Here is a 71,532-nt window from a genome sequence, read left to right on the forward strand (position 1 = left end):
TACTAATTTTCCCTCTTACTCAGTGAGTACAGTCAGCCTTGGTTTTCTAACATGTGCCATCCTGAACAATTAGTCAATTTGTTTGAGAAAAAACATCTCGATTGCTGAACAAACTTTGCTTCTCCCCCTGAGAACTTGTTCATGTTGATAGCTGTTTGGTCATGCCTCCCTCAGGTGACAAACACAAGAGAGATGCACCAGTACAAGTATGATTCGGTTTTTGAACAAATCGCTTCTTGAATGGCCTTCTGGATCAAATTAAGTTTGACAACCAAGATTCCACTGTACTGAAATCTTCAAATGTAATTGTGTATCTGCCTAGTTATCCTTTCAGTTCTACCCACTTTGTCTTCAAGTACTTTGAAGCTCTATTGTTAGTCGCATGCTCATTTAGAATTATAATGTCTTCTTGGTGAATGACTCTTTTGTCATATAAAATATTTTGCCATGTATAATGTGCACCCACATTTTTGGCCCAAATTTTCAGGAAAAAAATTTTTCATTTTAATTTTTTAATTCAATTTTTATTTATTTATATTTAGAAACAAAATGGATTATTGTATCCCAGGGTATTATTTTGCATATGGATATTATTATTGCTTTCTAGAGTTACACTGTTAATGCATAAACATAAATAAAATAATAAAAACATTTATATAGATATGGAATTAGTACTACCCATGTATAATGTGCATCCTTATTTTTCCCTCAAAAACTTGGGCAAAAAACTGCATATTATATGTGGCAAAATACAGTAACATCCCTCTTTATCACTAGTAATGTTCTTTGTTTTGAAATCTGCTGTATCTGCTTTTTTAATTTTTTATTTTTAAATATTTTTATTGATTACACTATTACAGTTTTCCCAATTTTTCCCCCTTATCCCCCCTCCCCCTGTCCCCCCAACCCTCCAGCATCCTTCCCCCTTAGTTCATGTCCATAGTTGCACATATAAGTTGAGTCCTCTACTTCCTATACCATGTTTTATCCCTCCCCATCTATTTTATGCATACTAATTATGCTTCTCCTTCCCTGTACCTCTCCCCACCATGCCTCCCTTCCCTCTCCCCACTGAACTCCCTCTGTGTGATGTCCATTTCTCTGATTCTGTTCCTGTTCTGGTTGTTTTCTTAGTTTTTGTTTTCATTGGTTTTCTTTTCTTTTAGGTTCATTTGTTGCACTTAGGTTCAGTTTGGGTTCAGTTTGTTGTCATTTTATTGTTCATATTTTTTATCTTCTTTTTCTTAGGTAAGTCCCTTTAACATTTCATATAATAAGGGCTTGCTGATGATGAACTCCTTTAACTTGACCTTATCTGGGAAGCACTTGCTCTGACCTTCCATTCTAAATGAAAGCTTTGCTGGATAGAGCAATCTTGGATGGAGGTCCTTGCCTTTCATGACTTGGAATACTTCCTTCCAGCCACTTCTTGCCTGTAAGGTCTCTTGAGAAATCAGCTGACAGTCTGATGGGAACTCCTTTGTAGGTAACTGTCTCGTTATTTCTTGCTGCTTCTAGAATTCTCTGCTTCACTTTTACCTTGGCTAATGTAATTATGATGTGCCTTGGTGTGTTCCTCCTTGGGTCCAACTTCTTTAGGACTCTCTGAACATCCCAGACTTCCTGGAAGTCTATTTCCTTTGCCAGATTGGGGAAGTTCTCCTTTATTATTTGCTCAAATAAGTTTTCCACTTGTTGCTTTTCCTCTTCTCCTTCTGGTACCCCTGTAATTCAGATGTTGGAATGTTTCAATATGTCCCAAAGGTTCCTAAGCCTCTCCTCTTTTTTAAAAAATTCTTATTTCTTCATTCTTTTCTGTTTGGTTGTTTCTTTCTTCCTTCTGGTCCACTCCATTGATGTGAGACCCAGTTTCCTTTCTATCACTATTGGTTCCCTGTGTATTTTTCTTCATTTCACTTATTGTAGCCTTCATTTTTTCATCTAATTTGTGAACAAAATCAACCAATTCTGTGAGTTTCCTGATCACCAGTGTTTTGAACTGTGCATCTGATAGGCTGGCTATCTCTCGGTCGCTTAAAAGGATGGGTTCTGGGGCTTTCATTTGTTCTTCTGTTTGAGCCATCTATTTTTTTTTCATCTGGTCTTGCCTGTTATGTAGTGAGGGGCAGAGCCTTGGGTGTTCACCAGGGCGGGGCACCCCAGTTGCTAGGTTGTGACGCTGTAAGCAGGGACAGGGTCTGAGAGGGAATAATGGCACTTGCTCCACTCTCTGCCAATTTCAGTCCCTTCCACCGCTTCCCCGAAGCAAACTGGGCCTTTCTGGTGCTGATTCTCATGTGGGTGGGCTTGTGCAACCCGTGGGACTTTCCAAGGACCTCTCCTGTGAGGCTGGGAGTCTCTCCCTGCGTCTCAACCCCCAGAGGTATTTTCAATCAGTGCCCCAAAGCTCTGTTTCCCAGCGCTGGGATCCTGGGTTGCACACAGTGCCTTGCTTCACAATCACCACCTCGCTGGGTCTGCTGGTTGTCACCCCGCGCCCAGGGTTTGCCAGCTGCTGCTTGCATGCCCAGGGTCTGCCCACTTCGGTCCTATGCACCAGTCCCAATGCTCTTTGTGCCGAGACCCACCTCCGCCTGGCTTCCCAACTCCGCCCCTCCTACCGGTCTCGATGAACCTATCTATTTTAACTCCTTGGTGGACTTCCATACAGTTTAATTTTCTGTCAGTTCTGGTTGTTATTCTGTTCCTGAATTGTTGTTGTCCCTGTCTTGGTTGTGTGAGGAGGCATAGTGTGTCTACCTATGCCTCCATCTTGGCCGGAAGTCCTATTATTTGAATTTTTAAATTATTCCATTTTAACTTACTTATTAGCTTTTTGCCTATATCTCTTTGGATCATCATTATAGGGGTTGCCTAGAAAATCCAGTGTATATAACTAACTTTTCACAGTTCACTCAGAGTTAATATTTTACTACCTCAAGTAATAGGTAGAAGCATTTAACTATATCAGCCTCTTTACCCTTCCTCCTTTATAGTATAGCTATTGTATATATTACATGTACATTTGAAAACCCCAGTGATATAATTTTTGCTTTCACTCAGTCACACATATTTATTTTTAAATATTTTATTTATTTGTTTTTAGAGAGAGGGGAAGGGAAGGAGAAAGAGAGGGAGAGAAACATCAAGTCACTGAGTCACCCTAGCCAGGACTCACTTAGTCACACATATTTAAAGGAACCTTGAGAGAAGAAAAATAGACCTTTATGTTTACCTAGATATTTAACACTTTTATTACTATTCTTTTATTCCTAAAATTCCAAGTTTCCCTCTAGTATTATATCCCTTCAGCCTGAAGAACTTCCTTTAGCAATTCTCTTAGAACAGATGTGTTAATGACATAGTCTCTTAGTTGTCTTTGATTTGAGAATGCCTTTATTACCTTTCATTCTTAAAGAATATTTTTGCTGGATATAGAGTTCTGGATTGACAGATGGTTTCTTTTAGCACTTTAAAGATTTCATTCCACTGTTTTCTGGCCCCCATGTTTTCCAACGCAAATCTTTTGTCATTGAAAGCATTGTTCACCTCTGTTTCCCCTACATTTCATTTCCTTTCATTTCATTTTCCCTTGTTTTCAGCAGTGATATAGCTTTATGTGGCACACCTAATTTTCCAACTTATCTTCATTGCCAAGTTCCTTGACTACTTGTTCACCTCACATATACTCTTAAATATATTTCATTTGGATTTGTGTCCTCGTGGCTTCCTGAAATTACTATTGTAGGGGCATTAGTTTTAAATTGGCTGGATCCTTTTCAGTGCTTATTTTTCCTCTTATTATCAACCAGTATTTATCAATATTTTATTATGTGCCAGGCTTTGTGCTAATAACTTTATATACATCATCCAATCGAATCCTCACAGTAACTCTATTAGATAATATTATTAACCTCTTTTTACAAATGCTTGTAAAGTTCTAGTGATGTGCCCAAGGTGTCATTGGTGAAAGCGGCAAAGTCAAGATTCATGCCCAGGTCTGTGCACCCCCAAACCATGATGCAATCATTGGCCCTTATCCACCATTTTCTGGTTCTTTAAACTCCCCTTCCTGAGAGAGGATAGTACGAAGCTAGGAAAATTCCTGAGCAAGTGGAATGGGAAAACTGAGACAAGAAAATTATACAAGGCCGAACGGTTCGAGCAACTTATAGCCAGCTGGTGAATTACAAGAACTTACTACCCTTAACCAAGAACACTTGAGAGTAAATGGTTTATACCTCTCTTCCCTAACCAAGGAACACATGGCTGAAATCTCCCTGGTTTGGGAGAGAGAAAAAAGAGACCCAGTTAACACCATCTGTGCCACCCAAACCCAAGGACAAACAAGTCACAGAAACAACAAAAACCTTGTTAAAAGCCAGACAGACTCAAGATAAAAGTAAAACAGTATACCAGACCAAAGAAAACTCCCAATCCCTTATCCCACCCATGCACTAATTTTGATGCATCAGCATATTAAAAATGCACCTGGAAAGCTGATATATATTCTGCTGAAATTTTCCCTTCATATTCTCAGTCACAGAGAAAAGACAAAAAGCCCTCAGGACAGACCCTGTGCAGCTCACCCCAGAACTTGCCTGTGCCCCTTCTCAGATATGAACTTTTTATTTCCTCCTAAACTCTAATGGTCCCAAGGAGACTTGAAGCCAGGGGAGTAGTGGGCAGTGGCAGCTCAACCCAGGCTTATCCCCTGATCCTGTCTCCAGGGCCCCCTTTATCTCCGACTTCCTACTGAGTTATAAGCAGTCCCACCTTAGCTCACTTCTGTCTCTGTAACCCTTACTTCCCAGTGAGCTAACAGCAGCCCTGCCTTGGCTCAGTTGTTTCCTATAATGTTTCTAGGGAGCCAAAACAGAGCACCACCTAGCACCCCTCTCCTGTTACTTCTACGTTAAGTCTTTCCTTTGTTTCATTCTCTGCAGCCTTAATAAATGTACTATCAAAATTACCTGGACTTGTGTTGTGAAATCTTTCCTACACAAAGTCAAGAACCCACGTGCTGCAGGCCAGTGCCCGTACAGTAACACTCCCCTGGTTCAAGGACAAAATTTTACCTTAGTTTCCTTTCAAATTCTCTGGCTGCCAGTTCTCTAGTTCCTTTGCATGTTCTGTTCCCCAGGATTCACTACTCAACCCTCATTGTTCAGATCTCTTCTAAACTCTTCTAGAGATGGTTCTATTATATAAAAATGATAACCTTTTATAATGATCACACATATTAATAGACAGAGGTACATAGTACAAAGCACACCATTCTTCTTCATGACAGCATAAACTTTATGGTATGGCTATACTCTTTTGTATTTATCATTATAGCATTTACAGGCATTTAGATTACATCATATCCATGTATGTAAGTCATTTTTGCTCATGTATGAGTACAAATACAGGATAAGTTTCTAGATGTGTAATTTCTGGGTCAAAGTATAGAGATGTCTCTTTAAAAATTAGCTTTTATGTTAATAAAAGTAACACATATTTGGCTCAGTACAAAAAGTGTACAATAAAAAGTCTTCTTTCACCCTGGCTGGTGTAGCTCAGTGGATTGAGCGTAGGCTGGGAACCAAAGTGTCACAGGTTCAATTCCCAGTCAGGGTACATGCCTGGGTTGCAGGCCATGACCCCCAGCAACTGCACATTGATGTTTCTACCTCTCTCTCTATCTCCCTCCCTTCCCTCTCTAAAATTAAATAAATAAAATCTTTTAAAAAAAGTCTTCTTTCCACCTCAGACATCTAGCTCCTCTCTCCTCAGGTAACCACTGTTAATAAATTCTCTAGAAAAACTTTAATGCATAAGCATGTGTATGTGTATATATGTGTATATGTGTGTATGTGTGGTGTTTAGATTATTGTAGAAAGAGAAATTTTGTGCGGTTCATAAGGTAAACTAAAGAGAGGGAAAGATGGAGAGGCAGCAAAACCAAAGTGGGAGCAATCTGAAAGATGAGCAACAAGTGGTAAAGGACTCAAACTAAGCAGAAGCAATGGGAACAGGAAACAAAAGTGTAGATTCAAGAAATATCTAAGAGGTAAAGTCAGTAGGATTTTATAAGTACTTGAAGATGGGATGTGTGGGGGAAAAGAGGACTCCTCATTACTTCCAGATTTCTAACCTCAGTAAATGGGTAGATGGTGGGTGGCACTGTTCACTGAAGTGAAGACTTCAGGAGAAGAGCTGGTGGGGACAGAGTGATAATTTCCGTTTTTGGTATATGGAATTTAAAGTAGTTCTGGCCCTGGCTGGTGTGACTCAATGGATTAAGTGTCAGCTTGTGAACCAAAAGGTTGCTGGTTCGATTCCCAGTCAGGGCACATGCCTGAGTTGTGTGCCAGGTCCCCAGCTGGTGTGTGAGAAGCAACCATTTGATATTTCTTGCCCTCTCTTTCTCCCTCCCTTCCTCTCTCTCTAAAATTTTTTTTAATCTAAAAAAAATAAAGTAGTTCTGAAACATCCAACTGAAGATTCCTATACTCAGTTGGACAGAAATCTGGAAGACAAGCACATCTGAGAGTCACCACATACAATTAATTGATAGTTGGAAACCAAGGAAATGGATGAAATAACCCAGGAAGAGAATGTAGTGTGTGACACAATGAAGGCTGAGGAGAGAATCCTGGGGAACATGACAAAAGTTAATGATAGAGAAAGAAAACCTGCAAAGGAACTAGAAAACTGGCAGCCAGAGAATTTGAAAAGAAACTAAGATAGAATTTTGTACTTGAACCATAAGAGGGGGAGTTTAAAGGAACAGAAAATGGTGAATAAGGGCCAATGATTGCATTATGATTTGGAGTTACAGAGACCTGGGTGTGAATCCTGATTTTGCCACTTTCACCAATGACACCTTGGGCACATCACTAAAACTTTGTAAGCATTTGTAAAAAGAGGTTAATAATATTATCTAATAGAGTTACTGTGAGGATTCAATTGGAAAATGTACATAAAGCTATTAGCACAAAGCCTCACACATAATAAATTATCGATAAATGCTGGATAATAATAAGAGGGAAAATATGCACTGAATAGGATCTAATTTATTTTTATTTTTATTTTTGGTTGGGTACAGTGAACTTTATTGATGGTGCATGACAAGGTAGGGCTCCCTAATTCCCTCCTTTTCTTCAGGAGGTCTGAGTTGAACACTGTGGAGCTCAGGAGATTCTCAGTGTGTTGGGGGATTGATTTGGGGCAAGGATTCCCCAGCAGTTGAGGGCCTTTTTTCCTCTCACTAGGGCTGTTGATCCAGGAGGCTCTTACTCCTTGGAGGCCATGTGGACCATAAGGTCCACCACCCTGTTGCTGTAGCCAAATTCATTATCCTACCAGGAAATGAGTTTGATAAAGTGGTCATTGAGGGTGATGCCAGCTCCAGCATTGAAGGTAGAGGAGTGGTGTCACTGCTAAAGTCTCAGGAGACCACTTGGTTCTCAATATAGCCCCAGATGCTCTTGAGGGGGTCCTCTGATGCCTGCTTCACCATCTTCTTGATGTCATTGTATTTGACAGTTTTCTCCAGGTGGCAGCTCAGATCCACAACTAATACATTGCAGGTGGGGACACCGAAGACCCTGCTAGTGACCTTCCCATTCAGCTCAGGGATGACTGAGTGCACGCCTTGGGGGTGGGTGGGGGGTAGGGTCATGTATGTTACTAGTGCTCGCTCAGGGACAGACTTGGAAGCACCAGTAGAAGCAGAGATGGTGTTCTAGGCAGCCCCTCGGCTATCACGGCACAGCTTCCCAGCAGAGCCATCCACAGTCTCCGGGTTGGCAGTGATGGCTGGACTATTGTTATGAGTCCCTCCTCAATGCCTACACTGTCATGGATGACCTTGGCTGGTGCAGGAGGCATTGCTGACAATCTTGAGAGAGATGTCATGCTTCTCATGGTTCATACCCATCTCAAACATGGGTGCATCTGTAGAAGGGGCCAAGATGATGACCCTCTTAGCTTCACATTTCAAGTGAGCCCCAGCCTCTCCATGGTAGTGAAGACATCAGTGGACTCCACAACATATTTAGCCCCAGAGTCCCCCCATTTGATGTTGGTGGGATCTAGCTCCTGGTAGACAGAGATGGACTTTCCATTGCTGACAATCTCCAAGGCCGAGAATGTCAGCCTTGACTGTGCCTTTCAATTTGCCATGAGTAGAATCATACTGGAACATGTACACCATGTAGTTGAAGTCAACGAAGTGGTCAATGAGGGTGACAATGTCCACTCTGCCAGAATTAAAAACAGCTCTGTTGACCAGGCACCCAATAAAGCCAAATCCATTCACTTTGACCTCCACCATCATATCATGGTTGCAGATGGCACTGTGTAGGAAGATGGCGGCAGTCTGTTGAATAGGAGGAACAGAGAGCCAATCTATCCAATTTAAAACTAATGCCCCTACCACAGTAATTTCAGAGAAGCCATGAGGACATAAATCCAAATGAAATATATTGAAGAGTACACGTGAGGTAACAAAGTAGTCAATGAACTTGGCAATGAAGATAAGTTGGGAAATTGGGTGGGAAACAAGGAATTGAGAATAATGTTTCCCCCACCTTTTTTTTAATTGATGGTGGCAGGGGGTGGGGGGTTGGTGGGGTCATGTATGTTACTAGGCTTTGAAAAACAACCAGCATCAGATAAGTTAAAAATACAAGAGCCATAGGGATAATAGGTGGAATGTAGAAGGGGTCACTCTTTCACGCCTCCACTGACTCTTCACTGTGATCACTCCTGCTCAACATTACCTCTAGTTCAGGCTTTCTGAAACACAACTTTGCAAATGTCACATCCTTTACCTTTTTGTCCTGTTTAAAAGCCTTCAAGGAATCCTTATTGTCCCTGAAATATTATTCAAATGCCTTCCTAACATTCAAGGCCCTTCATAATCTTGCTCCAATCCACTTTTATGATATTTACTCTTTCCATAATCTTTGGACCCTTCCCTGGTTGAATTTCTCTCCTCACTCTTTTAGTGGTCTCCCTAACATAGCTTTTTCCCTTGTCTTTACTTAGCCTCTCACCTCTGTTCTACTTGAGGTCAATTTAAGTCTTCCTCCCTTCAAAAAATACTGTATTTCCTGCAACTGTACTTTTCTATAGCTGCCTTTTCTTCTCTAACTCTCCTGGACCTAAAGTGGAGGTCGCAGGCCAGTCTACAAGGTGATTTTTTAAGATTTGTTTTCAGTTAGCTTCCAAACTTACAAATCAGAAATTTGGACATTAAAAAAAGTCTGAATTTATAGCTTCTCTTGAAAAATTGGAAGATGTATTAACACTCAGTCTGCATTCCCTCCTAGCAAAAATGGGCTGGAGTTGATAATGGCTAGCCCTATAGTTAGGGTATGCACTCAAGTTTTATTCTTACACCTGGCTCACCATACTCATATACACATGTGCCTGGCTCATGTAAGCATTTGAGTTTGTAACCCCAGGTCTAAACTATGGTTGGACACTTGGTGTACACTAGCTGGTGGCTATTCATATTTATATTCATCATGTCTTCCAGAAAGCTCCACATATCATGCCTATTTGAGAATCCCCACAATGCCTAGCACAATGACCTAAACACAGAATACTTGGTGTAAGGTAAATGATAATGATGTTGATAATGAAAACCCAGTCTGCCTTTTCTTAGTTAACCTAACACCCAACAAAACTACAGTTAGCTCATTCCAAAATGAAATACCAAGAAAAAAATATTCTATGTGAGGAAATCAAATAGCCTAAGAAAGCATTGGGAGTAGACAGGCAGCACGAGGAAGGTTGACTTCAGTGATACCAGCCCAGGTCCTGCAGCTAGAGCAAGAAGTTTGAAATTTATCCATTGTAGTTAGTAGGTGTTTGTGACTCCCATACAAAGCTTCTTGCTGGAAGACTCTGTTGGTCCTAATTTCCTCACTCATATTGGACAGCTGAGACCCAAAGGCAGAAAGAAAAAGAGGAAGGATGATGGATAGCGGTGATGGACAGTGGATTGGAGAAGAGACTATCTGCTCATGTGGTAGCTACTTTTTCACACTATTTTCCAATGGTAGAAAGTATAAACTGAGGCTACTCCCAACCTGTGGAACACACAGAGTTGGCTAGAGCCTCAGAGTGAGGGATAGGTTAGGATTTGAATGCAGATCATATGACTCCAGTCACAACAGCTGCTACACGAAGAGATAAGGATTTACCATGAAGCTAGTTAAGCTCAACCTTCAGGGCCCCTTACTTACAGAAGCTTTCTTCAAGACTCTGGGCAGGGCTATAGTGATGTGCTCATGTGGTCACTATAAAACTTGCAAAAGACATTTTAATAACAAATACTTAAGAGTCATGTGTTTTTGTTTTTTCATACAGACTCTCCAATATCTTCCACTTGTTGGGCATTTTGGGGGTCTAAGAGGAAATTGAATTGGGATGTAATTATTAAGTTAAATTTATGAGATTTACAATCAACTTTTTTTTTATTGTGTGAGAGAGAGAAATGCCGCTTTGTTTGTCCACTTATTTGTGCATTAATTGGCTGATTGTTGTACGTGCCCTCATTTGAGATAGAACCTACAACCTTGGGTGTATCAGGATGATGTTCTAACTAATTGAGCTAGCTGCGTAAGGCCTACAGTCATTTTCATTATAGTCATTAGTGTTAGACATGCAGGTATAGAAATGGCTTTCCAGAATACCCCTGTTGGCCCTGGCCGACTAGCTCAGTTGGTTAGAGTGTCATCCCTATATACCAAGGTTGCAGATTTGATCCCCAGTCAGGGCACATACAAGAAACAACCAATAAATGCATGAATAAGTGGAACAACGATGTGATGTATCCCTCTCTCCCTTCCTTTCTCTCTCTTTCTAAAATCAATTGTTTTAAATTTTAAAATAAAGCCCTGGCTGGTGTAGCTCAGTGGATTGAGTGTGAGCCTGTGAACCAAAGGGTCGCTGGTTTGATTCCCAGTTGGGGCTCATGCCTGGGCTGCAGGCCAGGTCCCCAGTGGAGGGTGCATGAAAGGCAACCACACATTGATGTTTCCCTTCCTCTGTTTCTCCTTCCCTTCCTCTTTCTCTAAAAATAAATAAATAAAATTTAAAAAAAATTTAAAATAAAAAAAGAATATCCCTGTTACCTATTGGGTGCACTCATCTGATATTATGACCCAAAGTTGTAGGGCTAGAGGTCATATCTTGATATAAGTGGCATGTAGATCATGGAGAAGAAACCAGGTTTGAAACGTTTGGAGCCAGAAGCTAGTTCTCAGAAAATTCTTCCAATTATCATATATAAAATTTTTAAAAAGATTTATTTATTTTTAGGCAGAGGGGAAGGGAGAAAGAGAGGGACAGAAACATCAATGTGTGGTTGCCTCTGGGATGCCACCTAGTGGGGACCTGGCCCAGAACCTAGGCATGTACCCTGACTGGGAATCGAACTAACGACCCTTTGGTTTGCAGGCTGGCACTCAATCCACTGAGTGGATTGAGCTGGTGTGGTATAGCCACACCAGCCAGGGTGCATATATAAAGTTTTAAGTGGAGGATTCAGTTATTACTAACACCTGGTATGGTAGCAAGACCTCAATGATCTCTGCCTCCTTAGTCCCTCCCACATTATGTCAGGGTTGATCTGTGTGAATAACAGAATAAGTGATGGTGTATGTCACTTTCAAAGCTAGATCATAAAACACATTGCACTTACAGTTTTTGTCTTGGCCTCTCTCTTTTTCTCCTTCTTTCTCTCTCCTTCATTCCCTCTCTTTAGTTCTGGAAGAATTCAGCTAGCTTCTCATATCCTGAGCAGCCCCAGGAACAGGGCCACCTGGAGAGAAACTGACGTCCCTTGTTAATAGCTGCTGGAGTGAGGTTGGAAAACGATCCTCTAGCTCCAGTCAAGCCTTCAGATGACTTGTAGACCTGGCCAACAACTTGATTACAACCTCATAAAAGACCACCAGCTAAACCGCTCCTGAACTCCTGTTCCACAGAAACTGTGAGATATGGTTTGTTGTTTCATGCCACTAAATTTGGGGGTATTACATAGCAACAGATACCATATTTTTTGGACCATAAGATGCAACTAGGTTTTAGAGAAGGAAAAGAGGGAAAAATTTTTTGAAGCAAAAAATGTGGTAAAATATTTAATAACATAAATAACATATTTCATCAATGTAAATGTAAAGCTACATTCGGACTATAAGATGCACCCCCAATTTTCCTCCCAGATTTGGGGGAAAGGTGTGCCTTATAGTCCAAAAAAACACGTAACTAACACATCTAGTAAAAATGGCAGTTTTCTCCTGGCCAAGAATATATTCAATAATTCAATAATGTCCTAGTGCTTGTATTTGTATGCAACTTGATAGATTTCCCTAAATTTGGCAATAATTCTATAATTTTAAGGCATTACTAATAAATTGTGAAATGGAAAGAAACTTTTCTAAAGTATCATTGAGAAAATTGTTTTTATTAAAGATGCCAGAGAAAAGAGTGATTTATTTTATTCTCTTTATAGAAAGTATTACAAAATTGTTGTCATATGAATAAGCAATCATAGCATATGCAGCTAACAATATAGAAAAATATAAATTTATTAGTAAAAACATTATGACTTTTTTGAGTTTGTAATGTATGTGGTACAAAGTTGTGTTTTTTAATGTATAATTTATTGTGATTTTCTTTCCTAGTACTTTTGAATCAATTTTGCCTCAATAATTGTGCATTCTTTTTCTAGTGGGGTCTATAAAACCTTTGCTGTCATACTAGTCTAAAATCTTTTGTCAGTTACTTACTGAAGAGGTCTAGAGACTGTTAAAATTAATTTAGATTCAAAGTGAGGTTTGAGTAAGAGGAATCTGTGCCCTTGATCTGGAAACATACTTGATCCCCTCATAACATCCAAGGCCCACATCCACCCTCTGAGAATTCTATTTGTGTATATTGGGAGAGGGGTGAATCCTCATATGGACTGTACCCTGGCCTTCAGAGGACCACCTGACTAGTTCTCCCTCTTTTAAATAACCCCAGGCTTTTAACTTCTCTTCAATATCCATTCGACTCTATAATTTTTCTTTCCCCCCTTGGGAGAAACTAGTGGAAACTATATTTCATTCATTCTAAGATGTACATCCTTTCCAAATCTACCATCTCTGATCAATGGCCTGTCAGAGTTCAATTGCAGAGTTTTATTTTCTTTCAGAAGTCTGTGAAATAAGATACATTTTACAATGCCTTAGAAATGATGAAATATGATGTAACCATATGTAGCATACTAGTCAGACTGCAGCTTGCAAAGACCTAGGCTGGAAACCCCTTCAACTGTTTGGGAAGCTTTGTGTTAAACTGAAAAAATAAAGGTGGTGTGGCACCGAAAGAAACTGGCCACCAGGATCCTGTCTGTTAAGTCTGGTTGACATGGCAACCACAGAGTGTTGTCATGTAAGGTAGGAACTGAGTCTAGAATTCCAATGCTGTGACTTCTTACTTTGAAAGAAGATCAAAGCCCAGGTGTGAGGAGACTCAGGACCCCATTGTGGGCTGGCTGGACTCCTTCACCAAGCTGGTAAGTGGCAGAAAATGCCCAAGAGCAAATAGAAGGTACCCAGAGTCCCATTTGCTTTACCATCAAATGTCTCCTTTCTTAGTAGCAGAACTGTGTACTTTCGAGTTCAGTAAAATGTTGCCACCGAAGCAAGTCCTGTTGAGCCTCTAACTCTGGGCATTTTAGGCTCCTAACTTATCAGTGTAATCTACTTAAGTATATTTGACTACAAAACAGAAAGAATATATGTTAAGTTAATGAGAAATTATTTCTCGGAAATTAGATTAATAGAGATTTAAACTTTCTATTCCATGTATCTGTATTAATTACAGTTTTTAAAAAACCACTCATATGTATAACTTTCATGGTCATAGGAAAAAAGGTAAAAACATTCAAATGGGAAAATACAGGCTAACGTTAATAATTGAGGAGGCTAAAGCTCATCAATTCAAATCAAATTTCAAAGCTCAAATCAAAATTCTTTCTTTTTATCCCCCAACCCTCACGAACTTTTTGGTGAGCATGGATTGTCTTTCCAATACAAAAATTTGTTTTAAGAATTGCAACTTCCCAAATAAAAACAAATGCACAACTCCATCAACACTGAATGGGAAAAGTAGTTTATTTCTAAACTAGATGTCCACACAGTTGGGACGATTAAACAAATACTTTTGGTAAGAAAAAACTGAGCGCCTACTGTCTGACAGTTCTCTTGGCTTTCTTGCTTACTACCTCATTTGATTAAAAAAAAAAACTTTAAAAAATTAAAGATGGTTTCAACAAAACCGTTACCTTTATAAAACGCATTCTTTGGAAAGGAAGGTTGCCTAGCAACTCCCCTCTCACGTGACACTGTGACCAGGCCGCCATCTTAGCATCTCCTCATAAAGGAACTACGTCTCCCAGAATCCTTGTGATTGCGTCGTGCTGGCACTTTTACCGCCCGGTCTTAGAGCTGAGCTTGTAGCCGGGCGCCATCTTTGACGCTGGCAGTCTCGGATTTCTGCTGGTGTTGCTGCTGTGAGGACGGCGGAGGCTAACGGCTAAGAAAGAAGAAAGACGTGGTGCAAGCGGGAGTCGGGGAGAGTGTCCTCGGTTCGGTAAAGTTTCTGTTCTCTGGTAACTAGACCCGTTTTTTGATTCCCTGGTGGCTTGGGGCCGGGAGGTTGGAGAGTGGGCGAGGGGAGTGGCTGCGGCCTCCCCTCGCCCCTGGGTCGCTGCCTAGCCCGGGAAGTCACAGCGGGTCCTTCGACCCCGCCGTAACGAAAACCCTTCTCTTACCCTTCCCCCATTCTGGCCGCTGCCCTGATCGGGGCGGGCGGGGAACCCCGGACGCCCAGTCTTCCCGTCCACCCCACCTCCACCACAGCCCACCCCGCCCCCACCCCACCGCGCCTGCTCCCTTTCCAGCCAACCTTCATCCCCTCCCCCACATCCGGTGTTGGCGAAACTAGGAACCCAGAGCAGCCCTAGCAAGCCGACTTGCTCCTCGACTCCCGGAGCCAGAACTGACACTAGATCGCTTTCTTCGGGGCCATAGTTTCCCTAGTTTAGCGAACCCCCACTGCTTAAATTAACGTGAGTGCCAGGAGCTGAATTTACATACTCTCATTCCTCTCCAGGGTCCCACTACTTTGGAGGTTTTCTCAAACTCCACATGCAGAAAGCTACCTACCTTATTCCGGTATCCTCACCCCTTCCCTACCTTAATTATACTCCCACCCCCAGCCCTCAGCATCGGAGTCAAGAGCAACAGGGACACTTCTCCTTGTGGGATTGATGAAACCGTAATGAAGAACACCCCCTAAACTCCCGTAATCGGTGCGGATTTCTGTGGGGAAGGCCCATATCATTGACATCTTCCAGGCCTTGGTTCTGGGCCTTGAGAGGCTGTGGAAATAGTGAACTAGCGATGCTTTTTAGGGTAAATGTATGTAGGTATTGGGGGAAGGGGAAGGATCAACTGAGAAGGTATGGAAGTGGTTTAAAGCTCATTTCAATTTTTGCTGTTGATGCACAGTCCAGCTTATGAGTTACTCATTTACAGGCCGTAAAGCTTCTCCAGTCTAAAAATGTCTGAAAACTACACTTGGATTAATTTTCGATACACACAGTAAATTAAAAGCGTTTTGTGACCTGGATTTTAATTTCACTCATAAAGCACTTCTTTAGCCACCCACATTTTTAAAAACTGTTATTTTTAGTTAGAGCTGAGAGGGGTCAATTAGAATTTGTTGTTAATGACCAGTATGTGGAGTCTGATTTAGCAGTCCAGAATTGACTTTTGGGGTTGTATTGACAATTCACAGTCCTAAATAATCAATGTTGAAATGATGCACTATGTTTTTGTTTAAATGAAATGTCCTGAAAATTAATTTCAGAATTAATGGAAATTGATGTTGCTATTGTGAGACATCATAAAAATACATATTTTAAAAGCTGAAGGCATTTCAAGCAGATACAGTTCTTGATGAAGCAGAAAGAACATGAACGAGGGATTTGGAAAACGTGGCATCTAGCTGGTACTGAGCAACTTTATGACTCTGGGAAAATGGGCCTCAGTTCTTTTTTCTGTAACATGAGGAGATTGGACGATTTGAATTCAGAACTCAGAAAGTTGGAAGGGATCTTGAAGCCCTCTGAGAAAGATTTTGGGAATGCTCTCTATTGCTGTCACTTTTCCTCCAAAAATAACCTGGCTTGGAAGTCACTGGTCCAAAGGGAATTTGATTCCCCATAGAAATTGGAGAATAGGTAATGCAAGTAGAGAGGAACAGCTGTATTTCTGCTTGAGTAATAAACCTGCTAACAGATTCTGGTACAAATTTTGGGGACATAAAGAGAATGAGTATATGTACCCTAAGTGTACCAGTTTCCTCACTCTCTCCTGGCAGAAGATGCAGCACTTTTAGTGGTGCTGGGATTCTGGGCTGTGTTCCTATTAATTCTAATACAGATAAAGAAGATATGGTAGAGAGAAAGATGGTGGCAGAAGGAATGGATAGAGAGGCAAAATTGCCTGCTAAAAAGAAAAGAAAGAAGGGTTTGCGACTGAAGGGGAAAAGGCGACGAAAGAAATTGATCCTTGTGAAAAAGTTTAGTAAGGATTTGGGATCTGGGAGGCCTGTTGCAGATGCCCCTGCTTTGTTAGCTTCCAGTGCCCCAGAGCAGGATGAAGAACGTCTTTTTGAGAGCAATATAGAAAAACAGATCTACTTACCTAGTACTAGAGCCAAGACCTCCATTGTGTGGCACTTCTTTCACGTTGACCCCCAGTATACCTGGCGGGCTATTTGTAACCTCTGTGAAAAAAGTGTTAGCAGGGGTAAACCCGGCAGTCACCTCGGGACATCTACTCTTCAACGACATCTGCAGGCAAGGCATTCACCTCACTGGACAAGGGCCAACAAATTTGGAGTCACTAGTGGGGAGGAGGATTTCACTTTAGATGTACCTTTATCTCCCTCTTCTGCTGGAAGCAATGGAAGCTTTGAATACATTCCTACTGATCCATTAGATGATAATAGAGTGGGTAAGAAACGTGATAAATCAGTATCTGATGCCTTGAGGGCGGAAAGGGGGAGATTTCTCATCAAAAGTAACATTGTCAAGCATGCTTTAATTCCTGGAACAAGAGCCAAGACATCTGCAGTTTGGAATTTTTTTTATACTGATCCTCAGCACATCTCAAGAGCGGTGTGTAATATATGTAAAAGAAGTGTGAGCCGGGGCAGGCCAGGTTCTCACCTAGGAACTTCAACACTTCAACGACACCTACAGGCCACACATCCCATCCACTGGGCTGTTGCCAATAAAGACAGTGGTGCAGTTGGAAATGGATTAGATGAGGCTGAGACTGAGAGAAATCCCTTGGGCGATACTTTGCATGGAGAGAAATCTACAGGCAGCCAAGATTTAACAGCTGAAGACCTTAGTGACTCTGATTCAGATGAACCTCCTGTGTTGGAGATGGAAAATAGGAGATCTGAGAGTCCTATTCCTGTTGCAGAGCAAAATGTTCTGATGCATGCCCAGGAAGGAGAAACAACATACTGTGAAAAGTCAGTCTCCAGTCAAATAAGTCAGGCAATTATTCAAATGATTGTGGAGGATATGCATCCTTACAACTACTTCTCAACCCCAGCCTTTCAGAGGTTCATGCAGATTGTGGCTCCTGACTATAGGTTACCATCTGAAACTTACTTCTTCACTAAGGCTGTACCTCAATTATACGATTCGGTCAGAGAAAAAATTTTTTTAACTTTGGAGAATGTTCAAAGCCAAAAAATCCACTTAACTGTGGATATATGGACCCATGACCCATCCACTGACTATTTTATTGTGACTGTACACTGGGTCTCCTTGGACACTGCACCTTCTACCAATAATGGCTGGATCCCCAGTTTTAGAAAATGGGCAGTGCTTTGTGTAACAGGTTTGGCCAAAGACTGTTTGGTAACCAACATTTTACAAGAATTAAATGACCAGATTGGTTTGTGGCTTTCTCCTAATTTTCTCATTCCCAGCTTCATTGTTTCTGACAATTCCTCTAATGTGGTACATGCAATCAAAGAAGGTGGTTTTACCCATGTACCATGCTTCCTGCATTGTTTAAATATAGTAATTCAGGATTTTTTCTGTGAGCACAAGAGCATTGAAAATATGTTAGTGGCAGCTAGGAAAACCTGTCATCATTTTAGTCATTCAGTCAAGGCTCGTCAGATACTGCAAGAGTTCCAAAATGATCGCCAACTTCCATGGAAGAATTTGAAGCAGGATGAAACTGGCCATTGGATTTCTACCTTTTATATGTTAAAATGGCTCTTGGAACATTGCTACTCAGTTCACCATAGTCTTGGTAGAGCCAGTGGTGTTGTACTCACCTCTCTTCAGTGGACCCTAATGACTTATGTTTGTGATATTCTTAAACCATTTGAAGAGGCCATGCAGAAAGTGAGTGTAAAGACCACAGGATTGAATCAGGTGCTACCTCTAATCCATCATCTTCTCCTTTCCTTGCAGAAACTCAGAGAGGATTTTCAAGTCAGAGGTATTACACAGGCCCTCAATCTGGTGGACAGTTTATCTCTGAAACTTGAAACTGACGCCCTACTAAGTGCCATGCTAAAATCTAAGCCTTGTATCTTGGCTGCTTTGTTAGATCCATGCTTTAAAAATAGCTTGGAAGACTTTTTCCCTCAAGGTGCTCATTTAGAAACTTATAAGCAGATCCTTGCAGAAGAAGTTTGTAATTATATGGAATCTTCACCAGAGGTCTGCCATATTCCAACTTCAGAAGCTTCTGGTCCCTCAGCTATAGTAGAAACTGATTCATTTACTTCATCTACAAGAGAAGGCACCTCCAGTTCAGCGTCCATTGATAGCTCAGTTGCAGATAATATTAGTGTTGGAGGCAAAAGTTTCATGTTTCCTTCTGCTGTAGCAGTAGTGGATGAATACTTCAAAGAGAAGTATTTGGAGATCTCAGGAGTTGATGACCCTTTGATTTACTGGCAGAGAAAGGTGAACATATGGCCAGCTTTGACCCAAGTTGCCATTCAGTATCTAAGCTGCCCTATGTGTAGTTGGCAATCTGAATGTATCTTTACTGCAAATAGCCACTTTCATCCAAAACAGATCATGAGTCTGGACTTTGACAATGTAGAACAGCTGATGTTTCTGAAAATGAACTTGAAAAATGTTAAGTATGATTATTCTACGTTGGTTCTGAGCTGGGATCCTGAGAATGAAGTTGTTCAAAGCAATGAAAAAGAAATATTATCTTAATTTCTTTTTCCTTTCTCCATTTAAAATGGGCAACTTCTTGCTCTGTTACTATATTCTAATTGCTATAGTTGTTACATATACTTAACTAATTAATATTCTTTATACATGAATCTGGGGAAACCTGAAAACACAAAAAGGGCTGAAACTTCCTTAGAGGTAATGTCGACAAAGTGAAGATTAGCTTGAATGATTTCACAGTACTAACTCAATGTGGCTGTCACTTGAAATTTTGTTTATACCATGTGAGAAAAAGATATTTTTTAATTAAAAAATATAGTGCAGCATTGAAAGTCCTTGGGCTATTTCTGACTGGTAAACTGAACTAGTAATTAATTGGTTTTAAGTAAAAATTTCTCCCAACATGGAACGTTTGATTGCTTTGAAACCAATGATATTGAGGGGGGAGGAAGCATACTAAGCTGATATTCCTAACCACGCCCCTATTTTTCTATTTCTTTAAAAATCCTATTTGTCCTTACAGCTTGGAAAAAACAAAATTCACAGAATTGTTTTACATTGGGAAATTTCTAATTGCCTCCTCATACTGGTCAGCTCAATAATTTCAATTTATCGAGTTACCATTTATAAAGGATTGGATCTATATAAATAAAAGAGAAACATTAGAAAATAATTAGGGAAATTACTTTTAATCTTTGAATTACCTTTTTATTCTTTATAAAACAGTGTAAAAACATTGTATAGGTACTTTTGCCTAATTATGGGGTAAATGACATAGTAAAAAGTTCACAAAATTGAAAAACATTGAATGGGAATTAAAAGTCCCATCCATGAGCATACTTTGACAAATCTAGTATCCATTTTTCAAAGAATGTTTTTCTGATACTGTGATCTTAAATGCTTTTAAAAATATACTGAATTATCCATAAAACAGTACTCTCAACTGTGAAATTGTTTTGACCTCTATTCTTAACTAAAAATAAGCAATCAATATTTTCATGCATTAGGAATCATTTCCTCACTGGTAAAACGAGAGAACTGATCTCAGTGATTTTTAAGGTCCCTTTCCACTCCAAAAGTTTGTTTCTGTGATTGAGTGGGAGGCCAGAAAATGATGACTTTTAATAAAAGTCTATTAAAAGTTTCAGACTGAATAACTAATGTAAGATCCCAATTTTTCCTTTTTTTCATTTTAGATTTGGGGATATTCCCTGCCCAAAAATTTCCTGGAAAATTGACTAGTATTAAGTGTGAGTAAAAGGTGTCCACTTTTTTTAAGTTTTGATTTTAGTTTTGTCTTGGATAGTATTTGGCAAGATTTAGCCTAGAAGTAATGTAGTATCTATTACATGAGCATCAAAATTGCTTTGTTACTGGGCTGGTTTCAAAATTTAGAATTCATTTCTATGTATCAAATCAGTTTTTTTTTTTTTTTAATGGTAAATGTACCATTGTGGAATGAAATTTCAACTTCAAAAGTTTACCCTTTTACTAACTGGAGTAAATGGATAATTAATTACAATGTCTTTAGTTGTAGCCATCATTAGTAAAGAATTTGAAACTAGGCTGCGTAAGCAAGCCTTTGCAGGGCCAATATTGAATTTCATGCCAGTTGACACTGGTGTTACTGTAACAGAAAAAAAAATCTTCCCTTAATAGAAGCTTTCTGTGTTTTGACAGTGCCAGTTCAGTATGGCTATAATGCTGCTCTGCCTTCTACAGCTTGCTGCACCACTCTGTAGTTACTCTGTAACTATACGTTTCTATCTTTTTTGGTTAAACACTCCCTGAAGATAAAAAAGATGATAATGGTATACATGCATCCATATTTATACACATTGATATATGTCTAAGGATTTCCCTTCATCTTTATTTTGTGGGCTGGGCAAAATTTTGTGTAACATTAATATGCTTTGTAATACTTTGGTAAAAGAGTAAGTTCACCACTTTTATAATGAACCCAAATCTAAAGTCTTTTGTAGTGTATTTTAAAAGGGAAAACTTAACCAAATGTTTTATTTCTACACATTTGTGTGTGTGTGTGTGTATGTATGTGTGTATAAGCCAGTTAGTATATATGTATGTCATGTACATAAAACACTTTATATTTTTACATACAAGTATGCTTTTATTTATACAGATAATAAAGATGGGGGAAGATTTCTGTTTTTTTCTTAATAGGTGAAGAAATCTTGAAGACCAGAACTTGGATCTTATTGAATTTTGGTGTGTGTTTTTTTTTTTTTTTTTTTTAATTTTTTTCTCTCTTTTTTTTCTTTTTAAATTATATTGTTCGGCTATGGAAGATGGATTTTTTTAAAAAATAATCTTTTGACTCTAAAGTTCATACTTAAATGAACTTTTTTGTTTGTTTTTTTTGTTTTTGTTTTTGTTTTTGAGGAGATAACTATCCCTAGCTGTCTCCAGTCTGTGACAAAGGTTATTCAAATGGACTTAATCTCCCAGTAGTTGGGAGATGTTTTAAAAACACATCCTGTGTTTGAATTGTGGCTGAGAGGTTTCCTTGGCAATGTGAGGAGGAAAATTCTTTCTGCCTCATTATTATTAATTCATGGATTGAGTGTTGGTTCGACCTACAGGCGTGATAGATTGGAACTCAGTGAAGACACAGATGTTCCTGTGAGAGCAACCATCTAATGTAAGTGTGGAAATGGGTTTTTTCACATTAAAGGAGTAAACATTTTTGCAATTTATGGCATAATTTTCCCAAATCAATAAGAAATTAGCCATTGTCAAGACATTTTTGTTCCTTGTAATTGTTTATAAGCTTTTGGTTTGGGGTTAGAGGTACTCTCTCCCCCTTTTAATAATGTAGTACATGCACATTATAAAAACAGTGTAGCCAAGGTGAAACCTTGTAATTCCACCTCCTCAGAAATCTCCTCAGAGAAAAGCACCCGTTAATAGTTTATTACAGCATAGTTCCATCTCCACACACACAACTCTGCCTCATCTTTTTGAAATGACTAAGCAGTGTGCCTTTATATGAATGTGCAATAATTTAACATATACCTTATTGATAGACCTTTGGTTTTGCCCTTGTAAACAAAATAGTTGCACATCCTGTAACAGCTCTATACACACATCTCTTTGACTGTTTCTCAGAACCATTTCTCAGATGTGAAATTGTAGAATTGTTACAATTGATTATAAAGAAGTTGTACTAATTTACTAGTAAAAATACCAATCTTTGTTGCTGATCTTTTGTTACATAAAAATGTTTTCCATTTTATGTAGTCAAATCTACCAATTTTATTGTTAAGGTTTTTAACTAGTATTGTAGTAGGAAAGGTTTCTTTCACTCTGAGCTTATAAAAAATTACCATGCATTTTTCCCCAGTGCCTGGATGGATATACACATATATATATTAAGATTTTTTAAAATAGATTTTACTTGTTTTTAGAGAGAAGGGAGGGAGAACAAGAGGAAGAGAAACGTGTGTATGGCTGCCTTTCATGTACCTAGCCTGCAACCCAGGCATGTGCCCTGATTGGGAATTGAACCGGCGACCCTTTTTATTTTGTAGGCCGGCAGTCAATCCACTGAACCACAGCAGCCAAGGCTTAAGAATTTTTTAATATGTATTTTTATGTATTTTTAGAGAGGGAAAGGGAGGGAGAAAGAGAGGGAGAGACACATTGATGTGAGAGAGAAACACAAATCCGTCACCTCCTGTACGTGCCCCAGCTGGGAACCAAACTGCAACCCAGGTGTGTGCACTGACTGAGAATTGAACCAGCAACCTTTCACTTTGTGTGATGATGCCCAACCAACTCAGCCACACTGGTCAGGGCTTGATGGTTGTATTTTTTATATTAAAGATGTAATCTAGGGATTGTAGTTAAATGACATTGTCACTCTTCCTCTCATAAGCATAATAGACATGTCAGATATTGGCTTGCCTTTTTGCTGAGTGCAGTTATGAATTTACAGTTAGTGTAGTGCTTTAAATTAGTGAGCTACAGCCTCTGCCATCCTTGCTTTTATTCCCCTGGAACATTTTTGTATTGAGTAGAATATTTTCAGATGGATGGCCAATTTTTTTTGTTAATTTTAGATGCCACTTTTTCATGTATTACATTTACTCATAGATTCACTTGAATTCTTTTGGTCTTGTACTCATTTATTTGCCAACATTATGTCTAAATGTTGCATTTCACATCTATTGTAAAGTCAGGTAGAGCATGGCTCTCCTACTCTTTTTAAAATTTCTCTATTTTTCTCAGTTATTCTAGATGATTTTGCAGTTTGTCAAGTTCCAATAATAAACTCTGATCAAGAGATTGACTTGAGTTGCTTTCAAGGTACACAGTTTTGAGGGAAAAATAAACTTAACTTTAAGTCATTGTCTCTCCATTATCTAGGTCTGCTGTGCATTAGTACATAGTTTTTGTAGTTTTTTCGTTTTTTTTTTTAATTTAATGTGAGTCTTGTATACTTCTTCGTAGTCTTCATATGTATCTTACAGTTTTATTGTAAATGAGATTGTTATCTGAATGAGTTTGCATGCATAGAATCTGCAGATACTAAGTTTTTTTGCCTCATCCTTTCTAGCCTTTACACCTTTTTTTCCCCTCAGAGAGAGAGAGAGAGTGTATGTGTGTATGCTAGACTCTCTGGAACAGTGTTGAGTGATAGTAGAGACAGTGAGTGTTTTTCTTTGACTTGAGTGAGCTTCTAGTATGCTGATGGTTTCTGATGATAAGTGTGTTTATGCCATTTTAATTTTCAAAGCCATTTTAATATTTTTTAAATACCATTTTAAACTCTTTCCTTTTTTATAATTTGTTCTTTTTTGAAATCTTAAGATAACATGGTTTTGGTTTTTGTTTTTACTCTGCTTTATTAATGTAATGATTTTCCTAATGTTAAGCCATTCTTAGTTCCAGAATAAACCTTTTTTGATCATATCATGTTACTCTTAATATACTGTGACTCAATTTGCTTTAATTAGGATTTATCAGCTGTATCATAAATCAGATATCCAAAGCAGTTGTTTTTTTTGTTTGTTTGTTTTTTAAGATTTTATTTATTTATTTATTTATTTATTTAGAGAGGGAAGGGAGGGGAGAGAGAGAGAGAGAAACATCAATGTGTGGTTGCTGGGGGTTATGGCCTGCAACCCAGGCGTGTACCCTGGCTGGGAATCGAACCTGGGACATTTTGGTTTCCAGCCCGAGCTCAATCCACTGAGCTACGCCAGCTAGGGCCCAAAGCAGTTGTTTTAAAGCTGTTCTAGAAAGCAGTGAAATAGTGCCAGTGACGTGGTTCTGTTTTTTTCTTCTGTTGAGTTTTTTCTAATTTTTTTTTCAGGTTGAAATACTTCCTTAAGTAATTTGTTCAAGAATATATGAAGTACGTAAATCGTATACTATTTGAGACATTTCATGTCTAAAAACTTCTACCAAGTCCTGAAATCTTCTTAAAATGTAGTGTAAAAGGCTGAATCTCTCCTTTAAATTCTGATGCTTAGCAATTTGTCTTTTGGCATTTAAAGATTGAGATACAAAGTCAGACATTAAATCTGATTTTCTTTCCCTTGTCACCAGTCTACTTTTTTTCTAGGAGTCTATATGATTCTGTTGTTACTATTGGAATTCAAAAATTTCATATCTGTCGTATAGAGATTTCTTGAAAGAAAATTTCTGCATGGTATTTGATGAGTTTCCCCTTTTTTAATAGTTTATTATTTTTTTTCCATTACTATTTATCCCCCTTATATTCTCTTCCACCTCCACCCACCACCCCTTCCTCTCACCTCACAATGATGAGTTTTTAAAAAGCTTCAAGTTGATTCAGTTTAGGGAAATTTTCTTGTATTGTTATTTTATTATCTCTACCAATTCCATTTCTTACAGAATTTGATAAGAAATGGAGTCTTCTGGAATTATTTTCATGTTACATACCTTTTGTCTCATATTGATTGACATCTTTTTGCATTCTGGGGGATGTCCTGCAGTTGGTATTTTTCATATACTGTGTTTTTCATCAATGTTTATCCTTCTAGATTTGAAAAGAGATACTCTTTTAGATTTGAAGAGATTTTAAAATCTATTTTTGGAGGAAGAGGCTAAATTTTAGTTTCCTTATATTCAAGCTTTTTCTTGTTTTTCCTCTTTGTCATTTGTAGCCATATGTTCATTTGTATTAAGCTATGTTTTTAAAATTTGCTGAGAGTATGAGGATTTTAAAAGAATTTCTTTTCTTTTTTCCTACATTATTCATCAGTGGGCTGGGAGGGGATCAATTAGTCATCTTGGCTTCTTGCTTTCCAACAGCTACTTTTTGTTAAAAAGTAATTGGGTTTTTCTTGGCATCCTGAATACTTTTTTTTTTTCCTTTTAAAACTTAAGAACTATATCAGTGTGCATCTTGGTTTTGGGTTTTTATTTGAGGTAGTGGTGACTACTGTCAATTTTTAATCTCTAGATTTTGTTTTTGCCATTTTCTTGAGTAGCAATTAATTTTTTCCTTCTACTGAAGTTATAGAAGCTCATTGTTTAAAACGTACACTATATATTGCCATGTGTAACATGCACTTTTTTGCCTAAATTTTTGAGGGAAAAATAAGGGTGTGCATTATACATTGTTGTAATGATTACAGACCATGGGCATAATAATAGGTATGACAATCCTGTGTATAATGTGCAGGAAAACATGAGTGCACATTATATACGGCAAAATACAGTATATAAAGGGTTTGTTGAAACATTAGTAAGGGGGTGCCATATACTAAAAATTCAATCTCTCCATGCCCCCTACCTACCTCTGAGGGAGTTTTGTAGAGCCCAAATCGAAAAATTTACTTTGCTGCCATTTCATAAGAACCATTTTGTTGTTTGATTAGTATCTGGGGGAGTGGTTCTTAAAACCACCATTTCATGTGTCTTTGCAATGTCGATTTCAGGGATGAAATTGACCTCTAAACTTTTTCCTTTCTCAAAAATATTTCTATGGTAAAATTTTTTCATTTTCATCTGATTAATACTTTTCCTTTTTGTGTATGTGTCATTGTAATTATATGAATATCCCTAGAGACTTGATGCCCCTTGAAGCAATTTTGCTTCAAGCAGTTTTTTAAAATTACCTCTTCTCTACCTGAGAATGTAGAATGCATTTTCTGGGATTTGGGCCAGGAAAATCCTGCTGATGCATCAGTGAGGTGCTATTAAAGGTCCAACCCTTGTGTCATTCTGTAGTGGATCATTGTCAGGCCAGTTAGAGCAGACTTAATTTTTTTTTGTTGTGGGTATGTTACATTATAGTAGATAATTTAATGTTGTGAACATAAAACAACATAATAAATAGCCACCTATAATCCTACCATCCTAGGAATGGTAAACACTGATATTTTTCCAGGTTTTTTTCCTGGGGTTTCACATCCTCACCAGCATTCACTAGTGTCGCTGTTTTGGATTTTAGCTTTTCTAGGAGGAATTTTGAATTCCCTAATGACACAGATGTTGATTATCTCTCCATATGTTTATTATGTGTTTTTGCAAAGATTTTCTTCCAGTCTTGCTTTTTCGTTCTCTTAACTGTGCTTTTGCAGAGCATAAGTTTTTTATTTTTATGAAGTGTTTTAGTTTTTGCATTTTATATTAGGTCTATGATCCATTTTAATTTTTGTGACAGGTGTAAGGTCTGTGTCTAGATATATTTTTCCATGTAAATGTCCAGTTGTCCCTGCACCATTTATTGAAAGGACTATTCTTTCTCCATTGAAATTGCCTTTGTAGTAAAAAATTAGCATATAACTACAATCAGCCCTCTGCGTAGATTCCCAACCTTGGAGTTGACCCTTGAACAGTGTGGGCTTGAACTCTGTGTGGCTCAGTTGAAAATACCTACATATAAGTGGACCTGTGCAGTTTAAATCTGTTCAAGGATCAACTGTGTTTTCTGGGAAGAACCTCAAGGACTTCTTTTGCTTATTTGTAATTAGTGTGCAACTCTTTAACCATCTTAAGCTGGTTCTGCAGGTATTCTATAGAGAAACTTTTTCCTAACCTACTTAAAATTACATACTTTTAAAATAAAAATGCTTGTGAAAAATACCGAAACTTTTGTTACTCAAAAAATGTCAGAAATGTAGATTTACCTCTGGGCCAGTATAGCTCAGTTGGTTGGAGCATCATCCTGTAAACCTAATAGTTTCAGTTCAATTCCTGGCCAGGGAACTTGCCTAGGTTGCAGCTTTGGACCCCTGTCAGGGTGTGTTTGGGAGGCAATTCATAGATGTTTCTCTGACATCAGTGTTTCAGTCTCTTTATCTCCCTTGATCTTCGGAATCAATGGATATGTCTTCAGGTGAGCATTAAGAAAAAAATAAAGAAAAAAGAAATGTAGATTTAGCAAGTATCTTATGTAAAGTAATGTAAGTCCCACTAATATAAAATGTAGCTCATTTGTTGAGCTAGCAGTGCTTATGTTGAAACAGCGTATAACAAGCACCATAAAGAGTATGAAAGTGAGAAGAGCATGGCTATCCTTAACAGAAAGTGTACATTATACGTGAGAATGTACAACATCACATAAGAATAAAATATGAGTCCGTGTGTTTACAAGTCTGTATAGAGACAAACATAGTAATACTAATAAAATTTGGTTTTAATAATGTGATTTCATTAGTTTGGTGATTAGAAGGAAGTCAGAAGAATTTACCTGAAATACTTTAATTCACTGTTTCTTCATTTTAGGATTACATTTTAAAGGCGATTTCTGTTATTGAGTTGTCATTTGGAAGATTAAATCCATTTCAAGAGGACTTGAAGCTGGTCCTCACCTTGAGGAAGCAGTGGCTTATTTTCAAGAAGCCACTTCTGATTTCAGGATCTATCCAGCATGCCTAATCAAGGAGAAGACTGCTATTTTTTTTTCTATTCTACATGTACCAAAGTAAGAATTGCAATCTCTAAAATCAGTTTTCTTTGATTTCCCTAATAAAATTGGATAAGATATTTTCAGTATACTAAGTTGTTTTTGTTTTGTTTTTCTGAACAGTTTATTTGTTGTGAATTCATTCTTCATCATATTGTTTCATTTTTATGTTCTTCATGTTCTACAAAAGTGAAAATGTCTCTAATATATAATTAACCTGTTCAGAGTACCTGTGGAATTAGGAGCCTTTTGGCCTTTGATTTGCCTTATATTAAATGAATGGGTGTATTGTATTGTACTTCTAGAAACTGCCATGTGTTGAATTAGACTTCAGATTTCTTCTTGAATACTAAAACAATCTTCCAAATATGCTTTTGTAGCTTTTTCTCTTTTTTGACTAAAACTTCATTTTTTTTGCTTCATTGCAATGTAGTCCATTTAGATTAATCTGTTTTCTGTTGTTCCTTTATGACAAATTCTATAAATATCCATGTTGTTACAAAAACTTTTCTTAAATCAGCTTGGTGCCATGTTTAAAATGAACAGTTTTGAGCAAAGCCCTAATCTTACATACTAGTTTGCACAACAGTAGCATTTTGTCTCAAATACTATCATTGTATAAAGTACATAGTAAAACGTAGAATTACACTTAAATCCTTATGTGTTTACTTCCTTTTCTGATTTTTCATTGAAAGCTAATTACACAAGTTGGGATGTCTTAAATTGTGTTGAGGGTGAACTGTAAAATGTATTTTTAAAGAGTGTCTAGTACTCCCACTTGTCTTGTGTCATCTCTTAGCTTGTGTCATTCATGTTGTCAGATAAGATGAAGAGTAGTGACAGGAAATAGGTTGTAGAAAATTATAACTTTGTTGACCTCTGATTATTATTATTATTATTGTTATCCTGCCTCAGTTGTCTTCTGTCTTGACTTTCTCTCCTTACTCCTTTGTCTGGTTGCCAGGAAACTTACAATGAACATTTTCCTTATACAGTTCTTTTTTGTATTACTCTCTGTTTACAGGGTGACAGCTGTCCGTTCCGTCACTGTGAAGCTGCACTAGGAAATGAAACTGTTTGCACATTATGGCAAGAAGGGCGCTGTTTTCGACAAGTATGCAGGTTCAGGCACATGGAGATTGATGTAAGTTCTGAATTTGTATTATAACAGGTAGTCTGGTGCATTGATGGGCCATTTAAAAATATAAGGGGAAAATGACGTTTTATATAACTTGTGAGTTAAATTACTGGGAATAATCCAATGAAATTTCTGTCTTGATCACAATGCTCGCTTAATATCTACATGTTATGGAGTAGAATTGGTATTGTTTTTCTGGAAAGCAGTTTGGTACTATATCTAATCCAGCCTTTCTCATCCTTCTTGGTCTTGGATGCTCATTCTGGGCAGACTGTCCATGAGTATGCCCTCCTCATCCTACATTAGGATTCCTTCTACACAGAAGTCTTGGCTCACCTTGCTCACCTTGCTCACCCTGCTCAGATTCCAGTGTAAAAACTATGTATATTTTTGGAATACTTTCATTTCTATGTTTATTTTCAAATAATCTCAAACTTACAAGTTGCAAGTACATTATAAAACTTTTTTTTCTGAGATATTTAGGAGTAAATTACTGGCATTCCCTGTCACCTCGAGATATTTTCATGAGTATTTCCTACAAACAAGGACATTCTCCTCTGTAACCATAAAAAACCTTCAGAATTAGAAAATTAACATTGATATATTACCTTCATTTAACTCACAGATCTGACTCGAGTTTTGCCATTGTACCAGTAATGTTCTTTATTGTAGAAGGAGTGTGTCCAGAACAAGTGTTGCCTGCAGTTGTCATGACTCAGCAGTCACCTCCAGTCTGGATCACTCAGGCTTTGCTTGCCTTTCATTGGCATTGACACTTTTGGTAGTTATAGGTTAGTTATTTGGTAGAGTGTTACTCATTTTCGATAAGTCTGATATGGATTTCCTCATAACTAAATTCAGGTGTTGTATTTTTGGCAGGAATATCACACAGGTGATATTCTGTGTGATAATAGTATGCACACAATTGCATATGATTATTAAATAGCATACAATTTTAATTATCCTGTTACTGCTAATGTGAACTTTGATTGCATCGTTAAGGTGTATATACCAGATTGCTTCACTATAAAGGTTTTATTTTTGTAGTATTTTGGAGAGAGGTACTTTAAGACCCTGTAATTATCTCATTTCTCATCAAAATTTCGGTATTTTTCAGTGATTTATATCCCAGTATTATATCCCAGCCTCTTCCTTCCTCTGAGGTTCTGACATCATATATGAAACTTCTTTTCCACAGGGACATTTGTATTTGTGCAAACTCATGGTTTCCCATTTTATCCAGTGTGTTATACTCCATTATTGTCTTATATTTTATCCTCAAATAGACCTAGATTTGGGCAGTAAGAGCCCTTCAAGCTGGTTTTTGTGTCCTTTAGATGTTTCCATCATTCTTTGAATACTTCTTTGCTTTCTGGCTTAATAAGATTTTCTAGGTTCACCCTGTACTTTGCCTTCCCTAGCCTTGGAATCAGCCATATCTACAAGGAACTCTGGTTACTTTTAGTGAAAAAATAGAATATAGAAATAAAATTTGAGCTGCTCCTTGAGTGTTACTGTTTCCAGGCCTACAATGGACAGAAGGAGAGAATTTGTATAGGTGTATACACATATGCATTTACATCATTATTTATTACTGTATACTTATGTATTGAAAATCGTGAGTTCATCTCTGGCTTGTGTGGCTCAGTTGGTTGGGGTGTCATTGTGTAACTGAAGGGTCGCAGGTTCAGTCCCCAGTTGGTGCACATACCTAGGTTGTGGTTTCAATCCCCAGTCCAGGGGCGTACGGGAGGCAACTGATAGATGTTTCTCACGTCAATGTTTCTCTCTCCCCCTTCCCCTTTCTCTAAAAGCAATGAAAAAATATCCTCAGGTGAGGATTAAAAAAAAAAGAAAGTTGTGAGTTCACATAGATGCTTCCAATTTACCAACATTACAGGCATCATCTTTTTTATACTTGTAACTTTTCTCTAAGTGAGAAACTTGGTTCCCATTGTCCTTAATAGTACTTATTTGATCAGTTGCCTAGTTATGTAAATCAGTATTATATCCCAGCCTCTTCCTTCCTTTCAGGTTCTGACATCACACATGAGGCTGGTTTTCCACAGAGACATCTTTCTCACCTTGTTTTGGTGCTATCACCCTATACTAGCCCTCCCCCCGCCATGTCACTGTGAGGACTCCTTCCTCATCCTGCTTAGACCTCATCATCCTACTCAGGAGCCCTCTGCCCCCTATGGATGCCGTTTTCACACCTTTGGGTTCTGATGCTCTGTGTTGGGCAGCCCTCCCATGTGAGGTGCTCATTCTTCTCACCTTGTTCATTCTCTGACTCTGTACCAGGTTCTCACTCAGGAAGATCCAGCCCTTCTCAGCTTCTTTGGTCTTGGATGCTCGTTCTGGTCAGACTGTCCATGAGTATACCCTCCTCAGCCTACATTAGGATTCCTTCTACACAGAAATCTTGCTCGCCTTGATCACCCTACTCAGACTCCATCACTCTGCCAGGCCATCCTCCTACACAAGAAAGTCATACTAACTCCTCAGGGTCTGACACCCTATGCCAGTCCCACCTTGTCAAGTAGATCCTTCCCTTTCCCAGCATGAATGCCTACCTATCTCAGCCTCACCTAATGACTTTGGACTGAATTGTTGGAAGGGGTAGGGTAGGAAGGAAGAGAGTAAAATATGCAGTTTATATGCCTGGGCTCATACAGCTACTCTGGTTCCAAATTTATAGTCTCTTAACTGTCTTCTCTGCTTCTTGTCTTCCAAATAGCAGGGAATTCACTAAAATTCACAGAAAGGTATATATACTCTGTAGCTTTTGAAAAGTCATGTCACTGCTGGCAAAGTGTAAATTGGCACAACTCCTTGGAAAAGTATGTTGGCTCTCTAACCAACTGAGCTACCTGGCCAGGGTTTGTGTCAGGGTCTCTAAGATCTATAGTTAGAGATTCTCTAGAAGAACTCATGGGACTTGGCATGTAGTTGATTTCCTGGCTAAGATTTATTATAGTGATATAGTAAGGATACACTGTCTGATCATAAGAGAAAAGGACAGACAAGAGTCTGGAGGAATCCATGTGTGGTTTCTTGATTATCTCTCCCTACCATGTGAGGTCACACAGAGCAGACACTTCCCCCAGCCATGAAAATGCATCAGTGTGGTGTGATGTTTCTATGCAGGGGAGCCCATGAGAGACCTGAAGTTTTTATTAGTGTGGGTTGCATAGGCACCTTCCTCCTAATACATACCAAGCTCCAGACTCCCAGAAGGATAACAGGTGTTCAGCATAAGCCATATTTGCACAAATAGTCTAGGCACCGCCTGAGTGCCAAGTTTCCACATGCCAGCCAAGGGCCAATCTTGCAAGCCAAGTGTGTAATGATAGCAGTTTTAAGGCTGCTCTATCAGCTCTTTTCTGCACAGAGGCTTATTTGGTTGCATCTTACAAAGGTACTGTTATACCTGTGCCTCATGTGTGCAAAGTGAAATAGAAGCAGAGTGACTCTTTGTAGCATAATTTGTAATAGGAAGATGCATGAAATAATGAAACCTTCATTTAAAATAAATTTTACCACATCCAGTGGACAGCTGTTCACAAAAAATTTTAAAAGTGAAAACTACTTAAATTGATAAGGAAGGGTCAGGATATATAATCAGTACAGTAGTAAGGGCCAGCAATTCCACTTCTGGGAATATATCCTAAGAATCCTGAAACACCAGTTCAGAAGAGTATATGCACTCCTGTCTTCATAGCCGTGCTGTTTACAATAGCCAAGATTTGGAAACCACCTAGGTGCGTGCGCATCAGTAGATGGGTAGATTTAAAAAAAAACAAACACAGTGGGATACTAAACAGCAGTAAAAAAGAAGGAATTCTTACTTTTCATAGCATGGATGGAACTGGAAACTATTATGCTAAGTGGAATAAGCTAATGGGTAAAAGACAAATGCCATATGATCTCACTTTTAAGTAGAATCTAATGAACAAAATGAACTAACAAGCAAAAATAGAATTAGAAACAGGGAACAGACTGACAGCTATAAGAGGGGTGGGTGTAGGTGGGGACTGGCTGAAAGAAGGTAAAGGGATTATCGTATTCTGTGTATAATGCACACATTTTTGCCCAAAATTTTGAGGGGGAAAATAAGGATGCACATTATATAGGGGTGATATGAAGGATATACATTATACATGAGCAGCACCAAGATGTGGGTGTGCATTATACATAGTAGCGCATCATACATGGCAAAATATGGTAGTCAAAAAACATATATTCATGACCCGGGAACAAATTGGGACCCAGGAACAGTAAGGAGCCTTTTACTATAAAGTCCTTTATATGAAGTCACTTTTAATTATTTGTTGGCTCCATGTTTGTAAATTTATCTACTTGCTAAAATTTATTTGTAACCTGCAAATCAATACTTGGTTATTCACAGACATGAACAGATCACTGAAAAATTTGAGTCTCCTAAGTCACTTAATGTACACACTTCCAACTGAGATCAAACACGGCAATTCTCTGCCTTTTGTTTCAGTTTTTGTAGTGTAAACAGGTGTCTTTTGTGGCCTATTTCAGTGCCTTTGGGGGGGGGGCATTTTTGTGCTTTTTTTATTGGCAAGTTTCCTGTTTGAAATGGCCCCTAAGAGTAGCTCAGTAGTCCTGTGCAGTGTTTATGCACAGGAAAGAAAATACATGTAATAAAGTGTCATTCAAATGTGAGTTGTAGTGCTGTTGGCTTTGAGTTTATTCAGTATTAATGAATAAATGGTATATTATGTATTAAATAAGGTGTTTTTAGACACAAACACACATAAAACAAGATCGTATGTTGATCAGTTGGTAAAAATATTGTGACCAGAAGCTTAATTCTCTTACACCTTTGGTTTATGTGCCATACTTACCTATTAAAAATGTAAAGAAATAGTTATGTTGGAGGTTGTTACTATGGAGGATATATTGTTCAATGAAAAATGTACAGAATTGTATGAAATACCTTTTTTTAAATGTACATCTACACATCCACTTTTTTTTTTAAAAGATTTTATTTATTTTTAGAGAGGGAAGGGAGGGAGATAGAGAGAAACATCAATGTGTGGTTGCTGGGGGTCACGGCCTGCAACCCAGGCACGTACCCTGACTGGGAATCGAACCTGCGACACTTTGTTTCGCAACCCACTCTCAGTCCACTGAGCTACACCAGCCGGGCACATCTACATTTTTTAAGTAAAAAAAAAATCTATACCAAAATAACATGATTCTTTTGGGATTAACAGCATTACAGGCATTTATTTCTATTTTTTCAAGCCATCTTTATTGTTTGTGTATAACTTTTCATTTAGAAGCAAAATTCAGTAAGTGTATTAAACAGGTCAAATGTTATGTGACCGTTGTATAGAGAGGACACTGAAAAAGTCATCCAGTCCTGACTGGTGTGGCTCAGAGGATTGAGCACTGGCCTGTAAACCAAGGGTTCACCAGTTCGATTACTGGTCAGGACACATACTTGAGTTGCAGGCCACATCCCTGGCCAGGGGCACATAACAGGCAACCACACATTGATGTTTCTCTTCCTGTCTTTCTCCCTTCCCCTCTCTCTAAAAATAAGTAAATAAAATCTTTAAAAATAATAAATAAAACAAAAAGAAGTCATCCAGTAATTTGAAATTTTTTTTCCCGGAAAGGAGTAAAAACTTAAACACAGACTTAGGAACAAGGAAGATTGGCATTAGGTTCTACCTTGAGGAAGGAGGAATTGAGAAATTACTGTTATTCCTATCTTTTAAAAAATGCTGGCTATTATATCTACTTTTTGGGTATGTCAGGAAACTAATTAGTTTTATTCAAAGGTAAAGATACTTACTTTTAAAATACAGGTTAAGCCCTAGCTGATGTGGCTCAGTGGATTGAGCCCTGGCCTGCGACCAAAGGGTTGCCATTTCGATTCCCAGTCAGGGCACATGCCTGGGTTGGGGACCGGGTCTCCCAGTAGGGGGGGTACATGAGAGGCAACCATAAATTGAAGGAATCTCTCTTTCTCCCTTTCCCTCTCTCCAAAAATAAATAAACAAATCTTTTTAAAAAATATTTCATTTGTTTTTTTTCTGGGAAATGACTCCAGTAGCCCTTACTGTCTTTAACTTCATTCAAAACAATTTGGCTAGATTGTATTGTGACAGCTGTGAATATCAGTGTACATTTTTAAAAAGTAAAATTGGTGAATTTTTGTGTAGCTATTTTAATATTGAAAATGAAAGAAAATAAACGTTTTTGGCATATTATGCTGTATTGTTTCAAGAAAGGTAAAAATGTAACCAAAATGGAAGGAAAAAAAAGATTGTGTGATTGTGCAGCATACGGAGAAGGTGCTGTGATGGATTGAATGTGTCAAAGAGTGGTTTGCAAAGTTTCATAGATTTCTCACAGGACGTTGCTCCATGCCCAGGTAGACCAGTTGAGGTTGATAGTGATCAAGTCGAGACGTTAACTGAGAACAATCAATGTTTATACCATGCGAAATAGCCTAAACACTCAAAATGTTTAAATAAAGTTATTGGTAAAGATAAGAAATGTGTCTTATTTTACAGAACAAAACCATACAGACTTTTTGGCTAACCCAGTACTTTACATTTCACTGACAAGTATGTGGGACTGCATGATTCTTCTACATTCCTACCAACACAGTGTGTTATCAAATTATTAGTCTCTCAGAGTAATAGACTTTGATCTTTGCCTTTTTAGTACATTTAAGGCCTTTTTGTAATGGCCGTTGTGTCTCTGTTTCTTTCCTCCATATTTTAAAATTTCTGAAGTAATGCTGCTATTCTTTGGTTGAATTTTAACCCTTAGTTTGCTTGTTATGATGAGAGGTCCATCATAATGCAGGTTATTAATTAGAGGTTAGTTAATTTTCAGAAATGCTTATTAGGTCTTTTTTTCTTTATTGGACTATTTATTAAAGTAGATATAGAAATATACTTGAAGAATTTTCACAATGGGAATGATATACTTACTCACTAGCACATAGATAGAGAAATAGAACATTTCCAACAGTATCTTCCCCTTCATTGTTGTTAACCGAACCTCCCAAACTAATTGCTGTCCTGACGACTATACTCTTTTTCCATAAAGAAATTTTGCTTGTTTTGATTTCTGCACAGATGGCATCATATAGACTATGCTCTCTTGTGCTGGCTTCTTTCACTCTGCACCTGTTAAGTGTAGCAAAGTCTGGGATAATATACTATTATATGAAGATACTACAATGTATTTTCCCATTCTAGTGTTACTGTACATTTAGGTTGGTTCCACTTTGGAGTAGTTAAAAATAGTATTGCTTTGAACATTCTTTATATGCATCTAATTTATATACTAGAACTGATCTGTATATTTCTATTGGACATAGATCGCCATGATCTATCAGTTTATTCTAAATATGCAGGTATTTTTCTTTCTTTTTTCTCATTCCCCTTCATAAGAGTGAGGTAGCTTGAGAACGAAAAAGACTGTCCTCAGTATGTTGCCTGTGCCTTGCTTTGAGAAGTCACAATGCGAAAAATTTTCTCCAAACCTTAAACTTTCAGCTTTAAATAATAACTGTACTTTAGTCCTTTCTGTGTGTTAGGTTCTTTGTGTACATTTAATGTTTCATTGAATTCTTATAAGAAATCAAAAGATAGCCACAGTTATTTCCATTTTATAGCTGAGAAAAATGAGACTTAGAGGCAAAACATTGTCCAACATTACATGACCAGTAAGTAGCATAATAAAGTTTCAAACCCTTTTGTCTTAGATTCCATAATCTTAACTAATGGAGTGTCCTGCATCTCAGAATTAAGTGTAGATTTCCAGGAGCAGATGAGAGTTCCAGGATGAGGGCAAGGAGGGAAGAATAGTTAAAAAAAAAAAAAAAAAAACTCTTCTCTACTTCCTTTATCTCTTGATCATCCTCTCTGGAGTTTGTGACTTTCAGCAACCCCTCTTCCTCCTGCTCAGTATCACCTCACATGCCCTGGCAGGTGTAGATCAGTGGATTGAGTGCAGCCTGTGAACCAGGGGGTTGCCAGTTCAACTCCCAGTCAGGGCACATGCCTGGGTTGCGGGCCAGGTCCCCGGTAAGGGGGTGCACGAGAGGCAACCACACATTGGTGTTTCTCTCCCTCTTTCTCCTTCCCTTCCCCTCTGTCTAAAAATAAATAAATAAAATCTTTTAAAAAATCACTTCACATGTTCAGATTTTTGAGTACCATATGCGAACTTTGTCAAGAAAACAAATGACCAAATTAATACAGGTCACACTTCATTGTTTATTTGAAAACAGTATGTTCTTCCTTCTTACAGAAAAAACGCAGTGAGATTCCTTGTTACTGGGAAAATCAACCAATGGGATGTCAAAAACTAAACTGCGCTTTCCATCACAACAGAGGACGTTATGTTGATGGCCTTTTTCTACCTCCAAGCAAAAGTGAGATGTTTTTAATTTTAAAAGACTAATTACTATATGGAACACCTATGTACACTGTACAAAGTACTTTATGTACTTGCCTTCTTTTACTATTGTGAGAAATGGTACTATTTACACTTTATACTTTACAGATGAAGGAACTGAACTTTATTAAGGTTAAGTCATCTTGTACACAGTTACAAACTAGTAAGTAGCAGGGCCATAATCAGAACTGTTGCCAAAAGCCATGTTGCCTCAAGTGTTTAGAGCACTATAACTTACTTTATTCCCATTTTCTTGTCAGACCCATAGAGGTTTTGAAAAGAAAATTGATTCTCTGGGCTAGGGTTTGGCAAATCGTGTTCCTCCAGCAGTTTTATAAAATAAAAGTTTTATTGGAAGGAAACCATGCCCATGCATTTTGTATTTTCTGTGGCCAAATTTTGTGCTCCTGATGCAAAGTTGAATAGTTGAGAGAGATCTACAAAGCCCGTAATGTTTGCTATCCAGCTTTTTACAGACAAAGTTTGCTAACCCTGTTGTAGACTAATCTAAAATAAAACTTATGCTCTACCAAAAGCTAGTATTTATTTCCAAAGTCTCTTTTAAAGTATTTTCCTAGTGGAATGATTAGCCATTTAAAAGCCCTGTCAGCTATGTGATTAAAATTTGATGGCTACATATTCTTACCTTAATGGGGGGGGGCGGGTAGGCTCACTCCCTTCTGGTTTTGCTCAAAAATGTTACCTACTATCTCTTAAAAGCTATTTGTTGCTGAGGAAAAAGCCTACAATTAAAATATTAAAACTATATGTTTATAATTTACAGTCACCATGCATCTCTATGCTTTGAGTGCCCACTTTGAGTGTGTTTACATACAGTGTGAAGCATTAACTTAAAACCACATTTTCTCTCCTTGAAAGTTTAGAACCTAATTGGGCAAATGGGGGAGTTAAGTAAAAAGATGTAAGTGCTTGTAAGGAAATACCTTTTGTTTTTAATTTATGACTAACTTTGTATGTCTAGCTGTGTTGCCCACTGTGCCTGAGTCACTGGAAGAGGAAGTGAAGGCTTGCCAGCTCACAGTTCAACAGAACAAATTGTCTGTCCAGTCTAATCCCTCTCCTCAGATGCGAAGTGTAATGAAAGTAGAAAGTTCAGAAAATGTTCCTAGCCCCACACATCCACCAGTTGTAATCAATGCTGCAGATGATGATGAGGATGATGATGGTAAGTTTAGTTATTTGCCTTAAAGAACTAATTTGCCTTAAAGAACTAATAAATGTTTGGGGGTACTTTGTGAATTAGAATCAGGATTAAAACTCTAGGCCTGTTTTTAATTGTACATTTGCCTTAAATGTTAATATAGATCAGTTCTCTGAGGAAGGTGATGAAACCAAAACACCTACCCTGCAACCAACTGCCGAAGTTCATAATGGATTACGAGTGGCATCTGCCCGGAAACCTGGGGTCAATTTAAAACAAGGTAAGAAATGGCTGTATTGATGCTAACTCCCACTCATAAATCTTAACAGCACTATTGAATGTGTCCAAACTGTTTTAAATACCTTTGGAATTTAGTTGATGATCACCACCACCTCCCCTTTCTCAGCCCCTGTTACATATATAATACTTTCTCTTATTTTATTTTGAAAACATCTAGATACCTGCTATATAGAAATAAAATGCAAAGATGAAAAAGGTGCTAGTTCATCATGTGATTTCTCTTTGCATTTTTCAGGTGAATGTTTGAATTTTGGAATAAAAACTCTTGAGGAAATTAAGTCAAAGAAAATGAAGGAAAAATCCAAGAAGCAAGGTGGTAAGTCATCAATTTTGACCAGATCATTGAACGTTGCTAGAGAAGAATAATTAGGACCCTTCCAATAATAAGGACCCTTGGCAACAGCCAAAATGAGTTTTCCTACTCTTCCTGGTTTGAAGTAAAACACAGACTTAAATCATGGTTTCATTGTAACTGTTTCAGTCTCTGACTATTCACAGCTAAGCACTGCAATTAAGAAACTCCAAAGAGCTTTGGCCGGCTAGCTCGGTTTTTAGGTCTGGCAGGGTTACAGGTTCCTTCCCTAGTCAGGGAATATACAAGAAACAACCAATGAATGCATAAATAAGTGGAACAACAAGCAGTGTTTCTCTCTCTCCCTTCCTCTCTCTTTCTAAAATCAATAAATAAAAGAGTAAAAAAGAATCCAGAAGAATTTGTTTATCTTGAGAAATATATCTAAAAAAAACCTTTATTTTGTAGTAGATGAATTCATCTCAAGAGCTGCTAGGACTTTCTTCTGGAGCTTGCCTCAGCCTGGTCGATTCATATATTTCCAACCCTAAAAATTATAGTGTGAAAGTAATACCATTTAGAACAAATGGTTGGTTCGAAGTACCCTCTTGATAAGACTTTTTCTATTGGAACCTTGGAATTGTGTTTGCATGTAATTGAATATAGATGAAAAAGATTGAGTTGGTACACCTGATAGCTGGTGTGCTTCTGAAATTAACTTTAGAATAATGTTAGCCTTGTTGGTAAATAAAAGCAGGTTGAGTGCCGAAGTCACTCAAAACAATTTTATGTTTTATTTACATACTGAGCCTAAGGGAAATAAGAAGTAGGAATTATCTCCCCCTCTCCCACCACCCCATATCACTGTAGGCAAACAGAAAGAGCCAGACTGATTGGTTGTAGTCGTCCAGTGGTTTATGTTGGACTTACCTGGTCACAAATCAAATTTCTTGACTTGTGATAGCTTTATTTTCCATAAATTATTTGCTCTTTTTTGATCTGCTTTATTCAGAAGGTTCTTCAGGAGCTTCCAGTCTTCTACTCCAACCTCAGACCATTCCAGGTCCTGAAAAAGAGAATGTCCGGACCGTGGTGAGGACAGTAACTCTGTCCAACAAACAAGGTGAGGTATAGGCAGGCCCTAGAGTTGTCAGACTACGACTTATAAATTATAACTGGGAGAGCAAAATTCCTATGTGTATTTTACCTTTGATGGAATTGCAGGAAGAGTTCAGTATGTTCATTGGATAGAAGGATGAAAAGAAAGTTAGTACATTTGACTCTGCTATTAAAAAGGTTGAAATTCTTATGCAGTTCTGACATTTATGTATATTTAATTTATTTGTATCCACTCAACAAATTTATTGACTTCAAGTTGTGGGTAAACAATTATGTTGTTTAAGCCCTGGCTGACGTAGCTCAGTGGATTGAGCTCAGACTGCAAACCAAAGTGTTGCAGGTTCGATTCCTAGTCAGGGTACATGCCTGGGTTGCAGGCCATGACCCCCAGCAACTGCACATTGATGTTTCTCTCTCTCTCTCTTTCTCCCTCCCCTCCCTCTCTAAAAATAAAAATAAATGAAAATCTTTAAAAAAAACAATTACGTTGTTTAAGTTATAGAAATATTTTCCTTAATAGTTTTAAATCTAGTAGGGGACATAACACAAGTAATTCTAATATGCAGATACATTTAAATGTTTGTGCCATTCAAACAAAAAATCAGAAGAGCTCACTTCTGGAGTGAACAAAGAAGGTTATAGGAGAGTTAAGTAGCAATGGAGTATGATTTTTCTTTTTTAACATCAAAAAAGGAAGTGCACAAGCAGAAGTATGGTTGAATTTATAGTCATGAGTATATATGGTTAGAAAACAACTTGTCTTTGTATACTTGGCTACTATATTATACTATATTAGTATAGTCCTAATAATTAGAACTATACTAATACTTCTGTTTAGGTTGTGCATTTGGCTATTTAAATTATTTAATATATTTTTTAATGTAATAGTCTTCATTAAGATAGATCCGGTTTTCAATAGACTAGGTAACTAATGTTAATACAAACACATAACTTTGTACCCATTAGTAGTTACTGAATACAGAAAAATTGTGTAATGGTAGAGAAATTCTGTTTTTGTCATTTCAGGAGAAGAACCCTTGGTAAGATTGAGTCTCACCGAGAGACTAGGGAAAAGAAAAATTTCAGTAGGTGAGATACATTTTGTGCATATCTTTTGTTTTCTGCTTGTTTGTTCATTAATATGATACCTTCATATTATTCTCTTTATATAAGTGCCTTGTCATATTGATTTGTGGTCCACCTGTATGTATTCTTGGCTGGAAGTACATTTAAAAGTTTTTCATGTGTGCGTTATACCTTTTATTGAAGTCATAGAAATATATAGTGTTACAAATTAATTTGATTATGGCCAACTTCTTAGAAGGTACTAGGTTTAAAAAACAGTAAAGAATATCTCTATGGACAAAATGAAATTTGAGCTTTTGGAGGGAAAACAGTATCCAGTTAATATAAATGCAGTCTCTGAATTTATTAATGCTAGTTTATATTTAGGGGAGTATTTACTATATTACAGAATTGTTGTGTACCTACTCTAGTGCATCTGTCTCAAAGAGTTATTTTTGAACCCTGGTAGGTGTGGTTCAGTTGGTTGGCATCATCCTGCAAACCAAAAAAGTCACGGGTTCGATTCCTACGCAGGGCGCATACTTGTATTACGGGTTTGGGGAGTGTGCAAGAGGCAACTGCTTGATGTTTCTCACATCAGTGTTTCTCTCTCCTCCCTTCCTTCTTTCTCTGGAATCAATGAAAGAGAAAAAAGAAAAATAACCTAGCAAAAGATACCATTTACTTTAAAAAAGAAAAAAAAAGCCCTGGCTGGTATGGCTGAGTGGATTGAATGCTGGCCTGCAAACCAAAAGGTTGCTGGTTTGTTTCCTAGTCAGGGCACATGCCTAGGTCGTGGGCCAGGTCCCTAGCTGGTGGAGTGCAAGAGGCATCAATGTTTCCCTCTTCTTCTCCCTCCCTCCCCTTCTCTCTGAAATAAATAAATTAATTTTAAAAAAATTGTTTTGAAAGTCTCTTTTGACTTCAGAGAATCCTTCATTCTCTTTTTTTTTTTTTTTTTTTTTTTAAGATTTTGTTTATTTATTTTTAGAGAGGGGAGGGAGGAAGAGAGAGAAACATCAATGTGCGGTTGCTGGGGTCCATGGCCTGCAACCCAGGCATGTGCCCTGACTGGGAATCGAACCTGCGATGCTTTGGTTCGCAGCCCATGCTCAATCCACTGAGCTACGCCAGCCAGGGCCTTCGTATTCTTTTAAAATATACTTGCAAATACAAAATCCTGTCTGTTTTGGGTTTTCTTAGACACCATTCTCATTCCTCAAGAAATTTTAGGTAAAAAACACAGAAATAAGCTATTTTAATATTAGCATATATATAAACTTTGTGAATTTTGGTTTCATAATTATAAATTAAATTATAAATTAGAGTCAAGTTTTTAATGGGACTCTACAATGATTATACCTTCAGTCAAGCAATCCAAAAAAACAACTCATGACATGTAAACAACTCATATTGAGCAATGTGATATAACAAAGCAGGAGTTAGGAAACTTTGTTCAGATCTTAGTTCCATCACTAATTGGTGCCTTGGTTAATATACAGAAGCTTTTATAACCTTAGATTTCTTACCTGGAATTGAAGAGGGGCTCTTTGGCCTTCTGAGTCTTTGTGTCACAGAAAAATTTTAAATTTTGTGGGGTTTTTGCCATCTTCCTAATCATTTCTGATGCATTAAACTACGCGTTTACATAGAATTCAGCAAATGGCCAGCTAAGAATTTTTTTGTATGTGAAGGTTTTTTTTTTTTTTTTTTTTTTCATGTTCCTAATTCGGAATTTCAACCTTAACCAGGATTTATAATCCTCCATTTGTAATTTTAGTCAGTTATTTGGTAAGTTTTAATTTGTGCCTTCTGACTTTTTGTCCCTTATTTTACCTCTTCTTTTTGGGACATTGAGTTGTAAAGAAGCTAGTGAATAAACACACCATAGAAATGTAGAAAGCTTACAGAAGTATTCTACTAGGAGGAACCCAAAAAATGGAATTTATTTATAAAAAATTGTGTACTTATTCTTACATGTTTAAACTCTGGTAACCCTCAGAGCACTCTCCATTTGATGCACTGCACCTATCGAGACATTTTTCCCACTGCTCAAAACAGTTTTTGAACTCATCAATTTTGATGCCTTTTAGTACTTCTGTTCGTTTCACCTCTTCCACGTGGGTAAAATGTTTCCTTTTGATGACTTTTTTTTATCTAGGAAAACAGGAAAAGTCTCTCAGGATGAGACTGGGTGAATAGGGAGGGTGGGGCACGATGGTCATGCCATTTTTTGGTCAAAAACTGCCAAACATTCAGCACTGTGGGGAGGCATGCTCGTAAATCACCCATTATGAAATGAGCAAGCACACTGAAAGAGTCTTCCAAAAATTCACTTAGGCCAGTTGCAGCCTTTTACAGCAACACCTGCTGACACACTGATACAGGTAGGTTCCTAGAACACTCACTAGCAGGGAAAGCCTGTACTACTAAGGGCCCACTCTCCAGAAGATAATTCCAGGGGTTTTTTGGGTCCCCTGTCTTTATGTTGTCCGGTTTTGTTTGTACTACTTAACCTTGCTGAAGGTTGACTTGAACTCTGAAACTAAGTTCCCTCTGTTTGTAGGTGGTGACAGTGATCCTCCATTAAAGCGTAGCCTTGCACAGAGGCTAGGGAAAAAAGTCGATGCTTCAGAAACTGACAAAACACCAAAGAAAGGTACCTTTATTGTAATAAACTATGTTTGTGTGTGTGTGATCCTGATACTTGTCTACTGTTATGTTAACAGGTATAGTTTGTTACTGTTTTTGTTCTGGTATACATTTTATTCTTCATTCAATAAACATTCAAGTGCTTCCTCTTTTAGATTCTACGTAAATACCATTGTATAAAATAAACACTATCACAGTCTTCATGAGCTTACAGCATAATGGCTGATAGAAATACTTGTATGTATTGTGATAAATTCTGTGAGAGGAAAAGTATATGGTGGAAGCATAAAGTTTGCAGCCAAATTTTCTTACTCCTTTATTACCAATTATAATTAAAGACTTTCATACTAAAGAGCATATTTCAAATAGATTTAGAATCTATTAGATCAAAAGCAAATAAAAGCAGAAACCTTTTGATGCCAATAAGATTTTAGAGGCTGTATGCTAACAAAATTATTTTACTAAATTAAGTAGTTCTTGGCTTTTCAAACCTAAAGACACTTTCTCTAAAGCTCTACAGAGTGCTCTAGGGAATTAATTCATGATTCACATAGAGAAGAAAGTTTTAAGACTTGAAGGCATTTTTTAAAAAGCATTCACATTAGAAGATAAGTATAAGCCTAATCTGTGACCTTTGAAAAAGATATTTGACCTACATAAAGTCTCTGTTCAACTTTTGGTTTTTGGGTTTTGTTTTACAGCTCAAGTTTCTAAGTCTCTAAAGGAACGATTAGGTGTGTCAGCTGGTGTGAACAGTGAGGAGGCAGCAGGTAGGTAAACCGCAAGACTAGCTTCTGATACCTTTTTTGTTGCTATAAAATCTTTACCTTTTCCCCTGTTTACCTGTTGAGTTAGGTTAGAGCTTGTGTTTTCTGTTTTTTGTGTTTGTGTGGCTTTCTTTAAGTAATTGATTACTCACTGTTATGAATTCTCTTTTTGTTCTTAAAGATGGCATAATGAGCCGTGGCTGGTGTGGCTCAGTGGATTGAGTGTGGGCCTGTGAACCAAAGAGTCACCAGTTCAGTTCCCAGTCAGGACACATGCCTCAGTTGTGGGCCAGGTCCCCAGCTGAGGGCGTGCAAGAGGCAACCACACATTGATGTTTCTCTCCCTCTCTTTCTCCTTCCCTTCCCCCTCTCTCTAAAAATAAATAAAACCTTTTTTTTTTTTTTAAGATTTTATTTATTTATTTTTAGAGAGGAAAGGGAGGGAGATAGAGAGAGAGAGAAACATCAATGTGCGGTTGCTGGGGGTCATGGCCTGCAACCCAAGCATGTACCCTGACTGGGAATCGAACTTGCGACACTTTGGTTTGCAGCCCGCGCTCAGTCCACTGAGCTACACCAGCCAGAGCTATAAAACCTTTTTTTAAAAGAAGGTGGCATAATGACTTTTCATCATTGCATTGAAAATAGGAAATTAGAAACAACCTAAGAATCCAACAAAAAAGGAATTAGATTAAAGTAGTTATGTAGTAAAATAATTGCTGTTATGAACAGTGATGTTCTGAAACAACAGTGATGGAGAAAACTTCTCTTGTATTGAATGAAGAAATGTTACGAAAGAATACATCACTTTTGCCCCTTTTTTTCTTTTTTTTTTTTCTTTTTTCTTCAGGGTAAAATAAGAATTTCTTATAATAAAAACTTACTCTCAGAAGTCCGTATGTATGAGATGATTCCAATTTTAATTTTTTTCTTCATATTGTTCCTATCTAATTATTGTTTGTTTTTTTTTTAATAAAGATAAACCTGAGACTGAAGTGTTGGAGTTTCAATCTCTTACTTCTCTTTATTTATTTTTATTTATTTTTTTTTTTTTTAGATTTTTTAAATTTATTTATTTTTAGAGAGGGAGATAGAGAGATAGATAGATAGAGAGGGAGAGAGAGAGAAACAGCAATGTGCGGTTGCTGGGGGTTATGGCCTACAACCCAGGAACGTACCCTGGCTGGGAATCGAACGGGGGCCGCTTTGGTTCCCAGCCCGCGCGCAATCCACTGAGCTATGCCAGCCAGGGCCCTAATTTTTAATGTTTTTAAATTGCAAACTATAATTACATAAGTGTATATATGTGTACAATTTAAAGAATAATTAAATGGAACGTTCAGATACTAGAACATTTAGCTTTTTTTATATGTTGCTGGATTCAATTTGATGCTCTTTAATTTTTATATCTATATTTATGAATGGTATTAGTCTGTCCTTTTTTTCATTTTATCCTTATCTCATTTGGATATTAAGATTTTACCCAGCATGCTAAAAAGGGAATCTGATGTCAGACATACTTTGTAAACAGCCTTGTTTCCCTTTGTGCAGTTCTTTCTCTTTTTTTTAAGTGTATTTTATTGATTATGCTATTATAGTTGTCCCATTTTTTTCCTCCCCTTTATCCCCCTCCACCCAGTACCCTTCTTCCCACCAGCATCCCTCACCCTTAGTTCATGTCCATGGGTTGTACATACAAGTTCTGTGGCTTCTCCTTTTCCTATACAATTCATAACCTCCCTCTGTCTAGTTTGTACCTACAATTTATGCTTCTTATTCCCTGTACCTTTTCCCCCATTATCCCCATGCACCTCCCCACTGATAACCCTCCATATGTTTTCCATTTTTGTGATTCTGTTCCTATTCTAATTGTTTGCTTAGTTCTTGGTGGTTGTTTTTCTTAGGTTTGGTTGTTGATAGTTGTGAATTTGCTGTCATTTTACTGTTCATATTTTTGATCTTCCTTTTCTTAAATAATCCCTTTAACATTTCCTATATTAAGGGCTTGGTGATGATGAACTCCTTTAACTTGACCTTATCTGGGAAGCACTTTATCTGCCTTTCCATTCTAAGTGATAGCTTTGCTGAATAGAGTAATCTTGGATGTAGGTCCTTGCCTTTGTAACTTGGAATACTTCTTTCCAGCCCCTTCTTGCCTGCAAGGTTTCTTTTGAGAAATCAGCTGATAGCCTTATGGGAACTCCTTTGTAGGTAACTGTCTCTTTTTTTCTTGCTGTCTTTTAAGATTCTCTCCTTCTCTTTAATCTTGGGGGTGATATAATTATGGTGTGCCTTGGTGTGTTCCTCCTTGGGTCCAACTTCTTTGGTACTTGCTGAGCTTCCTGGACTTCCTGGAAGTCTATTTCCTTTGCCAGAATGGGGAAGTTCTCCTTTATTATTTGTTCAAATAAGTTTTCAGTTTCTTGCTCTTCCTCTTCTCCTTCTGGCACCCCTATGATTCCCATGTTGGAACATTTAAAGTTGTCCTGGAGGTTCCTAAGTCTCTTCATTTTTTTGAGTTCTGGTTCCTTCATTCTGTTCCAGTTGAATGTTTATTTTTTCTTTCTGGTCCAAATCATTGATTTGAGTCCCGGTTTCCTTCCCCTTTTCTTTAGTTCCCTGTATGTTTTCCTTTATTTCACTTTTCATAGCCTTCACTTCCTCTATTTTGCCTCTGTACTCAATCATTTCTGTGAGGTTGGTTATCTCCTTGTCACTTTGTCTTTTTCTGGAGTTTTGATCTGTTCTTTCATTTGAGCCATATTTCTTTGTCTCAGTGCACCTGTTATACTGTAGGGGGTGGAGCCTCAGGCATTCACCAGGGCAGGGCAACCCACATCATTGTGTTGTGGTGCTGTGTGTGAGGGAGTGGTCAGAGATGGTACAATGCTCGGCTTTTGCCTGCTTTCAGTCACTTCCCCCTCTACCCACAAGCAAATTGGGCCCTTCTGGCACTAATCCTTGGTGGGTGGTTTTGCATACATTTTGTGTACCTTGTGGGTCTCTCCAGTGAACTCGCCTGTGAGGCCAGGAGTTTCTCCTGCCACCGCAGCCACCGCAACCACCACAGATTTGTACAGTCAGAGGTTTTGAGGCTTTATTTCCCCACCAAGAACCCTGGGTTGTATGGTCTGTCTCACCCCGCAGTTGTTCCTCCTGGCTTATCTGAACACAAATGTGGGACTGCCCCATCCGTCAGCTGCTGTCTTGCCAGTCCGTTCTGCCACCTTGTCCCGCATCCTCTGCCCTGGCTGCCTGTTTCCACACCTCCTACCAGTGTGGATGAATGTTTCTTCTTAAATTGCTTGGTTGTCAGACTTCCATAGTTTGATTTTCAGGCAGTTCTGCTTGTTTTTGTTTTTAAATTTGTTGTTCTTTTGGTTGTGCAAGGAAGCAAAGCCTATCTATCTATACCTCAGAGGTCCTTTTTTTCTTTTTTCTTTTTTTGACAACCATTTTTATTTTTATATCTTTTTTAAATTGAGTTATTTTATTTTATTTTATTTATTTTTATATAGGAAGGGAAGGAGAAAGAGGGAGAGAAATATCAATGTGTGGTTGCGTCTTATGCACCCCCATTGGGGGCCTGGCCTGCAACCCAGGCATGTGCCCTGAGTGGGAATCGAACCAGTGACCCTTTGGTTTGCAGCCTACGCTCAATCCACTGAGCTATACCAGCCAGGTTGACAACCATCGTTATTGAGAGGAGAATTTGTACAGAAATTCTTGGTTAGAATTAATATCAGCATATTATAAATATATGTTCTGAAAATAATGTTGACATTATTTATAGCAATGAAAATTCTTTGATAATTACCTTGCAATTTTTAAGGACCTTAAAACCTAGGTTCCTGATCTTGCCTAAAATTAAGAACCAATGTAATAATGTAATTCCTCCTATTCCTCACCCTCCTGCAATCAATCATACCATACCAACAAGAATAGCAGCAAGTTATCCAATATTCCAGTGTTTATATAGTTCTGGAAAGGACCATCACAGTGTAGCCTGGGTTTCAACATAGACCATCAATTCATATGTACATGTGAATTGAACCCCCTGAGTTGTGCACCATGGCAGGCGTGGACATCTCGCTCTTCCAGGGGAGCAAGCCTCAAGCTGCTTACATTGTGATTGGGAACCAGACCCAAGTTCCTGTGGATGTCAAGCAGCTTTGTGTATATTACCTCATGAAATGCTCACAACTGCTCCTGGGTGCTGGTTGGAGGCGCGGTAGCTTAGAGGGAACTGGAGCGGTACAGGGAGAAACTGAGTAGTGAAGCTTGTGAGTGAGCGCCATTTTTTCTCCTGTGCACACCCAACTGACACCATTGTTTCTGTGTTCTGGAATTACTAGATGTTGGAGCTTTTTAATGTAGGCTCCACAACCTGTTTTTTAATCTTGCCTTCATATTTTCTCTCCATTTGGGTTTTTTGCCTCACCTTTTATGATCTTTGCTTGACTTTATTTTTCAGATTAAGAATTGATAAACCTTTTCTTTAAAGGGTCAGATAGTAAATATTTAGGCCTTGAAGTCTACAGTCTCTGTCACAGCTATTGAACTCTGCTGTTGTAGTGTGAAAGCAGCCATATGCAATATGTAAATTAATAAGTGGCTGTTCCAGTAAAGCTCTTATTTGTAAAATTTAGACTATATCCAGATTTGGCCCATGGACTTTATCTTAGTTTGCCAACCCTGTACCGGATGGCTGATTTTCAACCAACCTGGTCTTTTTTTTTATTTATTCAGTCCTTCAGTTGGATTTATTTTGGCGCCTGTGGTTTTATATTCCAAGAACTCTTTTTTTTTTTTTTTTTTGGTTCACTTATTTCTCTTTTTTCACAGACTGATTTCAGGCTTCTCTGGGTATCGAATCTGAATCTTTTAAAAAATATATGTGTATATATTACTTTGTCCTCTTCATTTCTTTTTGTTTATTTTGGTGCGTTTTTAGTGTTTCCTTTTCATAATTGTAAGTACCTGGCTTAGATTTCCTCTGTGGTTCTAAAGGTCTTTTTTTCCAAGTAGTCCTCTCTTCTGGCTGGGAGAACTGACTTAAAATGTCTGCCTGAAGGGAGAGGGTATACCAAAAGGCAGTTTGTGTGGCTTGTAGAGTGGAAAGCTGGAAGCCCATACAATTACACTGTAAGAAAGACTTTCTTTCAGAGTGCAACTAATTTTTTCCTTTTCTAGCTTTGCTTTTTAGCCCCTCCACCTCCTTTTCCTGCCTGGCATCTGTGAAAGCTTGGAATTTTTCATGCTCTACTTCTCTCCAGCCCCAACATCCTTATCATGTGCTCCTTTCCCCAGCAGCAGATTCTTCTCTTCTTAAGGACCAGGTCATAACTGGACCAACTGATCTGTAGGGGCCATCCTCAAATTTCCACCCACTGTTATTTTTCATGCTAGTTTGGCAGGGGTTTTATGGCTCTGCTGGGAAGAACTTCTACAGTGTGTTCTTCTTCTGTGTTTCTGTAAATTTAGATATCTGCTTTCTGTCTCAGGAATTGCTCAAGATTTAGGCTCTGCCAGTGGTATCCTTGGTTTCCATTGCTATTGTGGATTTATTTTACTTTTAATGTCTTCATTATTTTGGTGGAATTTTGGTAGGGTGGGGAAATAGGGGCGCGATGTCACCATTCATAGTTCTTTCTTGGAGTTGTTATTTTGATAGTCTACCATTTTGAAATGGAAGAATTTTTATTTTAAAACCCTAAGGAAATAAGTTAATAAGTGTTTGAGTGCTTCTAGGTGACAGGTACTGTACTAAAATATTGCAGATAAGTAAATACAGTTACTGTTTTAATGAAGTATCTAGTGTGGTAGGAAATATGGTCAGTTATGGTACTGTGTGATCAGTGAAGCAAACTAGATTTATAAGTTGCCAGGATCTTAGATGAACTCAGTTAAAACTAAATAGGAAGCAAGAGAAATGAGACCAATAGGGACTACTCCATATAGGAGTAACAGTATATTCAAAGGTTCAGAACATGATGTGTTTAAGGTTGTAAAAGTATATTTTTTGGTTTTGATCTTTCATTAAAAGCTGTATGCAGTGACTTAACGTGTGTTTGTAATATCCAAATTGTTTCTGTTTTTTCTCACGTCACTTCATTATTTCTTTATTTAATCCTTTAGTAAGGAGGGCATGCATATCTGTCAAGTGTGAAATTTGCTGTTTAGTTTGAACAGATGAAGAATGATTAATGTATCACTAAAAATAGCTCTTCAGTGGCATGTCAGTCTCTGGACCTTCCCCATTTTTCTTCTGTCTTGTCACCTGTTTTACTTCTTTTAAGTATCACTTAAACATTACTTCCTCTGAAAGGCTTCCCTCAACCAAGTCCTAGACAGAAGTTGGTGTTCTTACTTGCTGCATGCTCCTTTATAGCATTAGATTTCCTTTATCAATGCTATCATCATCATCATACTTTGTCGTTGCTTAGTTTTTGCTCTATTAGACTAAATTAAATGGGGCCAGAGATTGTATTTTGCTTACCATTACATTTCAAGCAGGGTCCAGCACATGTTTATACCTATCAGTGAATGGAAGAATGAATTTATTGCTATTTTATTTGTAAGATTTATAATGACAACTTTCTCCAAGTAGTTAATGGCTTTCAGGTTCCTCAAGAATGGGCTTCTGAATAGAAATTCAAATGAATAATTTTTGCCTCTGAGAGTTTCCTTGAGGGCCATACCTAAGGTGTGCAGTATTCTAAATCTGAGATGGAAACTATTGTACTTTCGATCATTTTAAATGCCTACCTAAATGATACCACTCTGTTGGACTCTCTTCTGGTCCAAGAATAGAGAGACTATGTGTCATTAAGAGATGAACATCAAGTATATTGACTTGTTTTTCCTCCTTGAAAACAGAGAGAGTTACTAAAGTTGGTGAGATCCATGTGAAAACATTAGAAGAAATTCTCCTTGAAAGAGCCAGTCAAAAACGTGGAGAATTGCAGACTAAACTCAAGACAGAAGGACCTTCAAAAGTTGATGATTCTACTTCAGGAGCAAGAAGCTCTTCTACTATCCGCATCAAAACCTTCTCTGAGGTTCTGGCTGAAAAGAAACATCGGCAGCAGGAAGCAGAGAGACAAAAAAGCAAAAAGGATCTAACCTGCATCAAGTTAAAGACTGATAATGAAATTAAAAAAACAGTGGTTTTGCCACAGATAGTTGCCAACAAAGGACAATCAGAGGAGCCTGCAGGTAGAACCAAGTCTGTGCAGGAGGTACACATCAAGACGCTGGAGGAAATTAAACTAGAGAAGGCACTGAGGGTGCAGCAGAGCTCCGAGAGCAGCACCAGCTCCCAGTCTCAGCCTGAGGCCACCCCAGGGGCTAGGCGGCTTCTCCGAATCACCAAAAAATCAGGTAACAAGAAAGAGCATGGTCTGTAGTGCCATTTCCCTAAATATTTCGAAGGGCCATGTTCCACAGGATATTCATAGGAGTTCTGTGAGAAGTTTTCTTTACTCAGATAACCTGTGAAAATCAATGGATTAAATGAAGTTAAGCTGTTTCTGTACAGCGGCACTATGTAGATCTCTGCTATTTTAATGTACGTTTTGAAACTTTAGGAGGACCAATGGGCTTTATCTACACTTTTATTTGTCCTACCGTAGCATTACTTTTATTAAGAAAAGTTTTGACTTCATCTGTCAGGAAGCTGTAGTCTGAAGGGAATAACTAATAATCTGTTTCATGTGAATATAGTTGCAAAAGAAGAAAAGAAACTTCAAGAAGAAAGCGACATTGCATTTCAGAGCAGTGTTACTAGAACAGAGGCTAAAGAGGTGAGTTTATTTAAGATCATTTTGTAGTTTGTCCATGGCAAGTTAAGGCTGAATAAATGGTAAAATGCGCTTTTTTGCTTATAGCTTACAATAAATTTCTATTTAACACCTCACTGATACATTACATAAAGAGTCTTTCACTACATTTGTAATTTTCTGTGGGGGGTTTCTAATGGGAGTTTTCTGTACTTCTGTATATATCATCATTTTTCTCTGCCCTTTTAAAGTTGTTTTAATTGATCGTTAATATTTTTTCAATGTTAATTTCTTTTTTTAGTGTGTTCAGTAAAGTTTTTAAATTTTATTTTAATTGTTCAAGTATAATTTTCTTTTACTCCCCTCCCATCCCGGCCCACCTACCCAACCCTCCCTTCCCTCCCGTTTCCACTCCCCCAAGTTTTTGTCCATGTGTCCTTTATACTTGTTCCTATAGATCGTTCATATTTTTTAAACTAAGCTTTTTTCCTGGCTTTGACAGTAATGCCAATTCATTGTATAAAACTTGGGAATTTTTATTTTTAAAAGATTGAGAAACCCTATATAGTTCAATCTATGTGTAACCACCATTAAATTTTTAATGTATTTCCTTCAAGCCTTTTGTTTATACATACATGTATATGAACTTTTTAATGTTTGACTCGTGTTCAGAATGTAATTGAGAACTTGACAGTGTACCATCTTGAAGCCTGCTTTAACTTTACCATATTAATAGTTCTTCAGAATGTTTGTCTTGGCCACATAGTGTTGTTGTACAAATGCAGTCTGCTTCTGGACTTCTAGATTTTGTTTTACCTACTGAGATAGTGAACATCTTTGTACAATAAATCTTTGTGCAAGACTTATTAGACTTAGGGTCATGATTGTCCTAAGGAATCTGGGTCTTTATTGTCCCACACATCTTTAATCTTTCATCTTTAGATTGGTGTTTTCGATTTAATATCAAGGAGCAAAAGCGCCTGTGTTCTGGATAATGTGAGACATTGTTTGACTTAGATGTTTACCTTGTAACTTACAAATAGTAATTATCATATAGGTTGTTAAAGGTACTAGATTTTAATTCTGTCATTTAAATTTATCCATAGGCTTCAACTGAGACAACAGGAGTTGGCATCACTAAAATTCAAGTCAGGAAATGTGAGACCATGAGAGAAAAGCACATACAGAAACAGCCCGAGAAGGAAAACTCACAGAAGGAAAAATCTGTTTTGACATCTGTTTGCAGAGATGTAGACTCTTCTTGTAACACCCAGATAGCAGAGAAGCCAGTGCTCACTACGGTGCCAGGCATCACACGCTGCCTAACAAAGCGGCTTCCCACAAAGTCATCCCAGAAGGCAGAGGTAGAAACCTCAGGGATTGGCGACTCAGTATTAAATGTGAAATGTGCAGCACAGACCTTGGAGAAAAGGGGTAAAGGTGAGTGTTTTTTTCTAGTGTGTCTTGCTTGAAGATCTCAAAATTACCAAGTTGCAGTAATTCCCTGGCCACAATTGGGTTGGGTTTCGCTTATCTTGTATCTTGTTCACACAAGTGAAAGGTAGTAATAGTTCTTATAATTCTATTTAAAAACTAGATGAGTTTCTTTCTCGGCTATTTAAAAATCTTTGTCAAAAGCTTTCTGTCTTGCACCTTTCCTCTGGTTTTGAAAGAAACAAAAGGAAAAGAAGCAGTAGTGGATTCAAGAGCCATTAAAGGAATTATTTGAGTATATGTATACATTGTGGCCACATGCAGTGCAGTGCAGATTGCTTGTGGATCATTTTCAGTCTGGGGTGTGTTTTTTTTTGTTTGTTTTGTTTTGTTTTTAATTACTTGTATATCTAGTACTGTGAAGGAATTTTGATATTCTGAGTTATTCTCCATGTAAAAGAGGCTTTTTTTTAGCTAAAGAAAATAATCAAATATTGTCTTCCCCTTGTAGCTAAACCCAAAGTGAATGTGAAGCCATCTGTGGTTAAAGTTGTCTCTTCCCCCAAATTGGCCCCCAAACGCAAGGCAGTGGAGATGCACTCTGCTGTCATCGCAGCTGTGAAGCCACTCAGCTCCAGCAGTGACCTGCAGGAAAGCCCAGCCAAGAAAGCAGCTATGGTAAGTAGTAGCCCTTAACTCTCAGTGATGCTTTGACCTCTGTGGTAGGAAAGCAGGGAAGATTTAACTCTGTTAGATTCTCTGTCTATGTCTATATGTGATAACTTCCTGCCATTTCCTAAGCATTTTAGTTGTTTAGGTTGTATTTTATGTTTACAGTTAGACATTTGTGGCAGGATGGGGTTTTTAGAAGCTAATTTTTAGGTACTTAAAATATTTTGCTTATTTGCACACTCACCTTTGGGACTATTTATTCATAGATTCCCAGGTTTAAGGAATGATAGCCATGATTCTAAGAAGGTGGCAAAAGAAAGTAAATATGCTCAAATTAAAAAGCCTGACTTTCCTACTGAATTACCCTACTCTCTTACTTTTGTAGGCTGTTGTCCCACTCCTCTCTGAGGACAAATCAGTCACTATTCCTGAGACAGAGAAACCTAGAGACAGGTAATACCTTGCAATTCTTTTAAGTCAAACTTTAGGCCACTGTAACTGTTTATGCTCTCCATAATAATACTGCTAAATAATTCTAAGTATTTACACATCTAAATAAATCTGCTGAATTTCAAATTAATTGCAAGAAAACATGATGCTCAGGGTTGCTGCTCTAAAGAGAGTCCTCTTTAGCTACCCTCAGAGGTCCTCTAAAGAGAGCAGCATTGTTTATATTTTGCCTGTATTATAAAATGTTTTGAACACCTGTCTGAATTCTGCTTTAAAAGGAGGAAAATGCTGTGTCCCAAATTAGTGAAACAGTGCCTTTTATGTGTCCTCAGAAGCACCTCTGCTAACTCTGTGTGTTCCTGAGACTAAGTAGTCCAGCCAGCCATTGACAAAGGGCAGATTTTAATATTTCTGGGGTTTTTTTCTTGACAGTCTTGTCCTGCCTCCAGTCCAGTCCTCTTCAGATCCCTCTCCACCAGAAGTATCTGGCCCTTCCTCATCCCAAATGGCCACGAAAACTCGCCGACTCAGCTCTGCCTCAACAGGAAAGCCCCCACTCTCTATGGAGGATGATTTTGAGAAATTAATATGGGAGATTTCAGGAGGCAAATTAGAAGCTGAGATCGACCTGGACCCTGGGAAGGATGAAGATGATCTTTTGCTTGAGCTATCAGAAATGATTGATAGCTGAAGGTGGTAATAGAACATTTAAAACAAACAAAAAAAGAAAAACTCACCAAAAAATTGGACTTAGTTTCATCTATTATACATTTACCCAAGATGATCATTTCTTTAGTGTAGAATTTGCCCCAAACCAGAAGTATACCTCTGAATTACCTGTATGTGTCCTAGATTCCTTGGAGTCGGAATTTTAAAGTCCCTTGATAATCATTCTGTCCATTTGATGCCATTGTTTAGCATCTTCAAGAAAAAATTCTGTCTTATCTCTCTATCTCTCTCTACAAAAAAACTGAGAGGGAGATCCAAGTGAAAGGGTACCAGAGAACTTTGTGACTCCTTGAGGTGTTTGTCAGTTTAGGCTTTCTCCCCCTTTGTTGTATTACTTCATTTATGTATTGTCTTAATGTACTTAATGTTACCTGAGTTTGGAAAGGATGAAGACAGCTGCTACCATAAGGACCAAATTTCACACTACCACTAAACAACAAAAAATTCACTCAGTTTATTAAATCATACATCTTTTTAGAAGTATTTGGAGATTCATCTAAGCTTTAGAGCTGAGCAGCTCTTTTTGGACCTGATTTTTGTGTTTCTTCTGCTGTGTAAGCCTCTGAAGATCAATAGCTAATTTATTATTACTGTAATTTTTTAAGGCTTTAAAGTGCCTCAGGGGTCCTCTGAAACTAATTTTCTATTTCTGGGATTCCCTGGATTTTTAATAAGAGATGGTGACATAATGATTAAATGAATTCTTTTTTTTTAGTATGAAATTTGTTCCTTCTCTAGTACTTGCCTCCTACTAGCATTGAATTATCACAGGAATAAAAATTGGTTAATTTTATATTTCTAACTCTTCAGCAAATTCCTCTTACCCAGTATTTATTTGGTGTCCTTTAATCATCTGAGGGGAAAAAAACTCGTTCAATCTGCCAATATTTATGTATGGATTGTAGCAGTACAACGAATTGTACTATAGAATGGATTTTTTGAGATGTTCTGGGGGTGTATTGTATACCATCCAGTTTTCTTCATTTCTGAATTGAGTTTTCTTTTTTCTGATGTTGGTCTCCTGCATATCACCTCAAGGTTTAGGCTATGAAGGAACAAGTATGATGGGGCTAATAGTCTTAAAAGGAGACATTATACATAATTGGAAGGAAGAGGAAAGAAGGATTTGTCCATTTTGATATTTTGCTCTAGGTGGCCAGTTTTGTTTCTCATAGGGAAATCTGGCCCACCTGTCATGTTGGCTCCTAAGGAACTGCTGTTGTAAGCGGCTCATCAAGAGTTGAACTTCATGTAGTCTTGTTGGGAATATGGAAAAGGAAGAAAGCCACAGGACTGCCCATTCAGTCTTGGGAAGATTTGGATGATTCTGCACAAGCAAAAATGACTTGAAATTTACGTGTAGACACACCTCTCTACCAGTCCATCTTCAGCTGACTGAGTGTTGTATAGTAACCCTTCTCCAGAGCAGGGGTGGAATGTTTGGTCTCACCACAGGTTTTGTACTTGTTTCATTTCTGGAATCAGCTCATCAATTCCAGGTCCTTTTTGTATATAACCTCTTTATTCTTTTGCTTTTTAAAAAATAATTTTGTTTCATATTTAAAGTTCTTGTATTAGTCAATGATTCATGTTCAGCATTATTTGAACCATTTGCTATTCATTACACAAAGAAATACTTGTGTTTTAAATAAAACTGGTATAGGAGAGCCTTGACGTGAGTTAAGTGGTGGTAAATCACTTCAGCCTAGGATCTGCCTCAATAGAGGCCTCATTCAGAATGTTGTTGGCCTTTTGTGTTAAGTGCTTCAATTTTACAGGTATTATTTGGTTTAGAAACCTTATACCAGGACATATTGCCAAATTTATTCACAAATATGCTCAGTTTTAGCCACATACGCTTTAGGTAAGAGTGAAGATTAAATGTGAGGATTCTTTTCTGGCACTGATACTTAGCCATTATCACTATAACTCAGTACCATTAAATTTTTTAAAGGAGAGTGAGTTTCATGTGATCATAGATAGATTCAACAATGTAGAATTTTCAAGCATGAAGGCATATAAGTTTTAATTCAGGAAAGTCCAGTTTTTTCATTAGCGTGGCCCATATTTTGTTAGGGGATTACGTATAAGTGTGTTAGCCACCAAGAACACATTTTTCCCCCAAACAGTAGTCCCAATAAGTTGAACCAACTTTTCAAAAAAGCAAAACAGATTGTTTGTTCAGTTTTGAGTGATGATGGTTTTCCATTTTAAAAGTAAGAAGGGGGCACAAATACTACAGAATTTGGCCATAGCCCAAAATTTCAAAGTAGTTTGCAATCCGTATATTTGTCTCATGATAAACGATTTCTAAAATTGTGATCTTAACCTCAAATTCCAGTGGGTCTTCTCTCATATGGTCAGAACAGTTTATTTTTGTCTTGACCAATCTTTGAAATCAGATAAAAATCAATGTTTAATAATTATAGTTGCAGAAATAAAGCTTATTCTATGTTGGTCAAAGTTTTATGATCCTTTTCTAAAATCGTGCCTTCATTTTGCTGGAATATTTCTGAAAGCCTTAAAAATAATTACTTTGAATGTTATCAGTTTAGCGACAGGAACTGTGGTTGCCAGTTGCTAACTGTTTAATAAGTAACACTTTAGAAGTAACTAAGTGTATTGAGTACTTAGTATGTTCCTTTTATTTTACATAATCATTTTGATACTAAATCTGACACTGCATTGAAGATCACTGCAGTTTTATCATCACTGTAGTGGCAGAGTGTTTGGATGGAACAAAGTATGGGTATATTCCTATGTTCAGTTGGGTTCGATTCATTGAGACTTTCCAGAGCTCTTAATTCATTTTTGGAAGCTGCTTGATAAATGTATACAAGTTTCACAACCAACACATCTGACTGCATTAGTAATTTATTCAAGCTCCACTTTATTTGAATTTGGAAATTGTCAGGTAAGGGTATGAGCACAAGGGAATACTTGATCATTTTCTTAGCATTGTAAAAAGGGGGCAAAGAATGAATGAGCAATGACCTTAAGTAAGGAGAGCTGACAGGAGTTTATATTTTGTTTTAAAAAAACGAGTCAACAAGATTTACTGAGTGGGCCTATTTAAAGTATTTAGATTTGGTTGAGTTTAACTGCTGTGGTGTTGCTGAATCTTAGTCTATGGTGATGGACAAAAAATGTGCATTAAAATGGGTTTTTTGGTCTTTAGACTGATAGTTCTCAGGAGTAAAGCAAAACTCGAGAGTTAAGAGTGAAGGTCAACAGCCAAGATTCAGACTGAAGAAGGCAGAGAAGTGACAATGCTCAAATAAAAGACTCCTGTTTGTTGAGTAAGTAAATGAGGGGAATTGGGTGAAGAAAACTGGAAAGAAGCAGAGGAAGAGAAATTTCAAGGGGAAGGAGAAGCAAAATGGAAGAAATCATTACCCCGTATATATATGGTTAGTGAGGTCATATATTTGGTTAGCACAAGGAGAATGGTCAAGTTGAGAAAAGCTACTGTGAGGAAATGTGGAAGAAAGAATCTCCACATAACTGCCACAAAGTATTTTGGACCGCCATTCCTTGCAGAGTCTCAAATTAGAACATTAAACACTATTGGCCACTGGTGGGGGTGGGGCGCTAGATGAGCATAGGGCAAACCTCTGCTCAAAATACTTCTGAAGAGAGAGAACAGGAGTGTGGTAGGTGCAAGTAATAAGTGGATGATGCTATAGATCAGAAGGACAGGCGAGAAATGGAGCTGGAGTTTTGCATAGCTTAGTAAAGATGATTCAAGCTATAAACAAGGCCAAACTGAGCAGTTAAGATTTGTTCTTGGTGACCTCTGGCCGTCCCATTGGAGTCTGCCTTGTGTCATTCTCAGTTTGCTGTCGGCTATTCTTGGCTAAGGCATGAATTGATTTTTAAAAGTATTTCAGATGCAAATCTGAGTCACTGCTTCATACAATCCTCTAATGACTTCCTTTCCCTCCAAAATTAAGTTAAAGCCTTTTAGCATAGGTTGTAAGGCCCTGTCCTACCAGCCTTTTCTCCCACTACTCACTCTTCATGTTCTACCCTCCAGTAAAACAACTGGCTGTTGACTTCCCTTATACACTTAATCTCTGTCCAGCCTTTTGCCTTTTGTAGTGTCTACCTTCTACCTGAAAGTCTCTTTTTTCTTTTGGCTAACTTGTACATACGACCTCCAAGCCACTTCTCCCAACACCCTGCTATCCCTCCCCCCAAATAAGGTGTGCTGCCTGTCCAATAAGTACATAATACTCTTTGTTTACAATTGTTTACCTGTACATTTTCCTCAGCAGAGTATAAACTTGTTGAGACATATTCTTACCTATATATTCTCAGCACCTAGCACAGACTTGGCACATAGAAGGTGTGTTAGTTTTCTAGTGCTGCCATAACAAAATAACAGACTAGGTGACTTAAAAAAACATTTGTTTTCTCAGTTCTAGAGGCTAGAAGTCCAAGATCAAGGTGTTGGCAAGTTTGATTTCTTCTGAGGCCTCTCTTTGGCTTGCAGATGGCCGCCTTCTTACTAGATCCTCACGTGGTTTTTCCTCTGCGTGCACGTAGATATTTTAGTGTCATAAAGACACAAGTCACCTTGGATTAAGGCCCACCCACATGACCTCATTTAACCTTAATTTTTTAAAGGGCCTATCTCCAAATACAGTTACATTCTGTGTTACGGAGCGGGGGCGGCTGTTAGAGCTTCAAAGTAAGAGTTTCAAGACACATTTTACCCATAACAGGAGGCATTCAATAAATATTTGCTGAATGAAAAAAGTTCTGGACCCATTTCAAAGGCTGTTGATCTTTGTTAGACTGCCTCTGTTTCTTCTCAACCCCATTCTTTGGCATGTTTCTAATTAATCCCAGCCATTCAGCAAGTTACCCTTGCTTCTGGTAGTGAGGGAAGCAACTCCAAGCTGATATGAAGGATGTTCTTCAATATTTGGGAGGACTGGAGTTGACTTCTCAGGGTCTGTCTGTCTCTGCATCAGTGATTCTCAAGCTTATTTTGCAGAAATATTGGGAGTGATGTGAAAAGTCTGAAAATTTACAAGAACATGATTAGTTGTAATAAAAAAAGGAAAAATATTTCGTAGTACTTTCCACTATTTAATGAATTGACAGAGTTAGTGACATATTATTCATTCAGAAGTTTAGAGATTCAAAATATATATATAAGGGTACAAGGCGAAAATCCTCTCTCCTACTTCTGCCCCAGCTACACAGTTTTCCAAAACCAATGATCAGTTTCTCAGGTATTTTCCCAGAGATATTTCAAGCATACACAGTAAGTACTTATTTAACATTGCCAATAGGTTCTGTGACTTTAAGTAAACTATTGTATAATGAAACCAGTTTTACCATAGGCCAATTGATATAAACAATGGTTAAGTTCCAATGACATTTCATCAACTTTATGAAATGACATTGAATGCAATGATGTTACTTGAGGACCTGCTATACAAGCAAATATACTTTCATACATCATGTATAAAACATGATGTTCTGCACCTTAATCTTTATTATTGTTTATTATGAATATTTTTATTATAAAAAGTTTTAAATTATAAATCACAAATTCATTACAAATCCTGTATTATCCGCACCCATACCAACTATCCACCCTTATTCTGGCCCCCAGAGCTGAGACTAGGGTGAGATAACAAGGTGTCTGGACACAATTTTAAGGAAGCACTCACTCTCGGGGTTGCACTGGCACACGTGTGACTCCTTAAATTTTGCTTTTTAAGCTTGCTCCAACTGAGGTCCAGTCCTGTTGGCTCCAGTGGGTTACTTTCAAGTAGAACTCAGATGTATCAGAGCTTGCTTTTTGTCTTACTATATATTGGATATAGTTTTGTATCAGAATTGAGCTGTTTCCATCTTGATATAATTTCATAATATTACATCGTGTGAATATGTAGTGGTCTAGTCCCTATTGATGGTCATTTAGGTTGTTTCCTGTCTTGGTATTTTAAACAATGATATAATGATCAGTTATATTATGCCTCACATGTAAGTTTATCTGTAGAGTTAAATACCTACATGTGAAGTTTAATCATTGGCATCATGACCGCTTTTTGACCTTTGCTTATGTAATGAGAGAAAATGCTTTCTCAGGGTAGTGTGGTTTGCATTTGTCTTATAATGAGTGAAGCTGGACAATTTTTCATATATTTGAAGACCATTTGCTATAGACTGTTTACCTCCATCGCCAATTTTTATTTTGGGTCTTTGCGTTAGATTAAAAATGTATACAAATTCTTTTACACACCCTCTGTCAAGAGGTGGGTTTTATTTTTCCAGCCCTTATTCCAGTATTCGGGTGTGAATACTATATCAGATCCAAGCCCTTAAGGGTAACTTCAGCCTCAGTTTATTAGATCCCTGGGCCCCCTCATATGAAAAAGCATACTCTCTGCCAGAGGGACCAAGTGGTGAGGCCCTGAGGCTACATAGACACAGAGATAGACCCAGCCGAGGCCAGCCTTCCAAACACACATGCCAAGAGCTTAGATATGTCTTCTGGAGAAGAAAAATCACCCAGCTGGGCCCTGCCCAAATTCTTGACTTATAGCAAAACGGTGGTGGTTCTAAACTACTAAGTTTTGGAATAGTTCTAACACAGCAATAGAGAAACAGAACAGAATTCTTTTTTCTTTTCTTTCTTTCTTTTTTTTTTTTTTTTTTGCATTTTGGAGTTCTTTATTTATTAGTAAAATTAGCCATTTGTTTGATATAGTGCAAATAGATTTTTTCCTAGATCTTTTGACTTTGCTTATTAAGGTTTTTTGTAACATAAAACTTGATAAGTTTTATATAATAGAATTAATCATATTTTCTTCTAAAAACCAGCTAGAACATACAATTGAGGAAAAGATAATTTTTAAAAGATGAAACATCTATGATTAAACTAGATAAACTAGGAAGAAGAAACTAAAAATTAAAATCTCCAGGAATGAAGGAAAATTTGAACAAATGTACCTTATTTCCTTAGATTAAAAAACATTCTAAGTTGTTCTAGAGTTTAATGTAATCACAGTAAAAATACCAGAAAGGTGGTTTTTTTTTTAGAGAAGCTAATTTTAAAGTTTGCAGGAAAAATAACCAAGAATAGCTAGGAAAATTCAACCTACATTTAGTCCTACCAAAGAAGAAATCATTATAAAGCTATAGTATTTTTAACTGTGGTACTGGTCCATAAATAGAAATAATGATCAACCGAACAGAATACACACCATATACATACACACATACACTTGGTATATTTATAAATGCAGTATTTTAAGTTGAATGGGGGACAATGAGGTTTGGGGTTTTTTTGTAATGATGGAAAACTGGGCTGCCATCCAGAAATTATAAAGCTATATCAGTTCTAGGATACATTTTGATAAATTCTAGATTAAATGTCATTCAAAGATTTAAATGTAAAAGAGCAAAATTATTTTTTAAAACAAATTACTTCTGATGAGTTGTATAATCAGTCAAAGGATTGGTTATAGGGATCCATCCCCAAAAGTTTAGGAATCATGATTTCAGAAGCAGGAAAATGCAAAACAAGTAGCTAAGCATCTCTTCATGTGAGGGTGGAATAGGTATACCAGTGTGTTCTATCCATGCTGTCTTTGAATTCAACAAATCTAACTGGAGTTTCCTCTGTGCACAACATGACCCTCTATTGGATTTGAGACAGGAAAATGTTTTAATTGTCCCATACATTTTCTAGCTTTCTATAGTTTAAAAATCACTTTCATGTCCTTTTATCTCAACACCTTTATGAGGTCAGTGTTAAATTATCCTGCCTAAACAGAAGACTTTAGTTAAGCAAATTGTTTCTGCCACTTGTCCCCTTAGACTAGTTCTTTCAGTTTCTTCATCTATTAAATGGGTACTCCAGTTAAATGAAACCTCTGCTAGGCCACAAGCCCATGACATAACCCAACAAATTCCAGCTCCTCCTCTTCCAGCTGTGTTATTGAGGAAACGATATATTACGACACTGAGACCTTTGTGTGTACGCACATGCTACTTCACTGAAACCTCAGCCACATGAGGAAGGAACATTTTTATCTCTATTTTGGTAAAAACTAAGCTGAGATGTGGCAAAGCTAAGGAATTTATTGTTGGTCATACACTACAAGCGAGCTGGGTTTTAACTCAGCAATCAGATTTCAAGGGTTTCATGCTAAATAGCTGTGTACTGTCACCACCTTACAATGACAATGTAGCAATGGCTAACAAATGTGCTAGGCTTAGCGTCACTGACAGATAAATGAAAACTAAAACCACAATGAGATACCATCTCTAAATTAACAAGTGCTGTTGAGGATGTGGAGGAAGGAGAACCCTTTTGTTCAGTTGGTGGGGATGCAGACTGGTGTAGGCACTGTGGAAAGCAGCATGGAGATACCTAAAAAAATTAAAAATGGATCTGCCTTTTGACCCAGAGATTCCACTTCGGGGAGTATATCCTAAGGAACCCAAAACACTAATTCAAAAGAACACAAGCACCCCTATATTCAATGCAGCATCATTTACAATCACTAAGATATGGAAGCAGCCCAAGTGTCCATCAGGAGATGAGTGGATAAAACAACTGTGGGCCACTTACACAATGGAATAGTACTTGCCATAAAAGAGAAGGAAATTTTACCCTTTGTGACTATAGATGACCTGGAGAATGTTTCACTAAGTGAAATAAGCCAGTCAGAGGAAGGCAAATACCATATGATCTCACTCATGTGGAATCTAATGAACACACTGAACAAGGAAAACAGATACAGACTCATAGATAGCAGATGACAGTGATGGGGAGGAGGTTAGAGGATGGAGGGATTAAGCAAAAAGGAAAGAGGACCCATGGACCTGGACAACAGTGTGATGATTGCTGCTGGAGGGGCCTATAAGGGGACTAAATAAATGGTGATAAAAAATACAATAAAGATTAAATAAAAAACCAAAATGTAGCAAACCATAGCCCGCTGGCTTTCAAATTCGGGTGTCTGTGGATGACAGTGCCAGGTATGAGTCCTGGATGGATTTGGGCTTCTTACCGCCCTACCCTCTTCACCACTACGCTGTCATAAAGCCTAAATTCTAGGGAAACAGGCTATAGAAAAAAAAACTAAACCAACGCATTTTACGGAGAGAGAAGTAAGCAACGGAACGATTTGGCTCTTAAAGCTAACTCAGAAAATGGAGACACGCCAGCGTCTCCGCCGCCTTCCTCCAGGTGGCGCTGTAGGACCAACCCCCGTTTCAAAGTGCCTTCGCCTCAATTTGGCCTCCCCCGGAGGCTATAGAGCACCAAGGCTAGAGAAGCACTTCCCAGGAGCTGCCCGGGCCGCGCGAGCACCATCTACTTCCGCTTCCGGTGCTTTACTCCAGAAGTAGCTCCTAGAAGCAGCGTGTGAGTTAGTGTGGTCTTTTGTTAGCTTCCACCATGGCGTATCGTGGCCAGGGCCAGAAAGTGCAGAAGGTGATGGTGCAGCCCATCGTATCCTACTCAGGATGTCAGGACCGGGAAGTTCGGGCCAGAAAACGGGCGAGGTGGGGGCGACCTAAAGAGTAGACAGCCAACAGGCTTGGAGGAGCGAGGTGCTCCTTCATCCACTTCCTGAGTCCCTGGGACGCCGGAGCCCGAGAGGAAGCGGGGACCTGTGGGAGGCGGATTTGTCCAGACCCCTACCGGGGTACGTGGGAAGGGCGGTGGGGAGCGAGGAGGGGCCCTCTTGATTAGGTAGAGCGTGCAAACGGGAGCTGTCGGCCTTGGGGAGGAGGATGATGGCGCCACAGGAAACTCCAAGAAAGGAAGAGAATGAGGGAGGATTCCTCAGAATATTTAGGGAACTCCTAATGAGTGCCTAGTTGGACACTTCGTGGCGTAGGCACCTAAAACAAATTCGATGAGGGCAGTGACCAGTTTCAGGGAGCAGAGTGTATGCTGTGTATTTTTTTCTTTAACCGTTGGTGCAGAACCTTATCTTCAGATACTTGCAAAATGTACGTAAGTTGTGTCGTCTTTTGTCTCATCACTATGTTCTAGTTAAAAAGAGATGAAATTGGGGAGCTGGGAGGGGTATTCTAGGGGAAGGGGTCCAGGGAAAGCTCTAATGTAATAAAATGGTGTGAAGCCATGCTAACTGCAGCCCGTAAAGAATTGTGTCATTCTACAGGGTCAAAATTACTCATTTCAAAAAGTAATTATTGGGTGTGTTGGGGATGTGTGTGGAGGGACTGAGCGAAAAAGAATCAACTAAAGGACAAGGACAATAGTGTGGTGATTGCAGAGGGGGAAGTGGAGGTGGAAGAGGGTGGTGGGGGAAGGCTAGGTTCAAAGGATTTAGGGATAGCCTACTTTTCTTTGAGGGGATTTTTAGCAACCGTCTGAGTTGGCAGGGTAGTGTTTAAATTGTCTCTGAAAGAAAATGTAGGTAAATTTTAGTGACCACACAATTGAAAAGCATTAATTTCGGGCCATTGTAATGTTTGATCACCGGGATCAAGGGTTTCTACCCTGGTTGTTAGATGTGACACGTCAAAAACTGAGAAACTAGAGTAAGCTGTTTGGCAGCTGGATTTTGCTATAGTGGATAAAGAAGTAGAAATTACTGCTTTCTGCTACACTGACATCAATCTTCATTCTAAATGTATTGAAACAAGAGTCCCAAGATCACAGGGAAATTAAGTTTTCTAACTTGGGACAGTCTGGCCCTAATGTGTTTATTAAAGGAGAATGTGTCTTGGCAAGTAATTAGACTTGGTTATGATGAGTCAAGTGGCTAAAACTGTTGGCTTTTTTTTTTTTTTTTTTTTTTTTCAGTTTTTTTAGGAGCCATTTTTTTCTATTATTTGACCAAAGCGATTGGATTTTGTCTACTTATTTTTTAACATTTCTATTTCTATGATTATTTCAGAGATCTCGGATTCAGGTGTGGCTTTATGAGCAAGTGAATATGCGGATAGAGGGCTGTATCATTGTGAGTACCCAGGATATCCAGGATATTTTATCTCAGAGCAAGTTGTTAGAGAAAAAGATCTCACCAAAAAATAAAAAGAAAAAATGGCCAGCTAGACATAGTAGGTGTTTAATAATAATTGACTCCCTCATCTTAATAACACATCTCCCCCATACCTTCCAGCTCAGGCGGATTTTAGTGTAAAGGGTGATGTAGTTGGGAAGATTTGAAGAAAATTATGAGGTGATTTACAATTCACTTGAAAAGGGTACAGATGTGGTGGGAGCTGATCAGAGGCTTTGTGGAAGTAGTGAAGTTGCGATTAGAGTTGGGACTTAAGAAAGAGTAAGATTTACACGAGTCACTTAGCTTCTGTACAGCTTTTAATAGTTGGAATAGTAGGGGAAAAAGGAAAAGAAATGGCCTGCCAGAACAGTGTACAAAAAGTCAAAGACCCAACCCAAAGAAAGTTTTTCAGGGCCCACTGTCCTTGCCTCATTGTTCTATTTGATAGGGATTGGTTAACTCATATAATTGAGGGAAAATTAATTTTTTAAAATGATCTAAATAACGTTAGTATTTCAAACAGGGGACCAAAAATTAGAGGCAGGTGAGGATTGGTAGAGTATTAGCTTTGGGTTAGGTGATACCTGATAGAGCTGGGTGGGGTTTGTTAAATAAGACTTCCAGGATGGCAGAGTGCCCTCAATGATGTTTTAAAGGAAGATGAGATGTCGCCGAAACTATGCCCTTTAGACATCATAGATTTCCTCAATAATCTCATCTTCCTGGTTTACTAGGTGGAAAATAAGAGTAGTGGTTAGTGGTGATAGTTTCTTGTGGGGAACATGGGAAAGGTGGTGGCAGAAGTTAATTCATATACCTACACATATACTGTGTTGGGCAGGTTATAAAAGACAGGGGGACTGGCTCTTTGGCATAGCTAATGAAATCTGAAGTCCAAAAGGTTCCAGAAATAATGGAGCGCATTCTGGTTTTCTTTGTTTAAAAAGAAGCTTATAGTGGGAGGTGGTGTTTCATCTGAACAGAATGAGGGGTGAATGTTTGAAGTTAGTGGGCATGTCTGTATCTGTTTAGAATGGTTTGGATGTGATCTTACCTAAAGCTAACAGTCAATGGCTTGTTTTTCTAGGGTTTTGATGAATACATGAACCTTGTATTAGATGATGCAGAAGAGATTCATTCTAAAACAAAGTCAAGAAAACAACTAGGTAAGAGTATAGATGGTGTACAGAATTTTAGAAATATTTATTGCAAAATTGATTGAGTTATAACTTAGTTCATGTTTAAATTTACTTTGCACTTGAGAAGTTATTATTGGGCGAGGGGGAGGATATGCTCTTGAAATCATCCTTTTTCACTTAATCCTTATCCCATTTCATTTTGCCTTCTGTCTCTCCACTCAGATAATTTTCATCAGTGTCACCAAAGACTAATGGTGTTAAATCTGATGGTCAGTACTAGTCCTCGTTTTACTGACCTCTCAACAGCATTTGGCATTGTTTGGACACTCCCTCCTTAAAACACTTTGTTCCCTTGGCTCTGTGATACTATACTCAGGTTTTTACTTTTTGTTTCTGGTTACTCCTTTCCAGACTTTGTATATTCATTCATTGAGATCCAACCATTAAATGTTTAAATTGCTCAAAGCTTGGTTGTAGGCCCTCCTGTCTTGTCCCTTGGTGTTTTCTTAGGCACTCAAGACTACACCTTCCGCTACCATCTGTATACAGTCATATGCCTTGTGACAACATTTTGGTTGACGATGGACTGCGTGTACCGTGGTGGTATACCATACAGCCTAGTATGTAGTAGGCTGTACTGTCCAGGTTTGCACTCTGTTCGCACAACTACAAAATCACCTACTGACTACGTTGACTCCCAAATTTACAGCTAGCCCTAGACCTCCCTGAGCCTATTCAACATTTCTACTTGAATGTGTCAACGGCTCCTGAATGGTAGCATATCAGAAAACAAACTTAATTCACACACCTCACCCTTTTAGGGCTGTTTTAGTGTTCCCTGCCTTACTGAATAGCACCATTTTCTACTTAGTTTATTAATTGATTTCTCTGCCACTACCTCATCCCCCTCTAGTTTGCTCTGCGGGCTATACTGATCTTTGAGAAGCACCAATCTGACCTTGTCATCGCTTTGCTTGACATCCTTCCTTCACTGGCTTCCTGCTGCTGACAGGATGAGAAACGTTTAATATATTCTTCAAGGTTCTTCATGATCCGGGCTTGTCTCCATCTCTCTGCTTCACTTTCTGAGCTTCATCCACATTTATTTGTTTTTGTTTGTTTGTTTGTTCTTTTTTTCCATTCTTTGACTCTGACATTTACTCTGCTATAAATCTTTGACTATCCTGTTTCCTGTGTCTTTAGGACTCAGATGAAATATCTCCTCCTCCCAGGGTTTTGTTTGGTTTTATTTTGGGGGGTAGGGGCGGGGGGGCGAGGAGCAGGGCTCTCTGAGTTTGTAGTAAAAGTGCATTAGTGGTATTACTTTATTAATTGCTCTCCCACTGGACCACATGCTCCATAAGCGCATGAGTTCCATCATTTTTGCTGCCTATATGCTCAGTGCCTAACTCAGTGCCTGGCATGTAGTAGAAACTCAAAAATATTTGGTCAATGAACACAATTTTTTATGCCAGTTAATAGAGAGTCTTTAGGATTCATGGCTTCATTAAGAAAAACAATCATTTTTGTTAAAATCCCATTAATTTAGGTTTATTTAGGCATTTTGTTATTAATTGTTTTAATGTCCAGGACTTCTGCCCAGTGGCAGGCTTCAGGTGTCTCTTTTATCCAGACCCTGAGGGTTTTCTTGAGCCTATACTAGATACGTGGAAAGTAGATTCTGAAAACTGTTTTTTGGCCCCCTTCTTCCTGCTTAGGCTATTTTTATGAAAGCCTGGATTTTTTCAATTTAAACATGTCATGCCAGGAAGTGCAAGCCAGCCTTACTGACATGGAATTTATAAATAATTTACAAAGTGTTGAATTCCCATAGTAGTATCTTGTGAATGTAGGAAAGGTAAAGATTACCTGGTGTAGTGATCTTACCTGTGAAAGTTGATTCACAGTTCTCAAACTATTCTACTGAACTCCAGTGTTCCTGAATATATTTGTGGGTATTTCTCAGGAAAAATATATTCTCTGCTCAAATAAGTTCATGAAATGTTGGGTGAAACTTAAATAGGTCTATTTATTGAAGGATAAAATCTTTAAGAGCTCCAAGGATGGGGTTCTAATATGCTTCATTTTCTAAACTTGATGTACAACACATTTTCCAACTTCTGCAAACTCAGAGCATCAGGAAAGGTTGGGGTAGACCTATTTAGTTAACTTAGTCTACAGAAACTGCACTTTTCATAAAACAGTATTACTCTATCTTCATTAAGTTACTGGGGTTTCTTTCATTAGATTATTGTTAAAAATACATTTGCTCTAATATACACAGCCTTTCGGTATCTGGGTATTTGAAAATGCTCACATACAAGAAAATATTTTGAAAATTGCTTAAGAACCATTCAAAATTCTGAGGCTAAAACATTGTCTGCGTAGCTATTAAGAGCTTTTCTTTTTAATTTTGTGTTTCAGGTCGGATCATGCTGAAAGGAGATAATATTACTCTCCTCCAAAGTGTCTCCAACTAGAAATGACTAATGAAATGAAAAATTGTTGCGGAGCAAATACAGTTTGTGTTTGTGAAATATTTTGTTGCGGGTAGTCCTTGAACATTTATTCATATTGTTTTGAGTACCCTTTTGTTATTGCCAGACCACAATGAATGCTATGTGATTGTTTTTATTAAAAAATTTACATTGTTCTTTCCATCTGGTGGTAGAGACTTTTTTACACAGTGACACCATTAGCTGTTGGTATTTTAGTTTTCTGAAGAGTGGCTGTTAGTGGGCATTTGCTTTTCACAGAGCCTGGTCTATGGATTCTTAAGGCAAAGAATAGGAGTTCTAACTGACAGACAAGCTTCTGATATTGGGTAGGAGAGAACAGGAAGGTTCGCAAAAATAAAGGCTGTTACACTAATATATGTCTTCATCATCAATTCTAATTCTGGATGCTGGAACACTACAATACATTCGGGACATAACATCTATAGTATTTCACAGAGTTACTGTGTGTTAATTTTTTTAAGATTTTATTTATTTTTAGAGACGAAGAGAAGGAGAAAGGAAGAGAAACATCAGTGCATTGTTGTTTCTCTCGTGCCTCCTGCTGGGGACACGGCCTGCAACCCAGGCATGTGCCCTGACTGGGAATTGAGCCAGCAACCATTTGGTTTGCAGGCCCGCGCTCAGTCCACTGAGCCACGCCAACCTGGGCTG

At 38.1% G+C, this 71,532-nt stretch overlaps 3 protein-coding genes and 1 pseudogene across 7 annotated transcripts in view; 3 read left to right on the plus strand and 1 right to left on the minus strand.

Annotated features, from left to right (window-relative positions):
- Positions 1-6,810: 6,810 nt before the first annotated feature.
- Positions 6,811-8,419, minus strand: LOC114511809 (annotated as a pseudogene).
- Positions 8,420-14,489: 6,070 nt separating this feature from the next.
- On the plus strand, positions 14,490-58,668 carry ZC3H11A (zinc finger CCCH-type containing 11A). 4 transcript variants are annotated; one of them, XM_028531046.2, is made up of 19 exons: positions 14,496-14,662; positions 20,485-20,538; positions 21,470-21,947; positions 28,010-28,208; positions 29,215-29,334; positions 37,642-37,765; positions 38,771-38,974; positions 39,114-39,230; positions 39,486-39,566; positions 40,555-40,665; positions 41,688-41,750; positions 44,293-44,385; positions 45,080-45,148; positions 52,025-52,528; positions 52,871-52,950; positions 54,033-54,366; positions 54,872-55,038; positions 55,418-55,485; positions 55,915-58,668. In XM_028531046.2, the coding sequence occupies exons 4-19, from the start codon at positions 28,155-28,157 to the stop codon at positions 56,171-56,173; spliced, it is 2,448 nt and encodes an 815-aa protein (XP_028386847.1). In that variant the 5' UTR covers positions 14,496-14,662; positions 20,485-20,538; positions 21,470-21,947; positions 28,010-28,154; the 3' UTR covers positions 56,174-58,668. The 4 variants fall into 4 exon arrangements, with proteins under 4 accessions (XP_028386842.1, XP_028386847.1, XP_028386846.1 ...); XM_028531045.2 differs by having other exon boundaries at positions 14,524-14,662; positions 21,429-21,947; positions 55,915-58,427; XM_028531047.2 differs by having other exon boundaries at positions 14,524-14,662; positions 21,889-21,947; positions 55,915-58,427.
- On the plus strand, positions 15,363-21,075 carry ZBED6 (zinc finger BED-type containing 6). The gene has a single exon (XM_028531040.2). It carries the CDS (start codon positions 16,388-16,390, stop codon positions 19,328-19,330), a length of 2,943 nt encoding a protein of 980 aa, XP_028386841.1. The 5' UTR covers positions 15,363-16,387; the 3' UTR covers positions 19,331-21,075.
- A 6,903-nt stretch (positions 58,669-65,571) lies between the features above and the next one.
- SNRPE (small nuclear ribonucleoprotein polypeptide E) overlaps positions 65,572-71,532 on the plus strand; it is a 7,238-nt gene continuing 1,277 nt past the window's right edge. The window contains exons 1-5 of one of the 2 annotated variants that reach the window (XM_028530755.2): positions 65,580-65,695; positions 66,175-66,201; positions 67,116-67,178; positions 68,311-68,389; positions 70,787-71,532. The exon at positions 70,787-71,532 is cut by the window's right edge and continues 1,277 nt beyond it. In XM_028530755.2, coding sequence (XP_028386556.1) covers positions 65,642-65,695; positions 66,175-66,201; positions 67,116-67,178; positions 68,311-68,389; positions 70,787-70,842 — 279 coding nt within the window. In that variant the 5' untranslated portion in view covers positions 65,580-65,641 and the 3' untranslated portion in view covers positions 70,843-71,532. Of the gene's footprint in view, positions 65,696-66,174; positions 66,202-67,115; positions 67,179-68,310; positions 68,390-70,786 lie in introns of both variants that reach the window. The other variant, XM_036015142.1, reaches the window with a different exon arrangement.

The sequence above is a fragment of the Phyllostomus discolor genome, chromosome 14 (assembly GCF_004126475.2).
Source record: "Phyllostomus discolor isolate MPI-MPIP mPhyDis1 chromosome 14, mPhyDis1.pri.v3, whole genome shotgun sequence".
NCBI lineage: Eukaryota > Metazoa > Chordata > Mammalia > Chiroptera > Phyllostomidae > Phyllostomus > Phyllostomus discolor.

Excerpts from the sequence above, each read along its gene's own strand:
- ZBED6 (XM_028531040.2), top strand. The coding sequence starts at position 16,388 with ATGAGTATATGTACCCTAAGTGTACCAGTTTCCTCACTCTCTCCTGGC.
- ZC3H11A (XM_028531041.2), top strand. The coding sequence starts at position 28,155 with ATGCCTAATCAAGGAGAAGACTGCTATTTTTTTTTCTATTCTACATGT. Across the intron at positions 29,335-37,641 it reads TCAGGCACATGGAGATTGAT|AAAAAACGCAGTGAGATTCC; the intron begins GTAAGTTCTGAA and ends TCCTTCTTACAG. Across the intron at positions 54,367-54,871 it reads CTTGGAGAAAAGGGGTAAAG|CTAAACCCAAAGTGAATGTG; the intron begins GTGAGTGTTTTT and ends TTCCCCTTGTAG.